Raw genomic sequence first — 72,089 nt, forward strand, 5'->3', positions numbered from 1 at the left:
GTTAACCCTTGAGCTCCCAAACTACACAACCCTGCCTCCTAGTCACCTTCTCGTGCACATTGTGCAGTCCCAAGCTTCAAGCTTCAAGCCTAACCCCTTGAACTATGTAGCTATGCAAGCCCTAGGCCTCTCTCTCTCCAGAACTGCACAATGGGAAACCTCAAGCCTTAAGCCTCAAGCCTCCCTCATTGAGCCCCTCATATGTGCAGTTACCATACCATGGCCTTCTTGAACTATCTAGTCTCAAGCCTCAGTCCTCACCCTGGACCTCTAGATATTTTCATTGTACAATCCTTGAGTTATTCTTTTAGCCCAACATTTGGGTCCCTCTCATTCAATGGTGTCATAAAGCATGTTATACTAGGGGTTTATGAGATTGATGTCATTTTATCATGAGTGGATTCTAGTTCCATGTATTATAACTTTTCTTGGTAGGATGATGATGAGGGAGATGAAGAAGGATACCCTACTAGAAGACAACATTGTAGCCACAAAGATAGGTTGATTGTTGAACAACAACAAGAAGGCACATGAGATTGCGACAACAGCTGTAGACCAAGATTATGTTCAAAACTCCCTACCATCAAGACTTATGGAGGAATAAGAAGAACATGTACCATCTTTGAAGAAGACACAAAAATAGCAGCAGAAGGAATGGCTTGAGATTGCCATATCATCACACATTTCATGTCATCAATGTCATTTCATACCTTTTCAAGGTTTCATGTCAATATGTATATGAGTCATCATTTTCCACATCATTTCTAGATTATATAATTTTAAATATGTGAGAAACGTAATGTAAAGTAAAGTGGAAGTCCAAGAGTCATCTATAGAATGTGAAAAGTCATGAAGGCATCCAAAGGTGATAGAGAAGCCAAACAATCATGAGGGTAGTCCAAGAGTCACAAGGGAGGTGAATTGTCACTCTATTTATTATATATACACCCTCATAACTCATGCAAAGGAAATTTCACCTTGGCTCATCTTACCAGGAATGAGAGACTCATAAGATAGTTCTTTTAGAGGTACAAGTAGTTTCTCTAACACTCCACTATTGGAGCTAGTGGTGTTCATTGTACTAATGTATCTTGGAACTTTTGCTTAATACTTGAAGCTCACTAAGCCAACACACTTTCACACATATGTTGTAAACATTGTAAGACTTCTCTTTGAATGCTTCCAATGTATGTTGTTTTCATCTATACTAAGGAAATAGAACTATTTTGGTGGCTCTAGTACTTATCTTGTTGAAGGTGTGTTGTATGTGTTTTAATAATCGTTATTTGTATGTGAACTATTTTGCGGGTTGACCAATAGTTCATTCATATATATATACTCTCATGTGTATTTATTATATGAATACTATTACTCCTCTTTTAAAGGATCACTTTTATGTCCCCTCCAATAGAAGAACCTTGATACATATTGTAACAGAACATTCCACAAGCCATACTCACCTGTTCAATTGAAAGTACATGTACATTACTCTCTTTTGTTAACCATTCTAGCCAAGGAAAATCTCTAAGAACATATGGTAGTTGGGCCTTATTGCTGGAAGGGCTTCCATACCAAATGGTGTGATGTCTAATTGGGATATTTCATCAGGGAAACCCCCTTGCATGTTGGAGACATCCAAAATCGTGAACATTCTAACACTAGAAGGAGGGAATTCATCTTTTTATGACAAAAAAATCACCACATCCTAACAAATAGACTTTCACACAACGTAGTGATGTTCCCATTTCCACACTCATACTCTTGAAAATGAAGAAATTGTTCAGTCTAGTCCGGGACAAGTTTTTAAGGTTACTTACGATCAACTATGTTATATCCAACCTATCACTCATCCTTTTGTGAGAGCTCTTGGTTGACTCCCTATTGTTGCTCTTTTAGATCATAAGGTTGTAAAGAAAGAAACCACTCCTAGTCACATATTATTTTCTTCGATTAAATATTTGGTTATCCCAACCCTTGAAGAGTTGTTTGAACCTAAAAAAAATCAAGGGGAACTTCCACCCATTCAAGAGGATCTAGAAAGTTAAGGGGAATATTTTTAGTTTTCTAACAAGGAGCATCCTAATTACAAAGTAGATTTGGATGGAGAAGCTTCTTCAGATTCAAAAGAAGACGAGGAGGACAAAAATGAAGACATGGCTGATGCTAATTTGGATTGGATAACCGAAGGGCCACTTGTTCTTCTGCACAATCTTCATAATATGGTGAAACATCTGGAAACGTTATTGCCAAAGTTAGATCCATACAAGAAAACTAAAGTTGAAGACCATCTCGATGAGTTCTACTTGCATTTACAGATGCTTGAGGTATGCTTTGATGATGTTGCTTACAAACACTTTCCATACACTTTATAAGGTAGAGCATTTATATGGTATCACAATCTTCCATCTAAGTCAATCCATAGCTAGAGGGAGTTTAAGAAGCTATTTTTGGAAAACATTTCCATTGATAAGAGTCGTGACATGTTATTAAAATAAATTGGGAACTTGAAAAAGGGGGACAAAGAACAAGTTAAAGATTTAAACCAAATATTTACTCGTTCATTGAAGAAATTCGCCATCGATGTAAAACCTCATGTTGATATCGCTAAGGATTATTGCATAGCTACCTTGCCAACTAACATTTCCATGTTTTTCAAAAGAGGTGCAAAGAACACATTGGCCTTAAACTTTGCAGAAGCTCTTGTTGTTGAAAATATTTGTTTTCTATTAGAGTCATTGAAGATACTCATGATCCTAAACACTCCAAAGAAGTTCATAAGAAAAAACAAGCCTCTTCTAGCAGAACTAACAATAAAGATTTTTTCAATATGGAAAGCTTGACCAAGTCTCTGAAGCTTTTGATGAATGAAGTATTTGAGTTGAAGAGAAGGTCAAGTGAGTCATCCTCCATCAACAACAAGTATTTTAGGTTGCCATTCTTTAAAAGGAAAAACAATTCTCTATCAGAAATATATGCTCGAAGTTCTAACGTAGTGTTCACTTTCGAAATCGTGAGCATGGATAATTTATGCATCTTTCATCAAGAAAAAATTTGGAGAAGACATTCCCATAGCAGAACCATAACATGAACACAATGATGAATAATTTCGTTGATACTCTATTAGCGGAATAAGAACCTGAGTAGAGTGAAGAAAAAAATGAACCTACTGTGATAGCTAAAAGTTTGGGTGTTGCACATTCAGTGAATATGTTTAGCATTATTTACTATGTTGAAAAACAAAGTGTTGGTCAACCTTTAGCGAGTGAAGCTCCTCCCAAGCAGTCAACTATCCATTACAACTTGATGAGAAACAAACTCATTTCTGAGCAAGAAATTAAGAATCATTTGTTATGTAGAATCCTACTACCTTTCAATCCATCTCAGAGTTCACACAGAAAGTCTAGAAGTGTGCCTCCTTCAAAGAACACTTCTAGCAACAACAAGAACAAGTCCACCACTCCCGCTGTAGTGAGTAAAGTTACACCACCTGATTCATAAACACGTCTCGTTAATATAGAAAACATTGATTACAACATTGTTGAAGATATGAAAAAAGGTCACACTAACATTTTATTCTTCGATCTCGCAAAGATAACAAGCCAATGAGAAATGATTATCCAAGCACTCTCGTCACACTATTTGGTAGGTAAAGAGGTTTCTTCTTCTCAGAAAATTTTCATCAACTCTTGTGATATCGTCGAGTTTGTTGTTGATGTTATAAATTTAAGTTCTAACACTCTTTTCCCTTAGTTCCTTTTAAAGTTTGAAATTTTTAATTATAATGTCCATAATTGTTTGGTTGACTCTAGTGCATTTGCAAGTGTTATGCAATTGTTTGTGGCTAAGAAAACAAATGCTAAACGGGATAAAATTGATGCAAAAATCATACATTTGAAAAAATCAATTGCCCAGGCCATTGGTGAAATCGACAATGTTACCATTTGTTTTTCTTCTGATCATACAGTTCACTAGTGTATAAATATCATAGTTGTGGGAATTCCTGATTTATATGGTTTATTATTTAGTAGAGATTGTTCCAAAAACTTTAAGGGTACTTTGCGACAGATTGGTGTCATTTATGACTTCCATACAAGGGCATAAATAACTAGATTCAAGTTCAAAACGAGCCTTACATGAAGCATACTGTAACACAACTTTGTGGATGTAATTTTCAGAAATTATTTTCTGGAAGTAAATCATGGATGTTATTTGCAACAACTTTCACCTGTCCCACCTGATACATAGTTGGAACTACTTCCTTGAAATCCAACTGGTGGAAATGACCTTTGTATAGTAAATGTAGATAGTATTAGTATAGGACATAGCTCTAGAATTTTTAACATTTGGATTTTATATTTTGACACTTCGAAAATGTAGGAGCGCTCTAGAGCTAGTTGCATTTTAATAGACCTGCAATAGAGAAAACATATGATCGCTTTCTTCCTGGAGTTTGAGTGCACCAATAACATTGCAGAATATGATGCACTCATTATTGGTTTGAAGAAATCCATTGAACTCAAATTTGAGGTGCTCAATGCAATATGTGACTCTAAAATCATCGCACGTTAGGTACGCAATACGATACATTATGTCACTTAATCTCAAAATTTATCAAAAAGAGGTATGGAATAAGAATTCCAATATTTAATATTGTTTACGTGCCTATAATTTGAAATGTTGTTGCATATACATTAGAAAATGTTGTTGATAAGTTGTCACTATTAAGGGATGGATTTTCTATTGAAATTATTTATAGGCCATCCATTCCAGATAATATCACTGATTTTCGTGTTTTCAATGACGATCAATAGATACCAGATTTTATGGTGTATGTTGATGTATTTAAAGATGCATCCATTTATGAAGACATGCATGATAAATAATTGTAGGACACATCTCAAGAAAGTAAAGGAAACCCCATGCCTAAGGGTGTGGTGCCATTGGAAAAGTTATATGACTTGAAAAAATTCTTCAAGGCACCAATCAATGTAAACACCCACAGCTCGATCCTGTCCCATGGACATGTAAATCCTGGTATAGAAGAAGATATGAAGTTTGTGAATCTTAGTACTTAATGCACACCTCAAGAGAAAAAAGTTTTCATCCGCCTCTTCAAGCAGTACCGAGATATTTTCGCATGGAAATATGATGATCTTAAGACTTACAACACGTGAAAAATATAGCATCCAATTCCAATTAAGGAAGGGGCCAACATTTTTTAGCAAAATCTATGGAAATTTCATCCGAATCTTAAGCCCCTCATCCAGGAAGAGTTGAGAAAGCTTCTAGATGATTAAATCATTTTCAAATTTCGTCATTCAACATCAGTCTCAAATCGCGTTTTGGTAAGGAATATGTTCGAGGAAATACATATTTGTGTAGATTTCCACAATATCAATCACACCCATGACAAAGATAATTATCCAGTGTCATCAATGGAACATATTTTATAGATAGTACCAGGATCTGAAAAGTTTTCACTGCAGAATTTTTTTTTGGATGCAACTAGGTTCTGGTGTCAAAACTCAACATGCATAAGATAACTTTTAAAACCAAGTGGGGAAATGTTGTTTTTAAAATAATTCCCTTTGGAATTATCAATGAAAGTGAAACTTTTTAACGCACTATGGACATCACATTTCATGTTTTGATTGGACAAAGCATTGTGGTCTACATGGATGATGTGACAATATTTTTCTAAAGAATATTTGACCACTCACACCATTTAAAGCAAAGTTTTGAGCGATGTCACAAATGCAGGTATCGCTTAATCCCAAGAAGATAATTTTCGTCATGTCTGAGGGAAATATCTTGGTCCATATCATCAAAAAAATAGGTATTAAGGTGGACCATGAATGGGTCAATACTATTACTGAAATCCCCTTGTATTGAACAAGAAAGCTATGTAGTCCTTCTTAGGGAAACTCAATTTCCTTCACAAGTTTATCTCAGATTACACATAGATAGTGAACCATTGTGAGAGATGATAGAGAAGGATGAAATCTATAAATGCAATAAAATGGAAAAGGATGCATTCACTTGTATTAAGCAAGTGATCGCAGAAGCACCAATGTTATACATTTTGAAATTTAGAAAATATTTCATGTTGTACACCTCTGCTTCTGACACTTATCTTATTGTCGTTCTTACGTAAAATCATGATCAAGATAATCAGCAACCTATATCATTCATGAGTGCCATATCTCAAGGACCTAAACTTAATTACCTTGAAATCGATAAACATGCTTACGTAGTTTACAAGGTGGTAAATAATTTTAGGCCTTATCTTCTCAAGTATCATGTTATTATCTTTGTGCCACACCTAGCTGTTACATCATTTTTTTTCAACAAGAGCTTAGTGAAAGACGAGTGAAATGGATGAAAAACTTGTAATAATATGACCTTGAGTTCAAAACATTTCACATGATCAAAGGCCATGGTCTATAAGAGCTAGTAGCAGAAGTGACAAGTTCACTGGAAGATGATTCTTCTAGGTGGGAGTAGGAAATTGAAATGTATAATTTCGAGCAAGCTATCCCCACTAATGCATCCACCTCTTAGTATGCAGATGTATAATGATATCTTGATCATGGTACCCTACCCTCCCATTTATCATCAAGACAAAAGAGGGCTACTATATTGAAATCTCTATCTTATCAATTGGTACATGGAGTGCTTTTTAGGAAGCACCACAAAGAATTTTTGCTTAGATCATTGAAAGCACTTTATTAAGAAAGGGTATTACATGACCTCCATGATCCGCCAGCCAAAGTACATTTCACAAGTGACACTAATGCACAAAAGATAATGCGGGCCAACTTGTATTGGCCCACACTTTTTAAAGATTCCCATGATTAGGCCCACAAGTGTCCAGTTTGTTAGAAATGCACTAGATAAGACCAGAATTTAGTTATCCCATTGCATCTCATCACTCTAGAATAACCATTCAAAAAATGGGGATTAGATGTTATCACTGAGATCTTTCCACACTCACTGAAGAAGCATCGCTACTTTCTCGCTGCTACAGATTACTTCATGTGGTGGACAAAAGGGATTCCTCTCCAGCAAGTGATTGATCAGGAAGTCATCAGTTTCCTCAAGAAGAACATTATCATTAGGTTCAATGTTATAACTTAACAGCTTTTTGATAATGCAACATATTTCTCAGCGTTGAAACTTTATGAGTTTGCATTAGAAAATGGCATTGTATTGAATAATTCAATTAACTGTTATCCGCAGGGAAATGTTCCTGTTGATTCAACCAATAAGAAGCTTATCTACATCATTAAAAATGCCATATTCCTTGGATAGAGGAACTGGCACAATGCTTTGGTGAACACTCTTTTGGCTGACAGCATTATTCCTCAACATTCTCTCAATACCTCCCCTTACCTTCTGTTGTGTGGAAAATAATTCATCCCACAAGTGAACATTTACTTGCCTTCCCTTTAACTTTCACAATAATTGAAAGGTAAGAATTTTATTTTGGTTCATAGTAGTAGAGACACTCTTATGAAGTTATAGAAGGAAATGAGGAAAGCAAAAGAAAAAAAAAATCTTCATCAAAACCGTATCAACAGATGGTTTCATAAGACGTTTGTGGATAAAAAGGAATTCAATGTAGGTGATTTGGTATTAAGGTAGGAAAAATCCCATGAAGAGAAGGGAAAACATGCTAAGTTCCAATCCCTATGGATCGAACCTTTTGTGGTTCATGAAAGCTTGGCCATCATACTTATTATCTCTAATAATTTGAGAGGAAGATTGAATCTCTTCCTATAAATGGCCAATATTTGAAACAACATTTTCAATTGTAGTCTAGGGTTTTTACCTATCTTATGTATATACTTTCTTTTTGTTGTTTGTTGGTTATGTTTAGTCTTTTTGGTTTGTCTTTTTGTTTTGACTGTAAGATTCTTTGTGTAATTATGTTTTGGTTCCAATGTATGCGGCAAAATGAAAAGGGCCCTCTGACATTGCACCATTTGGCTAACCTTTAGTCTTTCTTCTTCATCCTAGTTACACCTTTTGGTCGATGATGTTTTGACGGAAAATATGATACTTTCGTAAGGAAATCTTTGCGTTGAACCATGATATCCTTATCTATTTTAGTAAACTTATTACTACACTTGGTTCTTTATGCTTCGTTTTTTTCATGCTAATCCAATCAAGTAGAGAAGAACAAGGGGAAAATATTAACGAGCATAAAAACATTAGAGTTATATATATGCTTCTCTAAAGAAACAAAATTTTATTCTCTTACTAAGTTGGGATCCCTCTTCCAACCCATGCAATAAATAAGTGTTGAAGAATAGTCCTATAAATAAAATATATAAAAGGTGAAAGCAGAGAAAGGCTTCCTTTGAAGAGAGGTGAAGCAAGTAACCTCACCAGGTGTTATAGATCCATTTGGGCACATCACTCCCATCACTCATATTAGTACTTTTATAGCTCATCAAACCCTAATTCAACTGCTACATGCCCTAGACAAGTCATCATTTTGAATGCCTCCTTCCTTGAGAGTTTCTTGGACTGAAGCCCTCCATAAATGCCTCCTTGAGGGACCAGAACAGCCTTGGTCAGGGGTAAGCGTGCTTTAGTGTAGGTAGGCCCATGTTAGGGTGCTTTCCAGAGCACTTAGGCTCACTTTGACCTACGTTGGGCGAGATTAAGTGAAATCATCATAGGGTTCTAGGAATATTATTATCTTATGGAGCCATCTAGAAGATTCCCACACTTATCATCTCCTTTGAGCTCGAAATTGGATAAGGAATGAGTTAAGTAACCTCCTATCCCCTCATCCCTTCCTCCATGGAAACTAACTCTAGTTTTGGAAGGCCATTCAATACCCTCATTTATGACCAAATCACCATCATTTTCCTATAAATTGAGCACTCATCTAAGTGATCAGGAGCTGGACTTTGAGAATTTGTAAGGAGATATTGTTGTTGTTAGGTTTGAGATTGTAAGCAAGTGTTGTTATGCTACCAGAGTGTTGTGCTTTTGATTTGATGTTTGTTGGAACCCAAGCTGGAAGAGTGAAAATGGATCAGACTTCATGGTTGTAATTCTTCCTTCTACTTAATAAAGTTGTTTACACCTTTTCCCATATTCTTGTCTTTATGTATGATGATTATATGTGTAAATTCTTTCGATTCAATTTGCTTATAGTAGATAGATCTCTTGCTTTGAATGGTTTTTGTCCTCTATTCATGATTGCAGTTACTTGTTGAGCAGATTAGGTGGAGAAGGAGCAACGGGAGCCAAACAAAGGAGACAAAAAGAAAGTGAAAGATAACAAGCAAGTCCCTTGTCTTATTTGTCTTCTATATAAAAAGGTTAAGTGCTTTAAATATGTTGTTCTAGGTGTAGATACCCACCTAGGGAAATTGTGTTTATCCGTAGATGCAAAATTCCACATATCAAATTGGCGACTCTGCTAGGGAACAATCATCATTTCGGGTAGTTACCTTCATCCTAGCACACCCTAGTAGACTTCACTTGCTTCCAATGATCTTGTTTCAACCCTTTTTGAAGTGTTTTTTGGTAAAAATTGTGCTTGCAAGCCCCTAGGATGGCCTCTCTGGCACCAGCGCAGGTCTGGTCAAGAGATAGACCACTAGGGAGCACCTCTGGCTTGAGGATAGTGCTCTAAAGTGCACTATCTCCCACTCAAGGCTGCGCTGATCCTCCTTAGGTAAAAAAATTCCTCTTTGACTTCATTTTTCCCAAATTGCCTTCTGCTTTTGCCTGCTGAATGATCAATGATGTTTGTCTCTCTGAAGTCAATTTGTGTTTCCTTTGCTAGCCCTACTTTGGCCTTGATTGTTTAGTGTTTCTTAAATGAATTATTTATCACTATCAATTCATTGTAAAAGTTAGTTTATAGTGGATTAATCTTTGTTCAAAATAAAGTGTTGTAAAAGGCTTCATTTCTTTCGAAATGGAAATGTCGTAAAGTCTTCATTCTTGCAAAAATATTGATTGATTATATGTGCATTAGTTTCCTTTTGTTCAACACAACATTAATGGAATTGAAATGAAAAACTTGCATTGTGAATTGAAAGAGTTTGTGTGTGCTCATAGGAATAGTTTAGGGAAATTGAATTAGATGTGTTCTTTGTTCTTTGATTACAAGAATCTGATTGCTCTATCCCTACTAGCTAAGGTTTTCATTGTCAAAATTGAATTAAAAGGATGCTTATCATATTATTTTCATTCTAGGAATTGAAAAGTACATCACGTGGTGAACCTTGTGTTAGAGCCTAAATCTACCTCAGGTTGAGAAAGGCAGGATCTAGGGTAACATCAAACCACGCTTAACATGGTAGCTAGCCCTACCAGGTCGGGAGAGTGCTCTCTCCTGGTCAATCTCAGTAAGATATGATCAATGAGGGCTTGAGATGACTAATATGCTGACTTATCTTAGGCTAAGTATGTGTGTAAATGAGTTTCATTGAATAAAATGATGTTTTTGTTGGCTCAAAAGGAAAAGCAAATTTTGGGTCCGAGGAATGAGGCGCAGTTTTGCAGAGATCTCAATGGGGCAAGGTAGGCAAAATGATTTGGCACTTTAAATTGAATGAGATGGAGAGATTAGACAAGTGAGGAGTTGAAGAGGGAAATAAAGCTCAGGGATACTCTTCAAACAGCTAAAAACATCAAAAGCTAAAGCAAACCCTAGATAGAGCACTGCATTTTCAATGGATTCTACCTTTTCCCTTGTTTGTTTTAGTTAAGAAGAAACAAGATAGGTAATGGCATACATAACACATAAGTAAATTCACAATTACAAAAGAAAGCACTATACCAAGACAAAACACCACATGAATCCCAAAGAGTGTTGCAATCCCTGGTCCCAATTCCTTAGCCAAAATGCTGATATGAGTATACAATGAAGCTCCTTCCTTTCTCAAAAGTCCAACCATGCTAATGACTGAAAAATTACAAGATATAAGCAACCAAAAACTCATCCTAGCCTCTAGGGGTCGAGATCATGAGTTTAGGAGCTTTTCCAACAAAATCTAAACCGAGAACTAAAAATTAGGCAGTGGAACAACTTGCCTCTAAAAACTAGGAAACTAATTCATTCAGTTGCAAACTACCTTTTGATGGACGAATCAACCTCTATGAGTGAAAATTTAGCATAATTACATCAAAATCCATCATTTCACATTAAATTACATCATGATTTTGACATTAAGAAAGAGGAAAGTCAAACTGTCAAAGAACTAGGCGAAAAACAGAGTATACTTGGTCAAACTGAGCAAAATTTCCCCTATGCATTGTGTTGAATTCTCTATGCGTAGCGACTGTTTGCAGCCACTTTTGGGGGCCTTCCCGGTGTCCAAATTTGCTCCAAGTGTGCTTGTTGGAAATTTCTACCTATCTACTTTCTAACCTAGTGGAATTTTTGAATTTGGCCTCCATTTTCCCCTCCAAAACTGAGTTCTCCCAAGACTGCTTCATGTGTGTCAAAAAAGGGGCAGAAAAGTTATTTTAAGGGTGTTTTTGACCTTTTAGGGGGCTCAAAACCTGTCAAAATTTCTTGTCCATTTGTGAGCATGCATATTTTTCCATGAAAAATCCAAATATGTTGATTTTTCCTCAAAATTAGGTCCCCATCAAAAGCGAGTGCCAGGTGGTGTGGCGCGTTGGGCAGAAAAGTCTATTTTTTAAGGCAAAAATTACAAAATTGCAAAAAGTGTCACAAATTTTTTGAAATTTGGGCTGAGTGTCCTCCATTAAGTGCTACGCTGGGCCAAGGAAGCATTCGCTAAGATCTAAAGTTTATCTTGCACTTTTTGCCTCCTTGATGCCTTCTTCAGCTTGGCCTTCAAGTCCCTGATTCTTGCCTGGCACACCATATTTCTTGACAAGCAGTGATATGCCATGTTTCTCAACATATTTTTCTCATTGATGGCCTTCTCGAGCATCCTCTCCAAGTGGATATTTGACCATTCAAGCCAAGATTCACGATCAGCATGGATTTCTTGTTCAAGTGTTGTCAACTTGGTTTTCCTCTTCTTGGCAGCTTGCCGCTTTGCCTTCATGTTTTGGAGCTCCATGATGATTTTTTGATCTTCTAGTTGTTTATTCCTCTACTCCAAATATTTAATTATCCACTTGACTCTTTCCAGATTAAGGGACAAATGATGAATGTCATCTTGCTGCTTCCGAATGACTTCTTTGAGCTTTGAGTTTTGTGAGCCCAAATCCATGTCATCATCATGAATGAGGATGAAATCTGCCTCTTGAACTCCTGACAACCCCTCATCATGCAAGGGCTTCTTACCCTTGTCTTATACCTACTCTACTGATGGCAAAAATGGGACCCCTTCCACCGCAGGTGAAGATAGTACTCGTTTTGCTGTTGCTGCAACTCGGCAAGTGAAGTGGGCTCCTCCCGGTTATGTTTACCACCATTGTGAGTCCTCCTTGGTGCATGCATTTCTGTAGGAGAATCACTGTGTGTCTCCTCATCTCGGTCATAGGAAGGATCAGATTCCATGTTTGAAAAATGTTTGAGTTCTCTTAGATGAGTATGAAGAGATGTAAGGTGTCTTAAATTTCGCTGTTAAATGTATGAAAATCTATAAGGGACAGTGGAGGGAGAGGATATGAGGGGTTTTGGGAATGTTTGTTAATAGGATTTGAGGAATAAGGGGTTTAAGGAATAGTATTTAGGCTCTTTGGGACAGAAATTAGGGTTTAGGAACATGTAGCTAGGCTTTGGGATAATGAGAATTAGGGATATAGGGTTAATGAGAATTAGGGATATGGGGTTAGGGAATGGGTTTATGAAACTAGAATATAAATCAAGGAGGGAGTGATGAAGTGGACATGACAACAAAAACTTAAACTGCAAACTCTAAGCAATTGTTTTTGAGGAAAAATTGCAAGGAGGTAGGGTTTGGAAAATTTCTCACTAAATCACCATAAACACCAAGGTAACTCATTCATTGGTCATGGGAGAAATGTTAACTTACTTGAACACAAGAATATTGAGAAAATTTTTCAATTTTGGAGAGTTTGTGAGTGAAATCAGGCTTCCAAACCCAATGTGCCATGCCAGCTCAATGCGTCATGCCAGTTCATTTTTTACACTGCAGAGGGCTGCCCAATGTGCCGCACCATCTCAATGAGTAGTGCCTTTTCAAAATAGACTTTTGGAGGCCTTCCTGGTGTCAAAATTGGGTGTGGGATAGCGTTTTGGAAAGCTTATTGAGTCTAATTTCGAACCAATGTGTAATTTTCAATTTGGAGTTCATTTTCCTTGTCAAAAATCAAATCTCCCAAGACTGGTCAAAATGTGCAAAATGAGGCTGCCTCAAGGTAGAGTGTTGTTGCAGTCAACATTTGAAGGTATTCCTCAACTCCAAATTGAGCTCATGATAGCTCATTGGAAAGATATTTGTGTCTAGTTATCATTTCACGCATCAAAAAAGTCATTTGGCCAACCAACCAAGGAGAAAACTTGATTTTCCCAAGGTCACTTCAAAGGTGTATAAATTCTCCTGAGGCAACTGTATTTTTGATATTTCTCTAAAGTGAAGGAGGTTTTCTTTCCTTGGCCTATTTTGGACAAAAACCTCTCTCAATTTTCCCAAATTCATCTTTTCTTGCTCAGAAACATCGTTGAAGTAAAACCTATCCCAATGTGTGGAACAGGGGATTTGTCGAAATGAAGCAAAATGAAGGGGATAATGGGATTCTATATTCTTGAGGAAATTTTGGGAAGTATGGAGTGATGTTAGGAAGTAGGGGAAAGTGGAATTTCAGATATTGAGTGAGGGGAAGAGGTCCAAAAGGGCAAAACGCAGGCCTAGCCTAGAAAATTGCCAAGTTGTAGCAAGAAACTAGGGTTTGTGCGAAAATGAGGAATTTGAGGGATATTAGTAATGGGAAGTGTTTAATAAGGTATGTTAAGGATAGGGGAAGGTGTATGAGCATCAGGATACAAGTTTTGTTGATGATTTGACCATCCAAGAGAAATTTCCTTCAAAACCCTAGGAGAGGAAAATGAACCTTACCTAGGCACAACTGAAGCATGAACAAGGTGTAAAATGACCCATTGGAACCTGACATGATGATGACAACCCTCTGAATGATGGTACACTCAGCTAAATGGTGACATGGACCGACATTTGGACAGTTTTGACAGGAGTAAAAGAAAACCCTAAACCTAATGAGACCTAAAACCCTAAAAATAACTTTTGTGGATTTAAAGACAAAAAATGACTGCAGATGATCTAGATGAATGAAAATGGGCCAGTAGGTAAAGGAAATGAGGGAAAATGTATAATAAGCTAGTACCATCAGATGATCCATTATCCTAATGGAATGTAGCTGACCGAGCGAGACACCTAAAATGCAATGCAACAAGAGAATTTGATCACTGATGGAGGGATGAAGATACTGACACTAACATTGGCTCCAATGGGGATGGTAGCTCCTTGGAGGTGCCAAGAACTACAGATCACTGGGCAAGTAGACAGTGCCTCTTCCATTGGGCTATGGTGTCAATAACTTCGACAAACCAAAAACCAATTACTATGAAACTTTGACACAAGACTCATAGTTGAACTGACTAATTCAAAACTGAAACAAGACTCTCAAAAGATAAAACTAGACAATCAGCTAAAACTATCTTTAAACTGAACTGACTAAAACAAAAAATGACTCAAGACTGACTTAACTAAAACGATTACTTACAAATCTTTCAAAGGGCAGCAGTCCATCGAGATTTGAGGGCTTCAAATCATGACGACAACTACTTGCATACTGATGAAATATGTACAATCATGTGAAGTGGGCCTTCCAATGTAACCAATCTAGCAGATGGCTACATACTGAAATTCTGCTCTCACTTTACCCGAGCAAGAATAAAAATGTACATGTAGGCAGCTCACAATAATAATTGAAACCGAGGCTTATGCTAACAAACCAGCCAATATTCATCTTCTCTGGTGCTTGCAAAGGAATGCCAAAAAGATCTTGAAAATTTTGAAGCACTAGCTTGTCTTCAGATCCAGCAGCAAAAATACAAGTACTCCCTTCATTCTGATCTGAATGAATAACTATTTGCTAAGTGATAGGAAGGCACAGAGAGGTATAAGCTTTTTCCATTTGAGTGTTAGCTGTAAATTCCTTGACCATGAGAAATTATGGAATATTTTCTCTCTCAAGCTCATATCCATCAACTTCATGGTCTAGGTCATTCTTAAACAGAAAGAAATCTTCAAGATTATGAAACATTTTCGCTGATCAATAAAGCTAATTTCAAGACTATCATTATTTTCAAAAGTGGAAGAAGTTTCACCAACACTTGCTTGACCATGTGCACACTGCAGACCTGCATTAGTTTGGGATGTAACCTAACCTTTTAGGAGTTGATCTATCTCATCTTCAGACAGAGGAGATACTAATTTTTGTTTTCTTTTTCTCAAGCGATTATTTTCTTCGTGAAATAACATCTCAAAACATGAAAAACCTGAATGAGAATCCTCATTTCCCTGCTCTTCTGAAATTTGAAAACATTGTTGATCATCTTCATACGACATGGCAATCAAATTATCATTTACCACTGAGTTATGAAAAGAGGATTTTTCACTTACTTGAACAAAGATCTCATCTTGTTTTTCATAAAATGACTGGATTACCTCCTCATGAAGGCTTGGTTCTAATGAAATGAGAACACTTGGATCAATAACTTTGTCTTCTTCATTCCAGATGATCTCAATATTAGAGCTCTCCTTCATGGGATTCAGACCAAGATACTCTTGATCATCACGATCTGAATCTAGATCTGAAATAGCCGACTTGACTTTATCACATTCTGAAATTGAAACTTGACTTTCCTGCATATTGTTTTCTTCTATGGACAGATCTAAAATAAAACCCTCTCTTTCATTATTTTCCATTGTACTAAGATCTTGACCCTGATGCAAAGTTTCCTGAGCATCTTCATGAGTATCCTCTAAGTTCTCTTTGTGCTGCTAAAATGGATTTTCATACAGAGCCTCCATGATCTCATCATCCATGATGTCATCATCTTCATAAACTTTTTCAGGATTTTCTATAAAACTATAAACATGTTTACAACAGTCCTGAACTAAGGTTAAGGATGGATAATATTCTTTATACCTCTCAAAGAACATGGTATGAAAATCCTTCAAACAGTAAATAAAAGCAGGCGGCAAACTTTCATACCAAGATCGGGCTTCACCTTCTACAGTAGCCATTAATATCTTCATCAAAAAATCTTCAGGAAAATCAACCTTCAACTTGCAAATATGTATGTGAAATCTGACCAAATGTAAAGTAGCGTCATTCCTATCATCATCTTTAAACATAGGAAAATTCCTTTGCCAAACTACCTTAGGAATTTTATTTGGAAAACTGGGAATGTGATGTCAGTTCATGGGAGCATACCTTCGATCCAGCGAAACCATTTTGATAACAATGAATTCACCAAGAAATTCTTGAAGCTACTGGTTCTTGAAGAGTGGAGTGACCATAAAAAGTTTGAACCTTGGTATTTTCAACACTGGAGTTGCCAGGTGAATGATTTCAGCCTTTTGATGTCTGATCCTTGTCCACCATCAACAATCAGATATGAACTTGATACATGTAGTGGAGCAATTTTCAAGTCAGATGTTCAGCTTATAAGACTAGACCAGAGATTGACTGAAGCTCCTTTTATCTACTTATGCACTCGCAAAGCAAGGTGCAGTTCAAAGGCTTCCTGGCATAACTTCAGGCTCCGTCTATAGCTTATAAAGAAAGAAAACTAACAAACAAATAAGCTTTTCTTCCCCAGTATGGTCGCCACTATGTTAGAGCCTAGATCTACCTCAGGCTGAGAAAGGTAGGATCTAGGGTAACATCAAACCATCAAGGTCAGGAGAGGGCTCTCTACTGGTCAATCTCAGCAAGATATGATCAACGAGGGCTTGCGATGACTAATATGCTGACTGATTTTAGGCTAGGTATGTGTGTAAATGAGTTTTATTGAATAAAATGATGTTTTTCTATGCACAAATGGAAAAGCATATTTTGGGTTCGAGGAATGAGGCACAGTTTTGCAGAGATCTCAATGGGGCAAGGTAGGAAAACTGATTTGGCACTTTAAATTGAATGAGATGGAGAGATTAGAGAGTGAGGAGTTGAAAAGGGCAAGAAATCTTAGGATCCTCTTCAAACAGTTGAAAACATCAAAAGCTAAAGCAAACCCTAGGTAGAGCACTACATTTTCAATGGATTCTACCTTCTCCCTTGTTTGTTTTCTTTAAGAAGAAACAAGACAGATAATGACATACATAACACATAAGTAAATTCACAATTATAGAAGAAATCACTATACCAAGACAAAATGCCACATGAATCCCAAAGAGTGCTACAATCCCTGGTCTCAATTCCTTAGCCAAAATGCTGATATGAGTGTACAATGAAGCTCCTTCCTTTCTGAAACGTCCAACCATGCTAATGACTGAAAAATTACAAGATATAGGCAACCAACAAATCATCCTAGCCTCTAGGGTCGAGCTCATGAGTTTAGGAGCTTTTCCAATAAAATCTAAACTGAGAACTAAAAAGTAGGCAGTGGAACAGCTTGCCTCTAAAATCTAGGAAACTGATTCATTCAGTTGCAAACTACCTTTTGATGGATGAATCTACCTCTATGAATGAAAATTTAGCATAATTACATCAAAATCCATCGTGTCACATTAAATTACATCATGATTCTGAAATTAAGAAAGAGAAATCAAAACTGTCAAAGAAGTAGGCGAAAATAGAGTATACTTGGTCAAACTGAGCAAAATTTCCCCTATGCGTCGCGCTGAATTCTCTATGTGTAGTGCCTGTTTGCAGCCACTTTTGGGGGCCTTCCCAGTGTCCAAATTTTCTCCAAGTGTGCTTGTTGAAAAGGTCTGCCTATATACTTTCCAACCTAAGTGGAAGTTTTGAATTTTACCTCCATTTGCACCTCCCAAACTGAGTTCTCCAAAGACTGCTTCTTGTGTGTCAAAAAAGGGGCAGAAAGGTTATTTTTAGGGTGTTTTTGACCTTGTTGGGGGCTCAAAACCTGTAAAAATTTCTTGTCCATTTGTGAGCATGCATATTTTTCTATGAAAAATCCAAATATGTTGAGTTTTCCTCAAAATGAGGTCCCCATCAAAAGCGAGCGCTGGGTGGCATGGTGCGTTGGGAAGAAAAGTCTGTTTTTTAAGGCAAAAATTCCAAAATTGCAAAAAGTGTCCCAAATTTTTTGAAATTTGGGTTGAGTGTCCTCCATTAAGTGCTATGCTAGGCCAAGAAAGCCTCGGCCAAGATCTGAAGTTTATCTTTCACTTTTTGCCTCCTTGATGCCTTCTTCAACTTGGCCTTCAAGTTCCTGATTCTTGCTTGACACACCATATTTCTTGACAAGTAGTGATATGCCATATTTCTCAACATATTTTTCTAATTTATGGCCTTCTCTAGCCTCCTCTACAAGTGGATATTTGTCCTTTCAAGCCAAGATTCACGATCAGATAGATTTCTTGTTCAAGTGTTGTCAACTTGGTTTTCCTCTTCTTGGCAGCTTGTCGTTTTTCCTTCATTTTTTGGAGCTCCATGATGATTTTTTGATCTTCTAGTTTTTTATTCCTCTACTCCAAATATTTAATTATCCACTTGGCTCTTTCCAGATTAAGACACAAATGATGAAAGTCATATTGTTGCTCCCGAATGACTTCTTTAAGCTTTGAGCTTTGTGAGCCCAAATCCATGTCATCATCCTGAATGAGGATGAAATCTGCCTCTTGACCTCCTGACAGTCCCTCATCTTGCAAGGGTTTCTTACCCTTGTCTTGTACCTTCTCTATTGATAGCGAAAACGAGAGCCCTTCCACCCCGGGTGAAGATAGTACTCGTTTTGCTGCTGCTACAACTCGGCAAGTGAAGTGGGCTCCTGTCGGTTATTTTTACCACCCTTGTGAGGTCTCCTTGGTGCATGCATTTTTGTAGAAGAATCACTATGTGTCTCCTCATCTCAGTCATAGGAAGGATCAGATTCCATGTTTGCCAAATGTTTGAGTTCTCTTAGATGAGTATGAAGAGATGTAAGGTGTCTTAAATTTTGCTGCCAAATGTATGAAAATGTATAAGGGACTGTGGAGGGAGAGGATATGAGGGGTTTTGGGAATGTTTTTTAATAGGATTTGGGGAATAAGGGGTTTAAGGAATAGTATTTAGGCTCTTTCGGACAACAATTAGGGTTTAGGAACATGTAGCTAGGGTTTGGGATAATGAGAATTAGGGATATGAGGTTAGGGAATGGGTTTATGAAACTGGAAAATAAATCAGGGAGGGAGTGATGAAGTGGACTTGACAACAAAAACTCAAACTGCAAACCCTAAGCAATTTCTTTTGAGGAAAAAGTGCAAGGAGGTAGGTTTAGAAACATTTCTCACTAAATCACCATAAACACCAAGGTAACTCATTCATTGGCCATGGGAGAAATGTTAACTTACTTGAACACAAGAAGATTGAGCAAATTTTTCAATTTGCGAGATTTTTTGAGTGAAATCAGAGTTCCAAACCTAATGCGCTGTGTCATCTCAATGCGTCACGCCAGTTCATTTTTTACACTGCAGAGGACTGCCCAATGCGCCACGCCATCTCAATGTGTAGCGCCTTTTGCAGAAGACTTTTGGAGGCCTTCCTAGTGTACAAATTGGTTGTTTGATAGCTTGTTGGAAATATCATTGAGTCTAATTTCCAACCCAAGTGGAGCTTTTCAATTTGGAGTTCATTTTCATTGTCAAAAATCAAATCTCCCAAGCCTGGTCAAAATGTGCAAAATGAGGCTGCCTCAAGGCAGAGTGCTATTGCAGTCAACTGTTGAATGTCTTCCTCAACTCCAAATTGAGCTCATGATAGCTCATTGGTGTTAGGCAGAAAGATTCGATAGTGCGGACACAACCAACCTCCCTAGGAGCCTAAGACTCTCTAGTGACAAACAAGACAAACAAGAGAAATCCTTCTCTAAACATGCATTTACTATACGAGAAATCAAGTGTTTAGATCCTACCTATAGTCCAACGCCGTTGTAGCAGTCCAGCCTCGCTGATCCAGATGAGCTCCTCCTTCACTTCGAAACCTGCATTCACTAACAATCAAACGATTAGATAACACTTGATAATCTCATAAAATAAAACATATTTAACACATAGACCAAGGAGTACATGAAACAACTCATAAATAACAAGTTATTGAGAAGAATGGACTCATTTGCATTAATAAGAAACAAAAGGAACAATTACAACCTGAGCCTTGGTGTTGTGCAAGTCCCTCCCAGGGTCCATCAAGAGTTCTCCTTTACTTTGACAAAGCTCATCCACTTCCAAATAGAACAAGCAAAGATGGCAATCTCTCCTCACAAGCTTCTAAATGGGAGTCCTAATTCCAGCAGCATCTACCCTTAGAAATGTTTAGCTTTCAACCTCTCCTCCTTCTGGCCCAATTTCTGTATTTATAGTGCTCTAGAGGAAGTTATTCAGGTCCACCATCAATGGGATAAGCCCCTCTTTGGATGGGATAGCTCCCTTATTGATGGGAGAAGTTCCTCTTTGGTAGGGGTACATGAACCATCTGGAGGTGCTCAATACACATCGAACAACCTTCTAGAATGCTCTAGAAATGACCACAAGTAACTTTTTAAAGATGAAACTTGCGCATTTTGACCTTTACAGGGGTATGCACCTGCCCCTTTACATACAGAGCGTACAAGTACGCAACTTTTGTGAACATTAGGTGCGTACCCGCAGGTAAGGTTGAGAGAACCTGCGTACCCAGAGATAAACACATTTACAAAGACTTTCTCTCTTTCTTGGAGTTTGACATGGAGAGCAGAGGCATAAGACTTGCCCAGGAGGATAGCATGACTGTTGATAGATCCACACCAACTGTAAATAGTCATGGTGACATGTTTTAGTGTAACAGATTGCCCCTTAAAGTGCGAAGCCTGTAGTTGATTAGGGTTTTGTATTATCTAGGAAGGGTGAAGCGCTTTATCATTTCAAGGATTATCGCGTGGAGAGCCTGGTCAGAACCTGCAATTTTCAACACAAAATACATGTATAAGATTATATCATCACTGAGGTAGGCATTCCCATACTCAGATCAAAACTTTAACTAACAGACTAACTACTCTGATACAGGAATGATCTTGCAGTACATCATAATCATAGACTTTTGTAGACACAGTATGGGCGCAGCCATCTGTTTATGATTAGTCTACTATATAATGAATACAAAACTCCTCGCAGCCTGGATGGTGGAAACTAGATCCAGGGTCTTCATTTCTACTTCCCGAATTGGTACGATTCTAGCCATGCGAATAAATGAGTTGATGTCGAACATGGTAGAAACCACTTGATTACCAGTCGATGATGTAAACTGTTAACAAGTGTGAGAGAAACCACCAATAATGTCAATGGTTCTCAAAGTACCCAGTACAATCCATGAGATGTGAATGAATGAGTTGATGTCGAACATTTCACGGAATCCTTCAATCGAAAGTCAATGATGTAAACTGACGTCAAAGGCGAGAAACCTGCCATTGATGTATGCAGACTTCAAGGTACTGACGATTTCTAAGTCATCTCTCTAGATAATGTGCTGATGTCGATAGAAAGCGACCCGTTGCAGGAAAGCCCACAACACGAAACCATTGTTCAAATTGAAGAAATGTTGCTGTAAGGACTGACTCAGGGATGGTCAAATGGATGACAAGTATTTTGCAGATGAAAGTTTTGCTTGCAGACCTCTTGAACACATAACGACACAACAGATGGCTTGGTGACGAATGACTCAAAGTTAATCCCCGGAACCCGGCTGAAGACTTTCAAAGTGGTTTGATCAACTGTGAGGTAAAGGATTTCCCAACCCAGGTGAATGAAAAGTGTCGTGTCCAAGAGTGGTAATAAAGTTTCTTCTGAGACAAAAGATAACAAATAGGCTCATTCTTCTCTCTTTTCCCCCACCATTTCTGGCAAGTACCTCTTTATTTTTAACAAGCTTGAGGAGGATAACATATGATTGATTATAAGCTCATCCTTCGAATGAGTCCAACCTAGTTTTGATTCGAACCCTAGGAAGGAGTGGTTCGTTCCCGTTTGTAATTGAACAGGTCCTTTACTGTGAAATTTTAACGAGCCCAGTATAGGAGAAACTCGGCGCTTTTCAATTTTAGAGAGTCTGAAAAACTTAAGAAGACTCCAGGTTGAACTTTTTCGTAAATTTGTGTCCCCCAAGCCCGAAAAAGTATAAAGAACCGCTTGATCTTGCGACCAAGGAGTACTTTCATGATTAGTGTCTCTGACCTGAAAAGTAAAAAGCGATCAAGGACACGTCGTTTTATTTCCATATCGAGTTTGAAACGACAAAAACCCGGCCATCTTTTCCTGTTTTTACGGTCAGAAAAGAGCTATAAGGGGACCGTCTTTTAATTCCGTTTTAACGAGTGTAAAAGAAACGCTCGGCGATCTTTTCATGTTTTAGGAGTCAGAAAAGAGCTTAAAAGATGACTCTGATGTTTTGGTTCATGAAAAATGATGATTTTACTCTAAAGTCCTTTTGTCCTGCACAAAAACGACACATTACTCATACCTGTTTAAGATGGGTAAAAATACATTGAAAAATGTCCTTTCATGGTGAAAAATAAACAAACTTAGCATTCATTCATCCAAAAAACCTATAAAAAGACTTTTTACCATGTCATTTTACCATTTTACTGTTGAGGTTGAAAAAAGGGCTTTTGACAAGAAACTTCCTGTGGAGATTGCGGAGAATCCGACCGTCAGATTCGAACGCTGTTTCACCAAGTATTCTACAACACCCCTCTCTTGTTTTCCATCCGTTTAGAATTCATTTTTAAGCTTTTATTTGATTTTTTGGGGGTCTTGGCGTTTCAAGATGTGCACTTCGGGGTACGCAGGTCATGCACTGCTGACCTGCGTACCCCGATATTTTCCCAATGGGAAAATTACGGGGTGTACGCACCCGGCCTTAAGGGAAGCTGCGTCCGGGCGCTCTGTCCCTAAAGGCCGGGGTGCGTACCCCACAAAACACAAATTGAAACCCTCATACCTCCAAAATAGACCAAATTTTTTAAATTTTATGGATCCCAACTGATGTTTTATGATGTGCAGGGAGCACACCATGCTTGATTGGCGTGAAAGAGAGCACGAGGATGTTGATTTGGCCACGATAGGTCATCAACCTTCCATTGATGCATTAAAAGCATGCGGACTGTATAAATACTGGGCCATACCTGGCATGAGGGGCCAGGTGCGATTTCTTGAGTGGTTGTTGAAAGGTGGAACATTCAGGAGCAATGTTTCTACATCAGAGAGCACCAGCTCGAGATAGAGCCCTCCGACATATATTTTCTCACTGGCTTGCCTAACAGGGGCGAGCAACTTTCTCTATTCGGGACTAGGCCGGGTGGCCAATCCCTTGCTAGTCTCCGGCTAGAGTGGTGCAACAACCAAAACCATGAGAAGGGGATAGAAATCAAGTACATATCCCGACCTGAACTTATGGTGATAGCCTTTACTGTTACCAGACTTTGCGGCGCGGCCGCTTTACACCAAGCCACCGGGTCCCAAATGCGGATGGCTATAGATTGCTTCCGAGGCACCATTTTCAACTGGTGCGATGCTGTGTTGGCTAATTTGAAGGGCCAACTAACCAGGGCAAAGAGAGGACAACTGAAGACCTTTGGATATGGGCCTTTAGTTGTGAGCTTTGCCCTAGAGAGAGTTCCAATGCTGGTCCCCCAGCATCTTACAGTTCCAGTTGGGGCTCCTCTAGAGCCTAAGTTGACGAGATGGGTTGCGGTAATGGCCCGGCATCCTGATGAGGGCGCAGCAGTTGTTCGATTTCCTGATGGTTACTTTCACTGGCTAGAGAGCCAGGTCTTTGCTATTCAGGACTTTCCTTATGCCGGAATGGATTTTCGGAATGATCCGGACATGGTTCTTCCACAGGGAGAACAGTGGGACGACAGAGGTATTTCATTTCTCATGAGTTTTCAAATTATGTATATATATTTTTTTGTTTTTATATATCGCCTCAAAACTGACAGCACAAATTTTCAAAATGCAGATGTAGGTCCACGGCGTCCAGCCAACCTCCGGGCTTTTGAGAGGAGAGCACCAGCTGTACCAGCACTAGCCCCACAGGATGCGGCCGCAGAGACCTTAGCCGAGCTAGAACAGGATCTAGAGCGTCTGACGGCGGATATACCAGAGACCACCATAGATGACATTCCCATTCGACTTCAGCGCTATGTGGTCGCAGTCCCAGGACCTTTTAGGAGGTTCTTGTGTAGGGTAGCGCGGGAAGTGGTCTCGTATAGAGAGCACCACCAGTGATTGGCTAGTCACTTTGTAGACACATATGACATTTTTGGTTTTTTGTACTTATCATTTTTGCCGATCATAAGGTGTTTTTCAACCTATGATCGAAGACGATGTATATTTTTGACACACTCCTATCTATATATATATCATTATTACCGGCTCATTTTGTTTAACATATGTGATGAAATGTTTTTAAATTTACTTGCATGATTATCGTAAATGTCTGTCCAACATTCGAGAAGCAATTGCATCTACTAATGTATTTAAAGACCTTGGAATATGCTGATATTCAATGTAATCAAATTCACGTTCCAAGAGACGCACTCTCAAAAACAACCTTAATAACACAGGATTTCTAATGGCATATACTCTATTAAGCTGTAATACAACGAGTTCAGAATCTAACCTCACTATCAAACGTCGAATTCCAAATGAAATAGATTCAGACAATAATTCAACCACTGCACTGTATTCTGCAATGTTGTTCGTCGTTTGACCGAGGCTCACCCCATGCATAGAAACTAACTCGTCAGAGGGCGAATAGATAACCCAAGCTGCGGAAGAGATATTCCGTGTACTACGACAAGCACCATCGGCAAATCCAATGTATGTTTGGAGAGGCGTCGACATCTGCAATATCAAGAGTAAAACCAAGATAAGCCAGAATAACGACGAAAAACACACTTTCTAAGCTAAGCACACTATCTAAACTAACAAACATACTAGCTAGAAAGAAAACCTAATCTAACTAAAAATCTCCATACCCATCATTTAAGCATAATACCTCTTTAGGTAAAGTCCATTTCTGGGTTTACCCAAAGAGTCCCCATCAAAATCTACCAGCTCATAGGCCCCTTTTGCTAGCTTTCGCTTTACAATGTAGGGTCCATGCCACATAGGAACGAATTTTCCAGCACCTAGCTTATCGTTAGCTTGATCATATAATAGCACTAGGTCTCCCTTTGAAAAACTTCGAGGGGTCACATTTCTATCATACTGAGCTTTCATTCGCTTCGCGTGAGTCTCGATTGCCAATGCAGCGTCACGTCGAGTCTCATCTAACTGAGCTAAGTATAATAAACGTTTCTCCTCTTCAGAAGTAGCTAGAAGTAATTCGACAGCCATTTGAAGTGATGGGATTTCGCATTCAATGGGTAACACAGCTTCCAAGCCATAAACTAGCTGGAAAGGAGTGAACCCTGTTGAAGTTTTCACTGAAGTTCGGTATGCCCATAGCGCTGAAAATAACATGTTGTGCCAATTCGACCGATGAATACCAATGGTTCGTCGGATCATGATAACCAGAACTTTGTTGATAGACTCAACCAAACCGTTGGCTTGCGGATAATAAGGAGTAGAGCTATCGTGGCGCAAACCAAGCTGGCTTGTAAGCTCAGTCATCATGATGTTTCGAAAATGGCTCCCATGGTCAGTGATGATTGCTTGTGGGACACCAAACCTAGTTATAATGTGATTGAATACGAAAACTGCAGCTGTTTTGCCGCTTGCGTCGAATGTAGGCATCGCCTCGGCCCATTTAGTAAAATAATCAACCGCGAGGATGATATACGCATGCCCCTCGGCCGAGTGAGGGTTACAAGTAATAAAATCGATACCCCATTTGGCGAAAGGACCAACGGCAATTATAGGATGGAGAGGAGCAAGTGGTGCGCGCATCTTGCGATCAAACACTTGACAGTTGTGGCACTTCCGGACCGCAATGATACAATCTTTAAACATGGATGGCCAGAAATAGCCAGCGCGCAACACCTTCTGAGCTGTGGCATACCCAGACATATGACCGCCACATGCTCCAGAGTGAAAATCATTCAAAACCCTCTCAGCCTCTTCGTGAGTTAAACAACGTCGAAAAACTAAGTCTGCCCCCCGGCGATAAAGTGTATCTCCAATAATCCTGTATTGCTGGGATTGAAACCGAATTTTTCGACGCTCCGACTTTGAAGCTTTAGGCCGAAAGGTTTGGGTTTGGAGATAGATGATTATATCCCCGTACCACGGATCTAAAGTACTGATAAGAAACAAAGATTCATCCGTAATGGACTCCTCTGCCACAGTTTCTGTGTCAGCACGCAGGAAATCACACATCAATTACGCAAAAACTAAGGATTTCTTAGACTTGGACTTCTCAAACTCCAAGTCGAACTCTTGCAGGATAACGATCCATTTAGAGTACTTGCCCCCTAATAGTTGTTTAGTCAAAATATAGATCATAGGGTTGCAATCCGAAATAACTGTAGTTTTACGGAGAAGAATGTAGTGACGAAAACACTGGACAGCTTGAACGGCTGCCAGGGCCAATTTCTCCACATGCGAATATTTTAGCTCAGTGGGGTTTAATGTCCTACTAAGATAATATATCACATGTTCCGCTCCGAATTCATCTTCTTGAACTAACACCATTCCAATGGTGGAATGCGAAGCTGCGAGGTATAAGAAGTAGTCCTGGTTGTAGTTGGGAGGATGCAACAACGGTGCATGGGTCAACGCGTGTTTAAGTGCATCAAAAGATTGTTGAGCAATCTCGTCCTAAAAGAATTGAGCATTCTGTTTCAACAACCGTGTAAAACCTTTAGTGACCTCGGCGTAGTTTGGAATGAATCGGCGTAAAAAGTTCGCTTTCCCTTGCAAACTTTGGAGTTGGCGCAAACTCGAAGGAGGAGGCAATTTGATGATAGCTTCGACCTTCGAGGGATCGACGCGAATGCCGGCTTTTGAAACAACAAATCCCAGCAATCGACCCGTCTCTATACAGAAAACACACTTGTGGGGATTCAACCGAATTCGATAATGCCTACACCTCATAAAGATTGCTCGTAAGTGGACAAGGTGATCAGCTCGATGTAAAGAATGAGCAGGCAAATCATCGAGGTACGGTTGCACAATGTGCTTGATGTCATGAAATGCGTAAGACATCGCCTGTTGAAAAGTGGCTCCGGCATTCTTAAGCCCAAAAGGTAATTTGCAATAAGCAAATGTCCCCCATGGACAAATGAATGCTGTTTTTGGTTGATCGGCAGGTAGAATATTGATTTGATTATAGCCCGAAAAACCATCCATAAAGGAAAACATTTCACTTCCGGCACAATCATCAATAATTTGATCGATATAAGGCGTAGGATAGTTGTCTTTTGGACAAGCTCGATTTATATCCCTATAATCGATACAGATTCTTATTGTTCCTTGTTTCTTGTTAACCGGAACAATATTCGATACCCAATCCGTTAACGGGATTGGATAAATGAAACCTGCTTTCAACAGCTTCTCGACTTCTGCTTTAATCGCAGCCGCTTTCTGAGGGTGAATCTGACGCAACCGTTGCCGGACGGGTTTAGCGTCCGGGTAGGTCTTTATTTCATGAACAACAATGGCAGGGTCGATTCCTGGCATTTCCTCGTAAGACCAGGCAAACACGTCGCGGAATTCGTGGAATAGGGCCTTGTAAGTTCGAATTTCATCTGTTGTACATGAGGCACCTATATGAATGTTTTCCTCAATTCCGGGCTTCACTGAAATGTCAATGGGAATAGTGCGAGAAATATTCCCTAAATTCAACTCTGAATCAGAATGTTTCGTTGGATTTTGAGCGTCTTTGACATATTCAGCGGTAAAGATAGATGAAAAATCATTTTCAAAAGCATCATCCTTAGGTAAAAACGAAGATCTATGATGGAGATCTTCCCATGGTAGATCGTCTACACTTAGGATTTCGCGAAGTTGCTCGTCAGATGACACGACTTCGGGAAACGCTATCCGTTCTAAGGTTGATGTGAAAAGTGATTCTTCACTGACCACATTCATTTGGTCGATTTGGGTTGAACGCGAGTCGGTAAAAGACATGACGGCTTCATAAGCAATTTCATATGGACTCAAAGGCATAGCATCACCGAATGAGTCTATCTCAGATTCAGATGGTACAATCCAAGGATCATCGTAAATAATGGTGTCTGATGTAATCATATGAATTGATGCAAATGAAGGGTCTGCGTTGATTGGAGGGAAAGGAAAAGTTCCCAGTAAACCGGAATCTTTAACTAAACCTACGCCAACGTCCCTATAAGGGATTGTCGTCTTACCGACATGCTGGATACTCTCTGAAGAGGCTGGGTCGGATGAAAAGTATGTCAGCTGATCAATTGTCACGATCTTACCGTTATGTGGAAATTTAATTACTCTGAAGACCGATGAAATGACCGCTGTCATAGCATATGACCAACTTCGACCCAAAAGAAGGTTGTAGTCTAGAGGGGCATCAACCACCTCCACATCCAGACTAACGGTTTTACCTTCTACCCCTATAGGCAATTCCTGTAGAATACCAAACAGATGGAACCCACGGCCATCAAAGGCCTTAAGGATGGTCGGGGATTGGTTCAGCGAAGGAGAACCAAGTGATCTCCAACATTGAATCGACATAATACACGTAGAAGCTCCCTCATCAATCACAGTCCGATGAATAGGCCTGTTTTTGACTATCACTGGAATTTGGAAAGCCATTTGATGGGGTAGACGTGGTGTACTATTTTCTAGATCGAAGATTATCAGATTCGGGTCCTGAACATCAACAGCTCCGATAGCCGACAAAAGTAATTTTCGTTGTCCTGGGCATGATTGCAGCACTTCTAAAGCCGACATTTCTGAGGGTGAAACAACCTAGTCCTCAACAATGTTGTAATTCTGGGCCGCTCTCGCATGTGGATTGAAAGTAGACCTTCGAAGTACACCCTTGGCGGGCGGTTTGATTACTAAGTCCGGGTTAGGTTTTTCGATCTGTAGTGGATCAGAACCAGGAGCTGAGGTTGATGGATTAGAGTGAGAAGATTCTGCTTCCTTTCCATCAACAGGATTCTTACTACCATAATCTTGCGACCGAGTCGCAATCCTCACATGAGACATCATCAAAATGGGTTCTTCACTGGCAGTCGAGGAAGAACCTATCATCTTACTCTCCTGCTTTGGAAATGGATCTTTTAACACAGCAGGAGTGGGAGAACCTTTGACTATTTTCACAACCTCGGCCCGATGAGGGCAATCTCTTGTAAAATGATCCTCTTCACAAATAAGACAAGGATATCGAGGTTTGCGCTTTTCGTCATTGGTTTCCGACTTTTCCGTTTTCTCCTTCGGAGCCTTGTCTGCTTTAGCCTTCTTCTTTCCTTTCTTCTTTCCACCGTTTTTTGATTTGGCCGTAGATGAATCTACAGCATGAATATCGGCGGAAAGTTCAGGAGAAGACTCTCCTGTCGGGGAATCAGGCAAGGTGATTATAGGAGTAGTAGAAGTCTTGGAAGATTTCTTCTTTCTCTTTGTGTTCACGATGCCAATCATACCATCAGCGGCATGAGATCCCGAAGGAGCAGCAACGATTTGATTCGATTTTGGAAGATCTGGAATCTTCTCGTGTAACGTACCTGACTGAGTATAAACTAAGTCAAGGTACTGCGCCTGAGAAATGACTTGCTCCTCAGTAACTACTTCGGCCTTAGCTACATCTTCAGTAATCTTCGGTAATAATGATTTAACAAACCATTCAGCTAAGATTTGGTCCGGAATAAAAACTTTCACTAACCTTCTGCGACGTCTCCACTCATGGATGTGATCAGAAATATACGTGGACGTCGATTGTTTTAGTGAAGTTAATAACTCTGTGCCGTTATCGTATCTGACCGGCAACTGAAAGTGAGTTAAGAACGAGGTAGCTAACTGGCTGAAATTGTAAAAAGAGGCCCGTGGTAACTCAATGTACCACTTGGCCGCGAGACCAATGAGTGTACGCTGGAAAAGACGTAAGTGGATCGAATCATCCGAGATAGAATTTGAAGCACACCAGAGGTGGTAAGTCATCACATGATTGGACGGATCCTCTCCAGACTTACCTTCGAACTTGGGTATATCACTGGGCAACTTATTTGGCATTGGCAGCCAGAACGGAAGATATTGAATTGGATCGTTCGTTAGGCGCGTCAAGTCTGGTAAATCCAAAGTTGTGATAAACGGTAATTGCCAGTTAGGATCTCTAAAACTCTGGGTCACAAGACCAGTCCCAGGAGGAGGATATCCAGGATAACTAGGAACAGGAATCGCATTAGGAATATTATATCCTCCTGGAAAACCAGGATTAACCGGACCGTACTGGGGTTGTTGAGGTTGTTGATAAGTGTACCCAGGATACGGTTGATACTGGTAAACCGGCTGCTGGACAACTTGCCCATGTTGGTACTGTCCCTGGTACGGTTGATGAACAAATTGAGGTTGAGTAGTGACAACCGTACTTATACCAGGCTGACCTATAGGCATCTGGACCGTGGTTTGAATCGTAGATCCAGACAACGGTAAAGATGTCTGAGGAGTGGTTACAGAGACAGTAGAAACCGGAGCTGTCGATACTCCAGAAGTAAGTGCGGCAGATGTAGCGATAGTTGCAGCAGCCGTTTGAGATGGAGTACTAGGTGCAATTGGCGGCTGAGTAACTACCGAAGTTACAGAAGTTTGAACATTTGACTGGACAGGTTGCGGTTGCTGGGGTGGACCAGAAACTACGGGTTGTCCAGTTTGAGGTACCAACTGTATACTTGGCTGCAACACCTGTTGACCCTGTGATGGATCCCACACCATCATTCCGGGGAATTGACCCGTAACAGGTTGAGAATACTGAGATCCATAACCAGATTGAGGATAGGATTGATAACTGAAAGGTACAGTTCCCATACCTTGAACATATGACTGAACTTGAGGTGGTTGATAACCTTGACTCGAGTATTGACCTTGAGGTTGATAACCTTGAGGTAAATACGGATACTGGGGTTGACCTTGACCTTGAGGTTGATACCCTTGAGGTTGATACCCTTGGGGTTGATACCCTTGAGGTAAATATTGATATCGAGGTTGACCCTGGGGTACATATTGAGGCTGGGGTTGACCTTGAGGCATGTATTGCACCATAGGCACATACTAACCTTGAGGTTGCCCTCCAGACACAATTTGTGTACCTTGAGGTTGCCCCCCAGGGGTTAATTGAGGCTGCCCCCCAGGCGGTAATTGGCCACCTTGAGGTTGAGAAACGGGAACTGAACCTGACATCATATAAATGTCTCCTACACCCAATGGTATATTACCATTGTTTCCAGCTAATAACCCATGATCAATGGGTTGAGGAGATGCCCCCGCAAAGGTACCAGAAAGTGATTGATACCCGGTGGGAACAGAAGGACCGCCGTGTAAGAAAGATTCAGGAGTTTTAGTAAACATGGACGACTGACCAGACATATTTACAGGAGTATAAATACCTCCAGGTGGAAAAGGAGTACGAGGTGTAGAAAAACCTATCCCTGAGTTGTCTAAATAATTGGTTAACGAAAGGTACCAAGTAGTACTTCTAGGAGGACTGTAAAAGATAGATTCACGCTCCCTGAGCTCAATAGTAAGTTGATCTTCAAGGTTAGAGACGCCTATTTCTTCCTCTGGAGCAAGTTCTTCAATAGCAATCAGACCAGTAGGAAGATTTTCGGTGATAACGCGTTCTACTCTTGGTGAATCTGGAACACTAGAAGTCGGAGTAACAGGTTCAGATATTTCAGGTTCTTCGCCTGTATCACTAGTAGACGAAAAACTACCAGCAAGCTCAGAAACTGTAACAGCTTCGGGATTATAACCTGTCTCTAGACTTTGGTAATCTGGATGGACTACCAAGGAAAAGTCTCCTTCTTCAGGTGAACCTACTCTACTGCCACTAGGAGGAGTTACAAGGACCTTCAAACCTTCTAGATTACTCGGGTCGTCTCGAGGAGGCTCACCCCGAAGTCTACGGGATCTCCTCAACAATTCGGCCACATAAACAACTTAAGGAGACTGGCCCCGAAGTCTACGGGACTGTCTCGGTAATTCCGCCACAGCTAAAAACTTTTAACTACTACACACGAAAACAAAGTAAAATCTCAAATCAAACCACCTAAAGTCTCTAAAGAACCAAACAAATTTGAATCACACGCCTAAATAATCTAGGGCATCAAACCAAGCACAAACAGTAGCCTTCCAGACCGAAAACGCTAGTTGGAGATGAAACCCAACATCACCGGATTCAATACAGAAGTGGCGGGTGGAACAGTTACCCTGGCAACCTGCTTAATGAATAGACCGGCACAAGTTCCTCCACTTTAACCGTCTCGAGTGAAGTGAACCCCCCGGAAAATCCAAGTGAGTCTAGCCGACGTCTGCTCCAGGTACAGTGGGATCTTCCCTCCACCGTCACCTCGGTAGAATCCTAAAGATAATGGTCACTAAGGTTACCAACCGCAACAAACGCACCTGGGGGAACAGTCTACACTCCGACAGCACGCAAGGGCAGAGTATCAAGCTCAATCCCCTTGCCGGTTCCTTGACAATAATCCAAGGTTTACCGACAAGTGACCCCTGGCTCCTCGACAATGGTTAATCCGAGGTTTACCGTTTGTAATACGTGCGTGTCTAGCGTCATTCCCAACGAGGGAGGATTGATCCCCTCACTGGTTCGGACACGAGCTCGTGCTTCTCCTTTAAGAGGAGCTTTCCCAGAGTACAAATGAGACAATTGGATTTATTCTATCACAAGATAAGCTACTTGTTTGGTTTTGTTTTGTTGGAGATTTAATTACTCTCCTACTCCAAGACACTAGCCTGATCTAAATTGGTGTTTCAGAGCCCTAGTAAATAAAAGTTACTAAATTGATTTTACTTTAAGCATTAATTTTATGGTTTTTCTTAAAGACAAAAGGTAGCGGAAATGAAAACAATGGTGTGTAGACTCGACTCAAACCACTACAAAGATGCACCTAAGATGATTTACGCTACTTTTCTCTTTCAATGAAATTCCTAACTAAGAGAGTTGGAAAATGCAAATTTTATAGAAAGAACTTTCTTAGTAAAGACAATCAAAGAAACAATTCTCTTTATCTTTCCAAGCATACAAACATGACCACTCCTTACGTGCACAAAAAATTCTTTTCTTTCAAAATACCTCAAAGCTACTTGAAACAAAACTTTTCAAAGGAGATGTTTTTGTATTTTCTCTTAGTTAATAAAGAATATAAATCTATTTTAACGAAAATCAATCTCAAAATCTATAAAATCTATGAAAAATTGACTCACAAGCAAATCAAAAAGAAATTTACTCTAAAGCAAACCTAACGAGGAAAAAGCCTACAAGGATGATTCTAGGTTGTTTTACTTGACCACAATCAAGCCAAGGACCAGCTAATGTAGAATCAAAAGACCAGTCAAAACAAAACTCAAATCTTTTTGTTCTTTTTGTAAAATGGAATTCAATACTCAATCAACAAGCACTTCGAAATTTGCCAAAGAGACAACTCAAAGGTAGGTTGCTCTCACAGGTAGACTTTATGACAGGTCCGACTCCTAAGAAGGTTGACAAAACCAGAGAGATCTAAGGCTTGACAACTTCTACCGCCAAAGTCACTACAGGACCTACTCAAAAATCAAACCCTAGGGCTTAAACTTCTATAAAATCCACTAAAACACTCAATGCTATCGAAACAAGTTTAGGTGAAGATCTTTGACAAGAGACTAATGGACCTGGGCAGTAAAAACTAAGAAAAAGCAAAATCTAAGAGGAAAAATGTAAAAAATGGAAATTTCTTAATTTTTAGCAGGGTACGCAGGGAACCTGTTAAAACAGGTGCGGGCCCGCTCTGTGCACACAGCAACAGTGCGTACAGGTACGCACTGTGCAATACTCAGAGGGTGCGTACTACTGAAAAAACCAAGAAAAACTAAATTCAATCTGACCCTAAGCTAACCCACACAAATACAAAATCACAGAGCCAAAAACCAGAAAATAAATGACTTTTCTCAGATCAAAGTTGCATACAAAGGAAAAGACTTTCACATCAATGGATTCCGCAGTGGAGTCGCCATTTTGTCAAGCGGAAAGATTCGATAGTGCGGACACAACCAACCTCCCTAGGAGCCTAAGACTCTCTAGTGACAAACAAGACAAACAAGAGCAATCCTTCTCTAAACATGCATTTACTATACAAGAAATCAAGTGTTTAGATCCTACCTGTAGTCCAACGCCGTTGTAGCAGTCCAGCCTCGCTGATCCGGATGAGCTCCTCCTTCACTTCGAAACCTGCATTCACTAACAATCAAACGATTAAATAGCACTTGATAATCTCATAAAATAAAACATATTTAACACATAGACCAAGGAGTACATGAAACAACTCATAAATAACAAGTTATTGAGAAGAATGGACTCATTTGCATTAATAGGAAACAAAAGGAACAATTACAACCTCAGCCTTGGTGTTGTGCAAGTCCCTCCCAGGGTCCATCAAGAGTTCTCCTTTACTTTGACAAAGCTCACCCACTTCCAAATAGAACAAGAAAAGATGGCAATCTCTCCTCACAAGCTTCTAAATGGGAGTCCTAATTCCAGCAGCATCTACCCTTAGAAATGTTTAGCTTTCAACCTCTCCTCCTTCTGGCCCAATGCTTGTATTTATAGTGCTCTAGAGGAAGTTATTCAGGTCCACCATCAATGGGATAAGCCCCTCTTTGGATGGGATAGCTCCCTTATTGATGGGATAAGTTCCTCTTTGGTAGGGGTACATGAACCATCTGGAGGCGCTCAATACACGTCGAACAACCTTCTAGAATGCTCTAGAAATGACCACAAGTAACTTTTTAAAGATGAAACTTGCGCATTTTGACCTTTACAGGGGTACGCACCTGCCCCTTTACATACAGAGTGTACAAATACGCAACTTTTGTGAACATTAGGTGCGTACCCGCAGGTAAGGTTGAGAGAACCTGCGTACCCAGAGATAAACACATTTACAAAGACTTTCTCTCTTTCTTGGAGTTTGACATGGAGAGCAGAGGCATAAGACTTGCCCAGGAGGATAGCATGACTGTTGATAGAGCCACACCAACTGTAAATAGTCATGGTGACATGTTTTAGTGTAACAATTGGAAAGCTCTTTGTGTCTAGTTATCATTTCAAACATCAAAAAAGTCATTTGGCTAACCAACCTGGGAGAAAACTTGATTTTATCAAGGTCACTTTAGAGGTGTATCAATTCTCCCGAGGCAACTGTATTTTTGACATTTCTCTAAAACCATGACACCTGTATAAAAAGTGAAGGAGGTGTTTCTTCCTTGGCCTATTGTGGACAAAAAATTCTCTCAATTTTCCCAAATTCATCTTTTCTTTCTCAGAAACATCATTGAAGTAAAACCTATCCCGATGTGTGGAACAGGGGATTTGTCGAAATGAAGCAAAATGAAGGGGATAAGGGGCTTCTAAATTATTGAAAAAATTTTGGGAAGTAGGGAGGGATGTTAGGAAGTAGGGGAAAGTGGAATTTCAGAGATTGAGTGAGGAGAAGAGGTCAAAAAGGGAAAAACACAGTCCTAGCCTAGAAAATTGTCAAGTTGTAGCAAGAAACTAGGGTTTGTGCGAAAATGAGGAATTTGAGGGATATCAGTGATGGGAAGTTTTTAATAAGGTACGTTAAGGATAGGGGAAGGTGTATGAACATCAGGATACAAGTTTTGTTTATGATTTGACCATCCAAGAGAAATTGCCTTCAAAGCCCTAGGAGAGGAAAACGAACCTTACCTAGGGACAACTAAAGCATGAACAAGGTGTAAAATGATCCATTGGAAACTGACATGATGATGACAACCCTCTGAATGATGGTACACTCATCTGCACGGTGACATGGACCAACATTTGGACAATTTCGATAGGAGTAAAAGAAAACCCTAGACCTAATGAGACCTAAAACCCTAAAAATAACTTTTGTGGATTTAAAGACAAAAAATGACTGCAGATGATCTAGATGAATGAAAATGGGCCAGTAGGTAAAGGACATGAGGGAAAATGTATAATAAGCCACTACCGTCAGATGATCCATGATCCTAATGGAATGCAGCTGACTGAGCGAGACACCTAAAATGCAATGCAACAAGAGAATTTGATCACTGGCGGAGGGATGAAGATACCGACACTAACACCTTGAAAGGAAAATTCTTAATCAAGATCAACTTAAAATTAACATCAATTAAACTAATGGAGCATTGTCACCTAACACAAAACATTTCGAGGTTCTAGGCTAGAGATGTGTTCTGGTGTCATAAAACATAGCAGATTTCACTAACTTGTCTGCGATACATTCCGAGTCTGATACCTGATTCCATGTGCGTGAGTATATCATAGCTCATTCACGTGCCTTCGGGTATATAAGGCGGTGTTACAATACGTAAAGTATAAAGGAATGATCTCATTGTGCGGTTTCACATTAGACAACGCTAATACGATTGGGCCTCCATGTACTTTCAGGTATATATGGGAAAACAACACTAGGTTGCTATCCATCTTAGGTAACTGATTCGGCCGCCTTGTACACTGTGATACACTGAACACAACATTCAAGGAGATTTCTTGCCCGTACTTCTTGGTTCACCAGGAGGTATTCTACAGTTCACAGTTGCTTGGTAAACCTTTTCGCCTAGCTTATCGCTTTTTGGTTATTTCTTTTTTGCAATAAAATCAATCAGCAATCGTGGAGTCATATCAACCCTTACCGGTCGTTCGCGGAGAGTAACAAGTAGACCACCTTTACCACCCGAGGCTACACCCATCCAGTCGAAGCGGTCTCACTTGACTGGATCCAGCACTTCACAAACTTCTAGTTCTTCATCTGAATTACCAGAAACAGCTATACCAGTAATTAGTGTGACCCCAGTTACTCCTACAGTTATTGGTACATATGTTACTGAAATGGAATCTCCACAATTACCTAGGGAATCTAGCACTGAATCTAGTGAAATGGTAACCCAAGTTGTTCAACAACAAGTTGATGCTCAACCTGAAGTTGTTCAACAAGAAATTACTTCTGAGAGTGAATCTGTTCAACAAAAAGTCAATCCTGAACCTATCACTATTCAGTCAAAAGTTACTTCTAAACCAGAAGTTGTTCAAGAAGCCTAGCATGAACTTCTTCTTTTACTAGAGCATTTGGATCTTGAGGTTGAACAATCAGAAGTTGCTACCTTAGTGGAAGAAGATCAACCGGTACATCCTCAGACATCCATAACTATCGGGACTTCCTCTTTGTCTCAGGAACAAATACCAGAAATCTATTACAGAACTGATAGTGAAATTCTTCCACCTGGTTTGATTTCAATAGAAGAGGAACCTAAGGTAGAATCACCCAGAACTCCATTCGATTTTGGAACTGGACTTTATCTCTATCCTTATACTCCTCATTTTACTACTCCTTTTGATCTTTATTACTTTCAAACACCCGTTGATTCGTTAGGAAATTTATTTGGACATTTGACTATGGTACAGTCAACATCTGAGACCGTAGCATCTATTACAGCTACGGCAAAATCTTCTGTCGCAACCTCTTCAATGTTTACTACGACACCTAAGTTAGACTTGTATGTTTTTCCGTTCCTCCCATCAGGTTAACAATCTTTATCAATAACCCACTCAAGTATTGCTTCTAACCCTTGGTCTTCACCAATGTCCTCTACTAGAATTTTATCTGGTTCTTCATTAATGGATACTAAACAACTGGACCCATCAAATTCATATCAAGCTGGTTCATCTGGTTACTGTCCTATGTATTTTATTTACATTGGACTACCCCCATACAGAGAAAAATATGCACATTCTCCTTATCCTCCATTTTTTGGGGGGAAACCATATGTCGATATGCCATTGTCTTTAGGTCGGCCTGGAATGACTGTCTGACAGTGGTAGCCAACAATGCCCATTCAACCTAGGCTTGTGTATCCATCACAACCTATGCAATCTGTCTCATCCATATCTACAACACCTATTGTTACAATTTTACCACAATCACAAGCTCAGATTGTTGTATCTCAACCTGTGCAAGTTGGCCCTTTAAACTCAGACCCCCAAGATTCAGGTATATAGATTCAACCTTCTAAGGTAGTTTTATAACAACCACTTGTGTCTGGATTCCAACAAGTTTAGGCTAGTTTACCCTTTACTAGAATGACTCAGACTTACACTGGTTTAGTGTATTCACAACCTGGTCAAGCTTACATTGGTGGGCAACAACCATTAAATCAACAACCGTTGTATCAATAACAACAACAGTTGCTTCAACATCCTTGGCAGCCCCAATATCAACAGAAGCAATTCCAGCAATACCAACCTCAACTTGGACTTGGTCAACAAGCCCATGCTGGGTTTGGTCAACAACAAGTTTATCCAAGTCCTGGTGAGCAAGCCTATGTTGGGTTTGGACAATAACAAATGTATCTCGACGCTGAACAACAACCTTATGCCGAATTTTCTCAACAAAATTACCCTTATCAAGGTTACCAGCAGCAGATGCCTTATGCTAGTATGCAAAGGCATATTTCCTAGGAAATCCCAGCTTACCCTGGATATGCTCAACCTAACCTCAATAGACAATTGCCTTTTGTTGTGACAGTTGAATTACCAGATCTAAACCAGCTCACTAATGACCCAATTCTATATGCACCTTGCTGGCCGGTGATTCGTCATAAATTACCTTCCGATATTCCAAAATTCAATGGAAACCCTGGAGAAGACCTGTCAAGCCATTGTTGGGTTGTCTTATATTCTTTCCACGTAGTTAATAAGGGGTCTGAAGGGCACCCGTAACCCCACTTTATGGGGTCCGGGGTAGCGCCCCGAAAAAATTTGTTTTTGGACCCTATGTTAGGTTGGGCGGACCCGCCTATGGTTTTGTGCATGATTTTCGCACATGTTTTTTGGACGCGATGGTTTCTGGTCCATGGTATTGGATGCTTCGGCATGTATAAATATGTATTATAACATTGAAAGGAACATAATGAAAAATCAAGCTAGTAGTCATGGTTTTGGGATCCAGGGGAAAATCTCTGTGTATATGTGTTTTATGTGTTATGCTCTCACATTGTTTACTTTTTGTGTTTTAGAATTCGTATGCAGGTAATTTCTGTACGGGGTTAAAACCTACATTTGATATCAGAACTTTTTTGGCTACAAGGGGACGCCTTTGTTGTTGAGGGGTTACGCCCCGGCTTGTGCTAGACCTTGTTCAGTGGGAGATCTACGAGATCGATTCTGGTGGTGAAAAGAATATGGCAAGCAGTGGAAAGATAGAAATCAAGAAATTTAATGGTCAGAGTTTTGAGTTGTGGAAACTCAAGATGGAGGATGTGTTGGTGGATAAAGACCAGTGGATCACGGTAGATCTGGGTACTAAACCAACTTGAGCATCCGATGAAGAATGGAAGAAGTTGGATCGAAAGGCAAAGAGCATAATATGATTGTGTTTCTTAGATTTAGTATTGCTGAATGTATCAGGGGAAGCTACAGTGGAGGCTTTGTGGGAATGGAAGAAGTTGGATCGAAAGGCAAAGAGCATAATATGATTGTGTTTCTTAGATTTAGTATTGCTGAATGTATCAGGGGAAGCTACAGTGGAGGCTTTGTGGGACAAGTTAGGGACTTTGTACCAATCTAAGTCTCTGGTGATAGAGCACATGAATGCATATAATACTGTGGTAATTTAGTTAGCATCTATTGATATTAAAATTTTAGATGAAGATAAGTGCATCAGTTTGTTGTGTTCTCTACTAGATTCATGGGATAGTCTGGTTATTGCAATAGGTAGCAATGCAACTGCCTTGCATTTTGATGAAATAGTCTCATCCTTGTTGACGGAGGAGATGAGATGGAAAAATATGGAGAGCCAGAATGGTGATGCTTTGTCTGTATGAGGACGGTCCCAAAACAAAAACAAAAATAAGTCATCAAGTGGGAGATATAAATCTAGAGGGAGATCTAAATCTCTAGGAAAGCTTATAAAGGTGGTGTCCTGGAAATGTGGAAAGGAAGGACACTTCAAAAGGGACTATCAATCTAAAGCTCCAAATAAAGGAAATGGATCTGATGATGCTCCTTCTATAGAGGCAAAAACCCCCTCAGATGAAGGTGAGGATGTGTACTTAGCTTCTTCAAGTACACATGTAGATCATGAGGCATGGTTGATTGACTCAGGTGCATCTTTTCACTTCACTCAACATAGAGAGTGGTTCTATGAGTATGAGAAATATGATGGTGGTGATTTATTCTTGGGGGATGACAAGAAGGCTAGAGTCATTGGTTGTGGAAAAGTAAAGTTGAAGTTGGAAGGTCTAAGGGTCAAAACACTTCCGAGTGTTCTACATATTCCTGCATTGGCTAGAAATCTGATTTCTGTAAGCAAGATGGATGATGCAGGTGTAAAAACAATGTTCAAGAAGGATACCTACAAGATGGTTTAGGGAGCACTGGTATTGATGCGGGTAGTTCAAACTGGAACTCTGTACAAGTTGCAAGGTAGAACTGTTGTTGATGGGTGCAAAAGTTCTGTGGTTCCTGAAAGTGGAGCAGAAAATCTAGTCTTCTCTGGAGAGAGGACCATGCTGTGGCATGAAAGGCTTGGACATATTGGAGAGAAGGGCCTTTAAATACTTCATGGTAAAGGTATGGTAGAAGGTATGAGTAATAGCTCTCTGGATTTTGATTTGTATGAAAATTACGTATATGGGAAGCAGAATCAGGTGAGTTTCCCCTCTAGAAGTAAGAGGGCGAAACAAATATTAGAGCTTTTGCACAGTGATGTGTTTGGATCTGTGAAGGTTCCATCACTGGGTAAGTTTGTGTACTATGTATCATTTATAGATGACTTCTCAAGGAATACATGGATATGTTTCCTTAAGAAGAAATCTGAAGTCTTTGACAGGTTTAAAGAATTCAAGGCTCTAGTGGAAAACCAGACAGAGCAGAAGATAAAGGTGCTAAGTTCAGATAATGGTGGAGAGTTTTGTAGTAAGGAATTTGAAGAATTCTGTAAGAAGTGTGGTATAGCATGGCAGAAGACTACTCCATATACACCTCAACAAAATGGAATTGTAGAAATAATGAATAAGACGTTGATGGAAAGGGCAAGAAGCATGCTCAGTGGTGCTGGGTTAGGACAAGAATTCTGGGCAGAGGCAGTGGATACTGCATGTTACCTGGTCAACAGGTCACCTTCATCAGCATTGCAGGATAAGACTCCACAAGAGGTATGGATTGGTAAGAAACCATCTCTGTCACATATGAGCGTATCTGGATGTGATGCATATGTACATGTTCCAAAGAAACAAACCAAGCTGGATAGTAAATCTGAAAAGTGCTTCTTTATTGGGTATAAGGATGGTTTAAAGGGTTATAAGCTTTGGAAACCAGTCACATGGAAGGTTGTGTACAGCCGAGATGTGGTGTTCAGAGAGGTGAAAGATGTTATTAAACATGAAGTCCAACGAAAGGAACCTGAGAAGATAGAGTTTGAGCTAAAGGAGGAAGAATTGGACTCTACAACAGAGGAGGAATTAGAAGATGAAGAGCCACAAACTCCGGCTGTGAGAAGATCAGTTTGAGAAAGAAGGCAGCATGAAAGTTATAGTCCATCTGCTTTCTACTCAAATTTTGCTTTATCTATTACTGACAATGATCCTAGAAATGTGAAGGAAGCAGTAGATTCAGAGGATGAAAACTCTGGAAAGAGGCCATGGTTGATGAAATGGCATCTTTGCACAAAAATGAGGCTTGGGATCTAGTGGAGTTTCCAACTGGAAGGAAACCCATTGGTAGTAAATGGGTGTTCAAAAACAAGACAAATGCAAAAGGAAAAGTGGAGAAATAAAAGGCTCGGTTGGTAGCAAATGGTTATTCCCAGGTGCCGGGAATTGATTTTGGTGATATTTTTTCTCCTGTTGCCAAGGTAAATTCTATTATATTACATTTATCTGTTGTTGCTACTTTTGATTTTGAGGTGGAACAGATGGATGTGAAGACGACATTTCTTCACGGGGATCTGGAAGAGAAAATCTACATGAAGAAACCTGAAGGCTTTGCGGTGAAGGGTAAGAAAGAACTAGTATGCATGTTAAAGAAGTCTCTGTATGGGTTTAAACAGTAACCAAGGATGTGGTATCAAAAATTTGATACATTTATATGGGGACTTGGCTTCACCAGAAGCAAAGCAGATCACTGTGTGTATTTTAAATTAATTGGTGACCGTGTTATTTATCTGGTCTTGTATCTGGATGATATGTTGCTGGTTGGAAATGACAAAGAAATTATCCAGGGTTTGAAGACCCAATTGTCCTCCAAATTTGACATGAAAGATCTTGGTGCTGCAAAATATATTTTGGGCATGGAAATTAAAAGAGATCAGGAAAAGAGGAAGCTCTGGTTAAACGAGAGGAAGTGTGTCGAGACAATACTGCAGAGATTTAATATGCAGGATAGTAAGCCGATGAAGGTTCCTATTCCTGTAGGAGTGAGGTTATTTGTTGAAGAGTGTCCCAAGACACAAGAAGAGGAAGAGGACATGTCCTGTGTTCCATATGCAAGTGCAGTCGGTAGCTTGATGTATGCAATGGTCTATACTAGAGCAGACAATGCACATGCAGTGGGAGTATTGAGTAGGTTTATGTCAAAACCAGGGAAGGAGCACTGGACAGCAGTGAAGCGAGTTTTCAGGTATTTGTGTGGCACTAGTGATTATGGTCTGTGCTACCAAGGAAGACCAGGATTGGACAAAGTGTTGGATACTCGTGGCTTTGTTGATGCAGACTCGGCTAGAGATCTAGATCAGAGAAGATCTACAAGTGGGTATGTGTTTAACCTATTTGGAGTTGCAGTCAGTTGGATGAGTAAGAAACAATCTGTAGTGGCACTATCAACTATAGAGGTAGAATACATGGCAACCACTCTTGCAAGCAATGAAGCAGTTTGGTTGCAGAGATTGTGTTCAAGTATGCGGTTAGTACAGGAAGCTATAAGGATAGACTGTGACAGCCAAAGTGCAATTTTCTGGGCAAGGAACCCTGCATATCATTCAAAGACAAAGCACATTGATGTTCAATATCACTTTGTGAGGGATATGATAGAAGACAAAAGGGTGTTGTTGGTAAAGGTGGACACTTTGAGGAATACTACAGATGCATTGACAAAATCTGTGAGCTCTGAGAAGTTCTATTGGTGTAGAGAGACAATGGGAATTTCAGGGCTGGGAAAATGATTAAGCTCTCCTGTGGCCCCCTGTGGAAAGAAAACAACAAGTGGGAGAATGTTGATTTGTGTTATATTCTTTCCTCGTAGTTAATACGGGGTCTAAAGGGCACCCATAACCCCACTTTATGGGGTCTGGGGTAGCGCCTCGGAAAATTTTGTTTTGGACCCTATGTTAGGTTGGGTGGACCCACCTATGGTTTTGTGCATGATTTTCGCACATGTTTTTTGGATGCGATGGTTTTCAATCCATGGTATTAGACACAATGGTTCTCAGTCCATGGTATTGGATGCTTCGGCATGTATAAATATGTATTATAACATTGAAAGGAACATAATGAAAAATCAAGCTGGTAATCCTGGTTTTGGGATCCAGCGGAAAATCTCTGTGTATATGTGTTTTATGTGTTATGCTCTCGCATTGTTTATTTTCTGTGTTTTAGAATTCGTATGTAGGTAATTTCTGTACGGGGTTAAAAACTACAGCCATGTCATGACTTTTTATTTATGGTGTTCATCAAACTCCTTGAATGATGATTTAGTTAGACTACGTCTTTTCCAGAGAACGCTTATTGGTGTGGCTGCAAAGTGGTACATTGAGTTACCACGAGCTTCTTTTGATAAATTCACTACCTTAACTACTGTTAGCACCTAAATCTACCTTAGGCTGAAGGAAGTCAAAATTCAGGGTAACCACAAACCACGCTCAGTCTAGTAGCTAGCCCTACCAGAACAGGAGAGGGCTCTCTCCGAGTCACGGTCAACGAATAAGTAAACGGAATCGTCTGAGATGACTAACAGTGAAATATTGATCTTAGGCTAGTAAGTAAATATGGATACAAGAAGCAATTTTTTATGAATGACTGAGTTTCTGGGATGGTATGGAACCAACGGACAGCAATGAGCAGAGAATTTGATACAAAGGCACAGATTACTTCGTGAAGCAAGACAGGCGGGAAGTCTAGCAATTTAGTTTGAAATAATGCAGAATGGAGGAATTGCTTAGGAGGGTGAAAAGGGCATAATTACATGAATCCTTTTCAACAGAAGAAGAACACTGAACATGAAATTTTCCCACAAGCAGAGCAATAAAAATGAATTCTACATTATCTAACTTAGAAAATTTCACTGGAAATGAATATGAAATGAACTGTGAAACATTACGAAATACATATGAAACATAAGAGACACATTTGCTACGCTCACAACCACATGAATCTCATGAAACAGAGTCGTTGCCTTTCATTAATCCTCTGTCAAAATATATAATGAAGAACTGAGTTTCTCGCCCACAGTCTCCCAGAAATTGCAAGCCAACCCTTTGCAAATGGTTTGCATACAATAAATAGACTATGCCATGAGGAAATAGAATGACCAAGAGTTGGGGAGTTTTTTGAATCATTAAAAAGTGGAAGTGGAAATCCAACCATTAGTTAGGGGTGCAGCGTTACAAAAATGACAAATGGCTTGGGTGACTGCTCGCCTTCCTTTGCCACTTCGATAGAAGCCAACCTTTAGTGGAAATACTTTAAAATAACGCCTTAGGTGCCAAAAAAAGTGTAGTGTAGATGAGGGGGCCCACTTGGAGAAAGTTGCGAATCGAAATGTCACGAAGCGGAAGTGATTTTGGCCTTTTTTTCTATATGCGCCGCGCCCAAATCTATATGCGTCGCGCCCAATTCTGTATGTGCTGCGCCACTTTGGAGGCTGTTTTGAGGCACCTGCAGGAGTCCAATATGTGCCCAAGTGTGCTTGTTGGAAATCCTGGCCTATCTAATTTCCAACCCAAGTGGAATTTCTGAATTTGGTACTCATTTGCCCCCTCCAAATCTTCATTCTCCCAGGACTGCTTCCTGTGTGTCAAAATAGGGGCAGAGAGGTCATTTTTTGAATGTTTTTGACCTCCTGGAGACTCAAATCATGCCCAAATTTCTTGTCCATGCACCAACATGCATGATTTTTCATGCTGAATCCAAAAATCCAAACCATTTGTGATTTGGATCTCCCAATCCTAAGCGCCGTGCCACTAGGAGAAAAACCCTTTTTTGAGCCCAAAAATTTGTCATGTGACCAAAATTGCCCCAGATTTTTTGAAATTTGGGTTGGAGGTTCTCTTTGAAGTGCTATGGTGGGCCAAAGAGGCTTCGGCCAATATCTGAAGTCAATCTAGCTCTCTTTTCCTCTTTTGCTTCTTGATTTCCTTCCTCAATTTCGCCTTCAAATTCTTGATTTGGGCCTTGCACACTTTGTTTCGCGCCATGTATTGGAAAGCCATGTGTCTCAGCAATGCATGGTCCTTGTCGGCCTTCTCCAGCGGCCTCTCCAAGTGCATGTTAACTCTCTCAAGATTGGCCTCCCAATCCTCGTTAATCTCTTGCTCCAATGACGTGAGCTCAACTCTTCTCTTTTGTGCAGCTTGGCGATGCTCACGAATGTTTTGTAGCTCCATGATCGCTTGCTGATCCTCCAGCTTTTTGATCCTCTGCTCTAGATATTTCATGTTCCATTTGGCTCTTTCCAAATCATGGGACAAGGCTTGAATCTCTGATTGCTGCTCCAGGATGATCTCTTTAAGCTGTGCACTTGTCGGTTCTGTATCTGTATCATCATCATGAAGGAGAATGAATTCGGTCTCTCGTTCACCTGATGGCTCACTTGAAGGCCCCTCATCCTGCATTGGCTCCTCACCTTTGTACTGTTCCTGTGACGCTAATAGAGAAAGCGATGCCCCTTCCACCGCGGGTGGAGATAACACTCGCTTTGCCGCTGCAAACAAACGTCTGGTGCCTTTCTGATATGTGATGTAAACCGTCACACTAGCAGTCTCATGGTGCTCATACCAACGAGAAGGTTCATCCTCATGCTTAACCTCTGACAATACCTATGAAGTGCTGAAGAGGTCACGGGATATGAAATCATCCCAAGTAATGCCTTGCAATCCCAGCTGATGAACCACCAAAATCTTAATAAGAGCAAAGTGATAAACACTTTTAAGTTGCTGCTGAGGGGTCTTGTGTTGCATGAAGGTGTTCATCCTCTCTATGTTCCTACAAATGAAATATGGGATGTTCATCATCCATACCTTGGTAAGGTGCATGAGCAACCTGATGTGATAGGCATATAGACGAGAGAACCTCCCCTCACAGGTTAAGTACTTCATGATCAACTTCATGAGTGAAGCGTATTCATCTTTCAAATATCAGAATGGAAAGACTCTTGTGAACTGCCTCAAGCAACTGGCCTTAATGTAAGGCTCATAATGCTGCCCATTAACCTTCTGTTTCTTGTGCCATGGTTCTCCAACATTCGTTATGCCGGTTGCTAATGAGACAGTTTCAGGTGTCAGTGTGAAGGTGACACTGGCCAAGATAGAGTGATCTCCATGTAGGTGAAGCACAAAAAGACGGGCCAACTCATGATGAACTCGAACATTAACCACTCTTTGACAAAACTCAAAACATGATAGATGCTGGAAACATGACATAGCAAGAGGGCAGGCCTGTAATTCAGTGAGGGTGGTTGGCTCATCCCTAACATGTTTGCCACTTTTGTGATGTCTCCAGGGAGCCTGTTCTTCCAAGGATGAATCACTTTGTGTCTCCATCTCATACTCTGATGAATGCTCAAATGGCATGACTGCTGTGTGTACTGTACTTGGGCTGCCCTTTGATGATGGTCTGAAACTAGGTGTTGTTGTGATGTCTGCCACCAAGGGGAACAATGAAAATATAAAGGGAGTATTAGGAGGGGAATAATATGATGGGAATATGGGTTGTGGGGAGAGGTTTTGTTTAGGGATATATAGAAGAGTTTGGGGATTTGATAGGGTAGGGTTTTGGGGTTTTGATAAGGTAGGGTTTTGGGGTTTATATTCACCAAAGAGTGGAGGGATAAGGAATAGGGGTTTGGTAATATTTTAGGGTAGGGAGAATAGGAAAAAATGGGATAGGGAAAAATGGTAAGAAAGGGAAAATGAGGGGTGATAATGGAACCTTGGCATCAACACCATAATTATGCAACCCTAGCAACAATGGCTTTTGGTGTTTTCTTGTGGTTGGTTTTATGAGTTCTTTTGCAATTAAACATAGCCATGAACCACCATAAAATTCACAAAATTTGATGAGAAAAACCATGATATAGAGCCTACCTATTGATTTGAGGGGTTTCATAGGCAACTTGAGGCAATTTGGAGCGGTTTCAGGCCTTTTTTGGGTGTGCGCCGTGCGCCAAACCCAGTGCGCCGCGCTCTGTGTGTGCGCCGCGCTCTAGAAAACGACTCCCACTCACTCTTAAACAGGCACTTTGCTCTCCTAATCACTTTGAAACGTTTCTCTATGACCTTGATTTTCACAATGACCTTGTTTGCTTGTGGAAACCTCTATTTAAAGGCTTTGAAATCATGGTTTTAATTTTTTTCTTCTCCAAAAACCCACTTTGCTAATGTTTCATTTTGGCTTTTTTCACTGACTTAAAGCAACACTTGAATTTCTCTTTTCCCTTTGAAATTTTAGGTCAAATGATGAATTTTTCGGCACTCTTTGCAGGGATTGTATGACAGAGCATTTGGCCACGGAAACCATGAATGCACTTGAAGAAATCAACTGATGACTTTTTTGAAAATTTTATCACAAATGACACTGTTTGACTTTTCTTCAAAACAGAGTTTTGAAGAGCAGTCGAAATTTGTCCACATGACGATGAAACTCCCTGAATCATAACTTTGTAAGGGCCTCACTCTGGCCTGCATGGCATTATTAGACATGGTTGAAGACCAAATTGATTAATCCCTAGACCTAATTATCGAAAATGACTTTTGTCCATTAAAGGACCAAACCTTGACTTTCATGGACTTTAGTGATCATTGACAAAAGACCTAAGTCAGCAGGAGCCAAACATGAGGGGAAATGACTAGCATGACCCTTTCCATCAGATTATGGCATGCTCCTAGCGGAATGCAGCTAGGTGAATGGAGCGGGACTCCTAAAAATGAAATGCATAAAGAGTTTTGATCTCTAACAAAGGACTGACTAGACCAACTCTAACATTAGCTCCAATGGGGGATGGTAGCTCCTTGGAGGTGCCAAGAACAACAGATCTTTGGAAGAGCTAGACAGTGCTTTCGTCCATTAGGCTATGGAGTCATTTTTTCGACAAACAACACAGGACTCTGACTCATTTATGAAACTAAAATGACAAAAAAATTGACTCAAACTTGACATTGAAATGACTTGAAGACTAACTTGACAAACTCAAACCAAACTGAAATAAAAATGGTATTTGTAATGACAGTGGCAGCAGCATTAATAACTCAGAAATGGTACCGCTTGAGCAGCCGACCATTGATTGGCCCTCCTGGACAATCTTCCCCATTCATTTCCTTCAGAAGAAAGGCATTCTGACCTTGATATGCTGCAATCTTGAAAGGACCTTTCCAAAGATTCTTTAACTTAGATTCTTTAACTTACCGTGCTTACCTTTTTCCTCATTCCTTGCATCCCACTTCAGCACCACATCATCCAACTGAAATTTATCCGCCTTTGCTTTTCTGTCATAAATTTTCTTGATCTTCTCCTGCAATTTGGATGTGTTCTTGAAAACTTCTTCTCTGGTCTGTTGCAAGTGGACCATTTGATTCAACCTTCTCTGCATGGGATCTTCTTCACTGCTGGCCTCCTGAAGAAGTTTGACTACCGGGGCACCGAGAGAGGTAGGAAATACTGTATCAACTCCATAAACAAGCTAAAACGGTGGCGTACCAATGGATTTCTTCTGACTAACCCGATCTGCCCAAAGTGCATTGACCAACCTCTTATACCAGCTCTTCTTATTTATTTCCAACAGCTTCTTGATGATTTTGACCAATGATTTGTTCGAAGACTCCGCCAATCCATTACCTTGCGGATGATAGGCAGTTGAGTGACCCAAAATGATGTGATATTTATGACAAAAATCTACCATCCTTTTTTATTTCAAAGCTTCTGCGTTATCAATGATTAACTTATTCGGGCAACCAAAGCGAGACAAGATGTTATTTTCAAGGAATGAAATGATTACTGCATCAGTAGCTTGCCTGGTGGGAATTGCCTCGATCCATTTCATGAAATAATCTGTCACTGTGAGGATTCATGTATGTTGACCGGAAGAAGCGGCATGAATTTCACCAATGAAATCCAATCCCCATTGCTGAAAAGGGGCACTCACCTCAATGGGCTTAGGTGGCAAAGGCTATAATTTCTGCCTCCCTTCAAAAATCTGGCATTTATGACAGCTCTTGACAAACTTATATACACCTGCAAACAATGTTGGCCAATAGTATCCTGCTCTCAATTCTTTATTTGCTGTTGTTTTCCAAAAAAGGTGACCACCACAGTCTCCTTCGTGGAAATCCTCCATGACCTGCTTTGCTTCTTCTTCCACCAAACAATTCAAAAGAACACCACTGGGATCTTTCCAATAAAGTGCAGAGTTTAGAATGAAAAACTTGGCAGCCTTTAATTTGAGAGTTCTAGCTTTGTTTCTAGTCATGTCGAGCGCTGGTGACAAATTTTGAAGCACATATATGATATTTGAATACCACGGAGAGAGAGCAAACATTTCAGATACCTGAATTGAGGATCCTTCCTCATTCTCATCGGACATAGGAGCGATCAGATTTATGTCCAAGGCATGCAAGTTTGATTCAGCCATTAACTTTGCCAATCCCTATCCTTTAACCAGCTTTGTGGGCTTTATTTCCACATCATATTCCAGCAAGGCTGCAATCCATTTGCCTCGTCTTCCTTCCAGATCGGTCTGCACTAAAACATCTTTGATAGCAGCATTAGGAACATAGGCCAAAATATGAGAATGTAGAATATATACCCGAAAATCTTTCAATGCCTTCACAAGTGCAAGGGCTTGCTTCTCAATGATGTTGTAATTTAAGGTTGCATCTCTTATAGCTCTGCTGAAGAATGTAATGGGTCTTTCATGATCATCTCTTTTCTGCAATAACACAGCTGCCATAGTGTGCTCCGAAGCAAATGAAAACAATATGAAATCCTGAGTGTAGTCCAGGCTGACTAGAACGAGAGCTGAAGAAAGAGCTAATTTGACTAAATTGAAAGATTTTACAGCCTCTTCCATCCACTTCACTTGGCTGTCCTTCTTAAGCATGTTTGTCATCTCTCTTAGGTGCTCAGCAAGATTAGGTACAAAGCGGCGTAGAAAATTCATTTTACCATTGAAAGATTGTATCTCTTTCTTATTCCAGGGCAGATCAATTTGCTGAATTGCTTGCACACGTGCTAGGTCAATACGAATGCCATATTTTGAGATAATGTGCCCGAGTAGTTTGCCTTCCTCCATGGCGAACAAGCTCTTTTTCGGATTCAGTGACAAGCCATATTTTCTGCACTTTTGAAAGACAGTTTTTAGATGGTTCATGTGCTCTTCATCAAATTTGGAAAACACCGTCAAATCGTCCAGGTACACAACCAAAAAGACATCCTTCTCATTTGAAAAATTCAATTCCCTTGCACGCCGAAATGTGGCACCTGCATTCTTTAAACCGAAAGGCATTTTAGTCTAATGAAAGGTTCCCCATGGAGTGGTGAACGTTGTCTTGTCTCGGTCATCTTCATGGATAGAAACTCGGTTATATCCGGAATAACCATCAAGTAGTGACATACAAGATGCTCCCACTACTCGCTGAAGTATATGGTCCATTTTGGGCAGTGGATAATTATCTTTCAATGAAACTTTATTGAGATTTCCAAAATCAATGCATAAGTGAATCTCACCTATCTTATTTCGTACGGGCACCAAATTAGAGATCCAATCTGAAAATCTGATGGGAACAATGATCCCTCATTTGTACAACCTGTTTATCTCCTTTTCAATAGATGGTAGCAACTTTGGATTTAGCCTTCTCAACTTCTATCTGAATGGTTTTTGATTGGGCTTGATGGGTATAGTGTGCTAAATTATATTGGTATCATATGTCTTTAAGTCAAAATAGTCCCAAGCAAACACATCTACAAATGAAGACAGCAAACTGATATATTTGTCCTTGATCTTTGGTGGCAATGCTTTAGAAAGTTTTACCAATTTAGGATTAGCAATTGTTCCGACATTGACCTCTTCCACACCCTTCTTTGTTGGCTACAATGTTGGTTTGTGGGCTACATCATCTTGATCGAAGAGTTCTTCTAATGGTATCAAGCCTTTAGGAATAACGTTATTCTTTAGCTGCAACACGTCCATTTGATTGATCTTCACATCATCTATACCATTACCTTTACCATCTTCATTTTCTACATCAATTGAGGTTTCTTTGAACTTACCTTTGTTTTGCAGAAAATCATCAATCTCCTCATCATCTTGGAAAACTTGCCAATATCTCTGATTGTCTGGGACAGTCGGATGATGCTTGACATGGATTTCGAATTTATTACTAGAGTTCATTGGGATCTTCAAACTACATGCTGCCTTAGCAAGAGCATCAGCAATGCTATTTTGTATACGAGGCACACATATCAAGGTGTATTCTGAAAATAATTTTAGGATGTCTAGGACTGCATTACGGTAAGCCTGCATCCGAGGATGCTTTGCTTGATATTCGCCTCTGACCTGCTTAATCACCAACTCGGAGTCGCCATATACTGAAATCCTCTTAGCATTCATCTTCCTTAGAATCTTTAGGCCAACAATGAGAGCTTCATACTCAGCTCCATTGTTTGAACAATCAAAAGCCAACTTGTAAGAGCATACCCGCACGTTACTAGGTACTTTGTTCGGGGTGGAGAAAGGACTGCGTACCCAAATTCCAATTCCAGCGCCATCATTTCCCACTGCTCCATTGAAATCCATGGTCCACAAACCTTCTTCCTCCTCTTGCAAGTGTTGAAAATCTGTTTGTTGTGCTTGGTCTGCTTGTTGTCCATTACTTTTAGTTGATTGCTCAACGGTGCTCTGTTGTTCTTGTCCTTATTTCTTTTAAAACTCCTCTGAAATTTTCTATTATTTCTGGAATATCATCTGATTCTACTAACTGACTATTGATATCATTGAAATTATCAGAATACAAAACAAAAGACTCTAAATCTGTATGTACATAATTAATCGGATGATTTATTGGTTTCTCCTTGCCTGTGATCATGTATTTCATTTTTTGTTCCTTATAAAATTTCCTCATTTGGCCAAACACTAGAATCGTTGCATAGGAGAAATCTAGCTATAGTGTCCCTTTCAATTTTGCTACCCAAGACCTGGAAAGAAGCCTGCCAAACCTGGGAGGAATATCTGCTACAACAACATCCATCAAAACATTCTTCATTGGGAGCTGATCTAGACTCACAACCAAGTCTTTGATGAGTCCTATACATCTTACTTTGCTGGAATCAAACGAATAGAGATCATGGTATTGTCGGGTGATGTCCAGACCAAGCTTATCCATGATAGCCTTGGGCATGAGATTGTGAGAAGCTCCGGAATCGAACATGGCATTATGTAACACAAAATCATGCAACCTTAAACCGATATAAAAGGGTGGCACATCACTATCAGGAGACTCACCATTCGATGTCGGCCCAAAAATCATTTCAGGTTGATCGTCTTTGACATTCACCATGTCGAACATTGGGTCCAAATTCAACATTTTAGATACTTTCCCTCTATAACTGTTGTTCCTCATTATTTCAGTCAAGGGGATGGATACCTTTAATTTAGAAATCTCATTCTCTAAATTAAAAGCGACAATCTTTTCTATCTCTTTGACTGGGATTTCTTTCTTTTCCTTTTCTTTCATTGCCACTTGCTGATGTGATTGTTCTCCTGATGGTGATTTGCTGCTCTCTGGACCAACCACCTTCTTTCCTTTCCTTTGTGTAACTGATGAATTATTATTTGATTCCTCAACATCCTTCCTTTTCTGAATTGGTTTGACCAGCACATCTTTGTTTCTAAGTGAATATCGCTACTGCTGGGCGGACAGAGCATTCATATAGCTTCTTTGGTACTCATCTGATTCTTCCTCCAAGACGGTGTTGTTTGCTAGAATGAAATCTACATCTTTATGTACAACCGAACTTTCTGCATAGTCCTCATCCTCAGTGAGATAAATAGGCAAATCATCAGGAGTAAAGAGGTGGTTTTCTTCACCTATTATATTCCCGTCCTCATCTGACTCCGGTCCATGCACAAAATTTTGCTGCAAAGGTGTCTGTACTAGCTATTGTGATGTCTGCTCTTGGGCTCGCTAATCTCTCTGCCTTATCCTATATTGTGGCTATTGCTGGCCACGGAAGTTAGGATTTCTAACTTGTGGCTCCGGTTTTTCAAGTTTCACCCTTTCAAGCATATGCTCTACCTTCTGGAGTATTTGATCTACCGAGGAAGACTCTTCTTTTATAGTGACCTTCTTCTCGGCCTTTGCACTAGCTCTCTTGGTCACCAGATTCGCTTCAACGCTGACCGTTATCTTCTGCATGTCTTCAATTGTGGCTGGTTCTCTCTCTCTTAATTGATAAGCCATGTCAGCATCAAAACCATCCGGGAACTTCACCATGGCTAGTTCCACGGGTGGCCTTAGATGATCTGGAATTTCGTTATAAACTGAATTGAATCTAACGCAATCATCTTGGACTGAATCACTATTGTTTTGTTTGATTTTCTCATATTCAGCCAGAATTTGAAGAGGATTCTTTCTCACTTCCCATCGGTTTAAAAACTATCTTTGTAGGTCGGCCAAGGTAGTGATATGTGCCACCGGCAAACCTCTGAACCATTTCCTCACTTCACTTGCAAATGTCTATACAAAGAGTCTCATTGCCAGATTCTCCGCATCGATCTCATGAAGTTCATAGAAATCTGCCATTCTGTCCACATGTTGCTGAGCAGTAATGTTGTTAGGAGTGCCATCAAAAAACGGGATTTTTATTTGATAATCTGCGGGCATATCATCTAGAACTTGAGGAAGAACAAGGGGTGCAAAACGAGCAACCATCACTCTTGGTGGACTTGGCCTTAGAGGTGTTGGAGGAGTGTGCACAGTTTGTAAGGGGCTAGAAATTGGAGTTTGAAGCTGAGCTATAATGTAATTATCAATTGACCAATTAGCCCTTTCCGTCCCCTAGTCTACAAGAAACTGTGGATTGTGGATACTAGATTCAACCACCCTTTCGAATTTGGTTTCGAACAACAATAGTTCAAACCGCTCATCAAACTCTAGCTCTTCAAGATACTCAAAAATGTCCAGGCGTGAATGGGATTTGAACACGGGAGATATAGAGCTTTCTTGACGACAAATTCTTGAAATCAAATTTGGATTTTCATAGATGTGCGGAGGATCTGGATCTAGATTAGCTCTGGTATATCGTCTACAAGCCAACGTTCTATTGAGAAAAATCAAAGGACACAACCAACCTACTCAACCTATCCAATCCTAAACCTATCATCCAAAAGCTTAGAATTATCAAGAAGTAAGGGGATTAATTTCGTTCCCTAGTATGGTCACCACTATGTTAGCACCTAAATCTACCTTAGGCTGAAGGAAGGCAAAATTTAGGGTAACGACAAACCACGCTCAGTCTGGTAGCTAGCCCTACCAGAACAGGAGAGGGCTCTCTCCGAGTCACGCTCAGCGAATAAGTAAACGGAATGGTCTGAGATGACTAACAGTAAAATATTGATATTAGGCTAGTAATTAAATATGGATACAAGAAGCATTTTTTTATGAATGACTGAGTTTCTGGGATGGTATGGGACCAACGGACGGCAATGAGCAGAGAATTCGATACAAAGGCACAGATTACTTTGTGAGGCAAGACAGGTGGAAAGTCTAGCAATTTAGTTTGAAATAACGTAGAATGGAGGAATTGCTTAGAAGGGTGAAAAGGGCATAAGTACATGAATCCTTTTCAACATAAGAAGAACACTGAACATGAAATTTTCCCACAGGCAGAGCAATAAAAATGATTTCTACATTATCTAACTTAGAAAATTTCACTGGAAATGAATATGAAATGAACTGTGAAACATTACGAAATACATATGAAACATAAGAGACACATTTTCTACACTCACAACCACATGAATCTCATGAAACAGAGCCGTTTCCTTTCATTAATCCTCTGTCAAAATATACAATGAAGAACTGAGTTTCTCTCCCACAGTCTCCCAGAAATTACAAGCCAACCCTTTGCAAATGGTTTGCATACAATAAATAGACTAGGCCATGAGGAAATAGAATGACCAAGAGTTGGGGAGTTTTTCGAATCATTACAAAGTGGAAGTGGAAAGCCAACCATTAGTTATAGGTGCAGCGTTACAAAAATGACAAATGGCTTGGGTGACTGCTCGCCTTCCTTTTCCACTTGGATAGAAGCCAACCTTTAGCGGAAATACTTTAAATTTTGCCTTAGGTGCTAAAAAAAGTGTAGTGTAGATGAGTGGGTCCACTTGGAGAAAGTTGTGAATCGAAATGTCACGAAGCGGAAGTGATTTTGGCCTTTTTTTCTATATGCGCCGCACCCAAATCTATATGCGTCGCGTCCAATTCTATATGCGCTATGCCAATTTGGAGGCTGTTTTGAGGAACCTGCAGGAGTCCAAAATGTGCCCAAGTGTGCTTGTTGGAAAGCCTGGCCTGTCTACTTTCCAACCCAAGTGGAATTTCTGAATTTGGTGCTCATTTGCCCCCTCCAAATCTTCATTCCCCCAAGACTACTTCCTGTGTGTCAAAATAGGGGCAGAGAGGTCATTTTTTGAGTGTTTTTGACCTCCTGGAGACTCAAATCATGCCCACATTTCTTGTACATGCACCAGCAAGCATGGTTTTTCATGCTGAATCCAAAAATGCAAACCGTTTGTGATTTGGAGCTCCCAATCCTAAGCGCCGCGCCACTGGGAGAAAACCTTGTTTTGTGCCCAAAAATTTGTCACGTGACCAAAATTGCCCCAATTTTTTTGAAATTTTGGCTGGAGGTTCTCTATGAAGTGCTATGCTGGGCAAAAGAGGCTTTGTACAATATTTGAAGTCGATCGAGCTCTATTTTCCTCTTTTTCTTCTTGATTTCCTTCCTCAATTTCGGCTTCAAATTCCTGATTCGGGCCTTCAACACTTTGTTTCGCGCGATGTAGTGGAAAGCCATGTGTCTCAGCAATGCATGGTCCTTGTCAGCCTTGTCCAGTAGCCTCTCCAAGTGCATGTTAACTCTCTCGCGATTGGCCTCCCGATCCTCATTAATCTCTTGCTCCAATGATGTGAGCTCAACTCTTCTCCTTTGTGCAGCTTGGTGATGCTCATGAATGTTTTGTAGCTCTATGATCGCTTGCTGATCCTCCAGATATTTGTTCCTATGCTCCAGATATTTCATGTTCCATTTGGCTCTTTCCAAATCAAGGGACAAGGCTTGAATCTCTGCTTGCTGCTCCAGGATGATCTCTTTAAGCTGTGCACTTGTCGGTTCTATATCTGTATCATCATCATGAAGGAGAACGAATTCGGTCTCTCGTTCACCTGATAGCTCACCTGAAGGCCCCTCATCCTGCATTGGCTCCTTGCGTTTGTCCTGTTCCTGTGATTTTGATGGAGAAAGCGAGGCCCCTTCCACCCCGGGTGGAGATAACACTTGCTTTGCCACTACAAACAAACATCTAGTGCCTTTCTGATATGTGATGAAAACTAGCACACTAGTAGTCTCATGGCACTGATACCGACGAGAAGGTTCACCCTCATGCTTAACCTCTGATAATACCTATGAAGTGCTGAAGAGGTCACAGGAGATGAAATCATCCCAAGTAATGCCCTGCAATCCCAGCTGATGAACCACCAAAATCTTAATAAGAGCAAAGTGATAAGCACTGTTAAGTTGCTGCTGAGGGGTCTTGTGCTGCATCAAGGTGTTCATCCTCTCTATGTTCCTGCAAATGAAATATGGGATGTTCATCATCCGTACCCTGGTAAAGTGCATGAGCAACCTAATGTGATAGGCATATAGACAAGAGAACCTCCCCTCACAGCTGAAGTACTTCATGATCAACTTCATGAGTGAAGCATATTCATCTTTCAAATATCAGAATGGAAAGACTCTTGTGAGCTACCTCAAGAAACTGGCCTTAATGTAAGGCTCAAAATGCTACCTATCAACCTTCTGTTCCTTGTGCCATGGTTCTCCCACATTCGGTATGTCGGTTGCTAATGAGACAGTTTCAGGTGTCAGTGTGAAGGTGACACCGACAAATATAGAGTGATCTCCATGTAGGTGAAGCACAAAAAGACGGGCCAACTCATGATGAACTCAAACATTAACCACTCTTTGACAAAACTCAAAACACGATAGATGCTGGAAACATGACATAGCAAGAGGGCAGGCCTGTAATTCAGTGACGGTGGTTGGCTCATCCCTAACATGTTTGCCACTTTTGTGATGTCTCCGGAGAGCTTGTTGTTCCGAGGATGAATCACTTTGTGTCTCCGTCTCATACTCTGATGAATGCTCAGATGCCATGACAACTGTGTGTACTGTACTTTGGCTGCCCTTTGATGATGGTGTGAAACTAGGTGTTGTTGTGATATCTGCCACCAAGGGGAACAATGAAAAAAAAAGGGAGTATTAGTAGGGGAATAATATGATGGGAATAGGGGTTGTGGGGAGAGTTTTTGTTTAGGGATATATAGGAGGGTTTGGGGATTTGATAGGGTAGGGTTTTGGGGTTTTGATAAGGTAGGGTTTTGGGGTTTATATTCACCAAAGAGTGGAGGGATAAGGAATAGGGGTTTGGTAATATTTTAGGGTAGGGAGAATAGGAAAAAATGGGATAGGGGGGATAGGGAAAATGAGGGGTGATAATGGAACCTTGGCATCAACACCACAATTATGCAACTCTAGCAAAAATGGCTTTTGGTGTTTTCTTGTGGTTGGTTTTATGAGTTTTGTTGCAATTAAACATAGCCATGAACCACCATAACATTCACAAAATTTGATGAGCAGGCCATGATATAGAGCCTACTTGTTGATTTGAGGGGTTTCACAGGCAACTTGAGGCAATTTGGCACAGTTTCGGGCCTTTTTTGGGTGTGCGCCGCGGGCCAAACCCAGTGCGCCGCGCCCCTCTATGTGTGCGCCGCGCTCTGGAAAATGACTCCCACTCACTCTTAAACACGCACTTTGCTCTCCTAATCACCTTGCAACGTTTCTCTATGACCTTGATTTGCACAATGACCTTGTTTTCTTGTGGAAACCTCTATTTAAAGGCTTTGAAATCATGGGTTTAATTTTTTCTTCTCCAAAAACCCACTTTGCTAATGTTTCATTTTGGCTTTTCTCACTGACTTAAAGCAACACTTGAATTTCTCTTTTCCCTTTGAAATTTTAGGTCAAATGATAAAGTTTTTGGCACTCTTTGCTGGGATTGTATGACAGGGCATTTTTCCATGGAAACCATGACTGCACCTGAAGATATCAAGTGACGACTTTTTTGAAAATTTTATCACAAATGACATTGTTTGACTTTTCTTCAAAACACAGTTTTGAAGAACAGTCGAAATTTGTCCACATGATGATGAAACTCCCTGAATCATAACTTTGTAAGGGCGTCACTCTGGCCTGCATGGCTTTATTGGACATGGTTGAAGACCAAATTGATTAATCCCTAGACCTAATTATCGAAAATGACTTTTGTCCATTAAAGGACTAGACCTTGACTGTCATGGATTTTAGTGATCATTTACAAAATACCTAAGCCAACAGGAGCTAGACATGAGGGGAAATGACTAGCATGACCTTTTTCGTCAGATTATGGCATGCTCCTAGTGGAATGCAGCTGGGTGAATGGAGCGGGACTCCTAAAATTGAAATGCATAAAGAGTTTTGATCTCTGACAGAGCACTGACCAGACTGACTCTAATAGCTACCACGTTTTTAACGCACTTCCAGTTACCCATATGATATGAGACTGGAACAAAACTATTAACCAACTTTAAATAGAATACTGCTAGTCACATCTCTGATCATATTCATGAGCGGTGCCGTCATCGTTGGATGGTCAAAACTTATGATCCTGATTAGCTTTTGGCTGAGTGGTTTATAAAATCCTTGTTGCCATCTATCACTCAGGATGTGGAAAAAGGTGGAGTTTTCACTGCAGAGAAAGTAATTTCTCGTGCCCAATATTTGGACTTGATTTATACATATTTTGGCACGCTCTATGACAAGATCCTGAATGCATCCCAACCAGCTTTCACAGTTTCTCCTCCACCATCGAGTAAGGACTCTCATGCCAGTAATGGTGTGATTGGTACTTCGAGTACAAAAACGGCAGGGAGATCATCTTGTCAAACACTTTCCATTTGCAATCGAACAACCAATGCACCTGATAACACTCTTGCTTCCGAAATCAACGGCGTGTCATCTGACAAAGGAAGGAATGAAAAGCAACCAAGAAGCAATAAGAAGCAAAATAATTCCCCTCAAGATAAATCATCTGATTCCTCTCCTTCGGCTAAGAAACATCGTTACCCATGTTTGATCTATAACGATGACCATTTTACACAAGATTTTCCTCACTGCTCTGAAGTCTCAAAGATTCTAAAGACTTCTAATACATCTGTGGTATTGACTGATCCTTTTACAAAACTAGAGACAAATATGGTTGTTGTAGACCATGCTTCCACTTCGCAAGTGCTTACGCTATCCGCCTCTAAGCCTAAAATTTAAGTTTTAGTGTCCACATGAAGTAAATATTATGGAAACTAACCATTGTCCTCGAATAACCAGGCCGATCAACCTAAACCTTCGACTTCGACTTCGTATAATCCTATTCCACCACCTATTGCACTAGAGTTAACAATAAAACCAACTAAGGGACTTGTACATAAATCGACATTTAACCCTCTAGCTCGAGATGCAAAAAATTATAAAATAGTAGAAGATTTGGCTCAGTCACCTTCCGTTATGTCGACACTCAAGGTGCTTCAAATTATCCCTCTCAAAAGCAGGTTTTGTTGTCAGAACATGGTGGAATCGATCCAACTGATTCCAATCTTATGGTTTTCAACCATGAACATTATACGCCATAGTTACCAATGCAATTATCATTCCTGATTCAAGTAAATGCCTTGAATAAAATTCTTCATCGAACCATTATTGACAAGGGGGAATCTACTTGTATTATGTTTATGAATTACTGGAAAACACTTGGCTCACCGCCTTTGTCACATTCACCAAAAACATTAAAAGCTTTTTAAGGTCACACATATACGCCTTGTGGAATATTGAGTAATCTGCAAATTGAACTAGGAGGAAAAATAGTAATTGTTGAAGTTGAGGTTGTTGATGGACCCCTTGACTACAACATTTTCCTAGGAATAGTGTGGATTTATGCAATGGCTGCTATGGTTTCAACATACTTTTGTATGATTGCATTCCCTCATAGGGGTGGAATCACAGTTATCGACCAACTCACCTTCTTCGCCTCTAGTTCATAGGCTACTGAACCATTCCATTAGTACATGTAGCCCCGCTATCTCTTCAAAACATTGGTGTAGCTCTCTTCAAAGATCATTCCCTAACATGTACTTTTTAACTATCGTCACCGTCAAACTTGGCGGAAGTGGCAAAAGTTGAGACTTGCAATATGATATCTTCCACTTCATCTAACTTAAGGGAGATTACCAATAGTTATGAATTTGATAGTAGTAATGAAATCATGCCGCTAAGCCCTATTGAACTTGCAAAGAAATCAATTTTTTTGGCTTTTGTGGCAAACCCAAATCCATATTCACCAATTGTATGGGTAGATCATTCATTAGAATATGGTACTTCCTCCAATCCTTTTTCACATGCATTTTCTACTGATGAAGGAATCATCCAATCAACAATGATGAAATAAGAACCATGGGAAGGTTATCATCATCATTCCCATCTTCCAGATCACATATAATATTTTTCAAATGAGCTTAATCACCCTTCAATTGTTGATTTCCTTTCAAATTTTATTTTCATAGATACAGTAGATTCCGAGCGAAACCTGTCAAATATCAAAGAAATAATTTCTATCAATATTTTGACCAAACCTAACATTGTAGAAAACATTCATGTTGGAAAATATTGTTCTCCATCGGAACATGATATTTATTGTGCTCTCTTTCATGAATTTCGAGATATACTTGCATGCTCATATGAGGAGATGCTAGGGATTGACTCTAGTATAGTCGAACATCAAATCAAAATGTATCCTCATGTCAAACCAATGTGATAGTGCCTCCATCCTATTCATCCAAAGAAGGCTACTACTATTAAAATAGAAGTTGAGAAGCTTTTGCATGCTGGTTTCATTTACTCTATTACTCTTACTGATTGGGTTTCCAATATTGTTCCTGTCATGAAGAAACAAGGTACAATACAAGTGTGTGTCGATTATAGGGATGTTAATCAGGCTTGTACAAAAGACATTTATCCCACTCCCTTTATCGACCAGATTATTGATGAATCTACCAGATGTGAAATATTCTCATTCATGGATGGTTTTTCAGGCTATAATCAGATCAATATTCGCTTAGAGGACCAATCTAAAACTCCTTTTATTTGTCCATGGGGCACATTCACTTACAGGAAACTCCCTTTTGGTTTGAAGAATGCAGGGGAAACATTTCAGAGGGCAATGAATTATGCCTTCCATGAAATCAAACATATTGTTCAACCATACCTTGATGATTTACCTTCTCATTCACGAAAGCGAAATGATCACCCACAACATTTGAGAGCTATATTTTTACAGTGTCGACACTACAAAATATGACTCAATCCACACAAATGTGTGTTTGGTGCTAGTTATGGTTGTTTTCTTGGAATTGTAGTGTCTAAGGAAGGAATTCGACTTGATCCACTTAAGGTTCAACAATTCTTGACTTGCCTCCACCTTCAAATCTACTTCAGTTACAAATACTCCAAGGGAAGGTTAAATTTCTCAGGAGGTTCATTCCCAATTATGCTGAAATGGCTAAGGGATTTACTCGTTTATTGAAAAAGGGGATACCCTTCTATTGGGATCAGGTTGCGCAAGATTCCTTTGATGCTCTTAAAGATACCTTAATTAGAGCCTCATTAATATATTCCACGAATTATCAAAACGACTACTTTTGGTATCTTGCCACTACAGATAGAACCATTGAAATGGTTTTAGTCCAAGAGGAAGATGGGATTTATTATTTGATATATTATTTGAACCACAATCCCAATGATATAGAAGTTAAGTATTCTCACATTGAAAAGCTAGATTTGGCTGTTGTTTAAGCTGTACAGAGATTTTGCCACTATATCCTACTCCGAAAGACCAATGTCATTTCAGATTGCAACCCTATGACATATATTTTGTCACATCAATTGCTGGGGGGAAAATACTCAAAATGGATTGTCATTTTGCAGGAACTTGATTTGGAATTCATCAAATCCAAATCAAATAAATATCTTGTTTTTGCCGAGATTCTTTGCAACCTTCCCTCAAATACCATTGATTCAACTTCAGAACCATCAATTATGGATGAGTCTTTGCTCCTAATTTCATCATCTAACCCGTGGTATTGAGATATACTAATTTATCTCCAGACCCAAACTTTCAATCCTGATAACTCTCGCTCGCAACAGTGAAGTATTCTATACTAAGAAAAAGATTTTCTAATCGTTGGTGACACTATGACTGTCGTGGTATCGATATGATTTTACAAAGGTGCCTCACTCATGAGGAAGCCAAGAAAGTTTTGAATGATTTCGATTAAGTTCCTTGTGGTGGACACTTATTTGGTTATGTTACCGCTCAAAGAATTCTATATGTTGGTTACTTCTAGCCTTCCATATTCAAATATAACATTATTTCCATCAGAAGCTGTCATGCATGCTATATTTATGACCATTAATCTAGATTACCACCTATACCATTGCATCTTGTCAATGTTGTTGGACAATTCCCCAAATGGGGCATTGACTTCGTGACATGTAACCCCACCTCGATCGAGGGGCATTGGTACATTATAGTTGTTGTTGACTATTTCACAAAATGGGCTGAGGCAATGCCAACATTAAAAAACAATGCTGAGATGGCTGCACTTTTCTTTTTCAACCACATGGTTAACCAGTTTGGTGTACAACAGGCTATAGTTATAGATCATGGATCACATTTTTGCAATCACATGATGAGTGAGTTAACTACTAAGTTAGGACTTTCGCATGATAGTTCTACTCCTTATTATCCGCAAGCAAATGGAAAAGTTGAGGCCATCAACAAAGTCCTAAAGCGAATGATTCAAAGCATGATAGGGGTTCATGAAAAAAACTGGCGTTTAATCATGTACTCTTCTTTATGGGCATATCAAACCTCACTGAGAAATGCAACTAGATTCAAACCCTTCCAATTGGTCTATGGTTTGGAGGCAATTTTGCCGATACAATGTGAAATTTCATCTCTCAAACTCACGATTGACCTGTTACCTGACAATTCTGATGAATAAGTGTGTTTCTTAGAACTCATCCATCTAGATGAAACCCGTCATGAAGCTACATTAGCTAACGAAGCACATAAGAAATTAACCAATATGTAATACGACATAAATGTCAAGCCTCGCATTTTTTCGGAAGGAGACCTAGTCTTTCTTTATGATCAAGAAGTTGATAAACTTGGAGAAGGAAAATTTGAACAACTATGGATGTGTCATTATATTGTCAAGCATGTTTTGGAAAAATGTACCTACGAGTTGGTGGATTATGATGAAATTCCATTGTCACGGCCTTGAAACGAGTTGTACCTCAAATGTTACTATGCTTAATTGAGTGCAGTAAAACCATTGTATATATGTTTTAATTGCATGTGTGTCACAGTGTTTCTTTTAGAGTTTTTATGCGGCTAATTAATCTTCTTTTCATTTGTTGCAGTTGTCAGAATCTTTGGAACCATTTGTTGATTATGCCAATGGTGCTAGTCGTAGTACTCAGAACTTACCTTCTACAGCATGGGCCATTTTCACTCCAAGTGGCGAGTTAGTGAGTTTTCAAGGTATTTTTATCGATCATTCGACGAACAATATAGCTGAGTATAGCGCATTGATTGAACTTCTCTCTAATGCCATTTCACTTGGAATTCACCGAATCATCATCAAGCTAGACTCACAACTCGTCGTACTGCAACTAACAAACGTTTATATTGTCTAAAACCCAACAATTCATCATATGTTCCTTAGAGTTAATATTTTGGAAAGACATTTTGAGTACATTCAATATCAACATATTTCCAAAAACTTTAACACATTAACCGATTCATTAGCAAACTATGTGTTAAACAGACATTTGTGACACATGTCAGAGTAAATATTAAATTCACATCATTAGTTGAATATGATTGCATATAACCATATATGAAAACTCTGAAAGTAAAAATAGATATATGTTTTAATTTTTTTTTTTAAATTTGTGTCCAATACATGTTTTGTCATCTAACCCAAAAACTCAAAATGCATGCAAAAAATCATCCTAAGTAAACCTAGTGATGCTCATGATAACAGGTCATAGCCTGAGCTATCATGAGCAAGAGCCACATCCAATAGTGAGGAACACCAATAGTATGGTGCTAAAGCTTCATAGGTAACTCCTCGATCTAGACATCTAGAACACCAAGGGTTAATCCCTCCACATGATCCTACAACTCTACCAGTGTCTCATCCAAATCCAAATCCTGGAGAACTGCTCTCCCAACATTTCTCCACGTTGGTTCACCTGCCTCCTATTGGTGTCTCATAGGTCGAATAGTACCAACATTTGCATTCATGAGAATGATTTTAGTTTAGTCTTGGAAACATCAAAACAAAAAAACATGTAGAAGCTTAAAAATCAAAAAACATTTGGTAAAAAAACAATTTACCTATAGCACCCCATTGAGTTCCCACTCATAAACTCAACTCTGGATCTCCACTAAAATCCATCCCTACGTGTGGATGTTCCTCGATGAAAATGTGTTGTCAATCGAGCCAACTAACAAATGTAGTAGAAAATGTAATCGATGATTGACCAGCATGTCTAGCCATCAATTCAACCCACCTCTGCATCTGTGGATCTTTGGGACCAGCTAGACGCAGTGTTACATGCTGGGGTTGCATCAATGGAATTCTCTATAAGGTAAAAACAATTAAGAGAGATCAATAGCTAAACTTCTTGGTCTTACTGCACATTGCCTTTGTCAGTTGCTCTTTCAGTGAAGAAAGTACTGCCTTACACCAGTTGAATAAAGTTGGCTCAAGATACTCAAGTGCATACTGCGTGTATGAATTGTTTGCCAGATGGAGTATCACACTGCATGCCAACTTTACGATGGTGAAAAGGATTGTTCTCAAAAGGAAAATCACGAATATCTTTGATGATTATATTTTTTTTCCTTGTTAGGCTGTATACCTGGCCAACATAATTGTCGAACATAGCCCCTCACGGATTCCCCTACACGGGAGGAACTTGAAAGAGATATGAGGGCACCATGTCTCAAAAAATGTGTAAGAAAATAAACATCATCAATCATAATAGGGACCACTTTCTACCTTATGTGAAAAGCCTGATCTGTTTGATCCCATAAATGAACTAGGAATTGCAATAGTTCTTATTGTTGCCTCATTCTGGACAACTTGAAGTATTTGAGCAACCCACAATTTTTTAGGGACTCAACTGTACTCGGATTATTTAGGGAACCATTTCTTGTTATTCATGCTCTCTTTCTCACCAAGTAATAGACATTTTGATCCGATGAAAGCCTAAAATCAAACCATAAGCTTAGTTAGGATCCTTTTCATGTAAAAAACTAGAGAATTTTGGGCCAAATAGGTGAAATTGTGAAACTCGCCCAGCGCAGCCTAGGCAAGGAGACAGTGCACTGCAGTGCAGCTAGCCTTCTGTCTGGGTGTTCCCCAATGCAGTTTTCGACATGGAAGCCTGTGTTGATCCCAGGGTGAAATTTTCTAAGCCTAGGGGCCTTAAAAACCCTAAAAACTTGCATGAAACACTAAAAGCTTGACATGAAAAGAAAGATGAGCGGTAGATCTCCTACCTAGTCTGGAAGACATGAGAAATGATCCGCAGAATCTCTTGCAATCAGCTACTGAAGATCGAGGTAAAAATAGGGTCATAGCATAAACTAAATGGTAAATATCAAATGGTGAAAATAACATGGTAAATTCTTGTTTTTATGTTTATTTCACGAGCATTAAATGAGTAAACTTTAGTATTTACCTATTTTTACCAATGAAATAGGTATGTTTAATCTATTTAATGTTGCTTTGGATAGATTTACAGCTGACTTATAGAATTTGACATGCACGAATGTGAATTTTACTTTGACCACAGAGCATACTTTTATCTCTTTTTCGAGCTCTGTTAAACATAGAAAAAGGAACTCTCAAAATATGAAAATATTGTCCAGCGCTTGTCCTTTTTAGCACATTAATGGATTGGAATTGACGTCTACACAGTATAAGTTTAACCCTTTTTCGGACTGAGATAGATTATTTACAAAAAAGGAACACATTGATCGATAATGGTCAATAGGTTCTCTCTTGTGTTGTTTTACGCTTTTTCGGACTTGAGAGACAAATATATGAAAAATAACTTGTGGATTTTTCTTTTTGTCCCTTTTCAAACTCTCTAAACATGAAAAGGACTAAGTTATCATTGTTGTTAAACTCGTTAAAACATCAAATAGCAACAAACTTGTCTATCATGACAAGACTGAGTTACAACTTCACTAGAGTCATTAAAACAACACATAGTGATGGATTCACCCAAAGGGTGGAATTATACAACAATCATATGTTATCCTCCTCAATCTTGATAAAAATAAAGAGGTACTGGTTAGAAATGACTAGGGAAAATGGAAAAAGGGGTAAACCACTTTATGGCAGCAAGTCGCTCTTGAACATGACACTTTCACTTCATCACTTTGACTATTTGGGTTGGGTAATCTGCTTGATGGTCATCATACCTTGGTCTATCACACAATCCATTACATTGGTTTCGGGTCAATGTCGCCAATCCATTCAGTGTCACTAACATGTTCAAGAGAAGTAACTCAGTTTAAAATTCATCCTGCAATACTCATAAACCTTCATTTTCATCACCTCCATTCATGAACCTTGTGTCGTCAGTCACATTCTTTCTCCAAAATCATTATACTCATTTCGTGTCATTGATGTGGGATACATCAAGGCCCTACTGCGATGAGTCGCTTCTTATCGACATCAGCACATTATCCAAGAAGTTTACCTAGAAACACCCTTCCAGTACCTTGAGGCTTGCATACCTCAATGGCAAGTTTCTCACTTCCGGCGATAGGTTGACATCACTGGCCTTTGACTGAAAGACTTTCTATGGTGTTCGACATCGAAACATCCATTCACACCATGTAGAATGTACTGCAGTACCTTGAGGATCATTATCATTATTAATGATCTCTTTTGCATCTAATAATGGCTTATATCATTGGCTAGTAATCAGACGGTGTCTTCCCATGTTCGACTTTAGATCACATATTCACATGGTTAGTCTCATACTTGAGCAAACGATTGAATGAGATAGAAAACCCCATATCTAGTTTCATCCATCTAAGCTGCGATTTCAAGAAATGTACCAAATCATCTATACAATGCCTTTAAACTGATGGTCATCCTATCATGGGTCTATATCTGTAGACAACTATCTATGTACTTGTAATGAAAGTTTATATGTTGAGCATGGGTATGCCTTCGCTCAGTAATTCATGAGAAAAAATCAAAATATCATGATATTATGTATTGTAATCGATGCTTGTTACCATCCACTTCAAAACCTCCTCATCAGATCATAAAGCATATCAATCGACATTAAAATTTTTGACTTCATGCTTTAGGGGGAAGCTGTTATAGATCCATTTGGGCACATCACTCCCATCATTTAGATCACTACTTTTACGGCTCATTAAACCCTAATTCAATTGCTACATGCCCTAGACAAGTAATCATTTTGAATGCCTCCTTCGCTTAGAATTTCTTGGCCTGAAGCCCTCCAGAAATTCCTCCTTGAGGGACCAGCGCAGCCTTGGATAGGGGTAAGTGCACTTCAGTGCAGGTAGACCCATCTTAGGGTACTTTCTAGAGCACTTAGGCCCACTTTGACCTGCGTTGGGCAAGATTGAGCAAAATCATCATAGGGTTCTGGGAATATTCTTATCTTCTGGATCCATCTAGAACATTCCCACACTTATCGTCTCCTATGAGCTCAAAAGTGGATAGGGAATGAGTTAAGTAACCTCCTGTCTCATCCCTTCCTCTATAGAAACTGACTCTACATTTGGAAGGCCATTCAATACCCTCATTTTGTTGGAAATAATACTGAGAGGGGGGGGTGAATCAGTATTATCAAATCAATAAAACGTTTTCATTTCCATACTTAAATACATATATGCTACTTCAGTTCATGGAACCTGCATATATACGCAATTGTGTCTAATGCAACTAGCGTATATCTAGAATACTTATGATTCAGTTAATCCATTAAATGTTGATCTTTAGTTAGTGCATCAGAACTTCATTAACCATATGAACAGTAAGAAAGTGTAGTAAAAAAGAACAGATCATCAGACACAAGAAGCACAGATGAACACCATGATATAAGGTGGAAACCCAATGTGGGTGAAAACCACCTACTGCAAGTCGTCTCTATCTTCCTTTAATAAGAAACTTCATTTTACAATATTTTGTACTGGTTCAGTCTTATACCAGTATGCAGGCTACAACCTACAGAGGGCTACAACCCTCTCTCATTTTCCAGACTCTCCTGGATGGGAGCTACAACCCCCTTAGCTCTTGTACTAGCCGTTGTACTAGTATGTAGGCATCGACCTACAATCTCCTTTCATCCTCCACGGACCACATTTCATACACTTTCAGACTGGATACTCCTGAAGCACAACACTATAATCTGAAGGCCACGTTTCATCAAATTTTCATACTGGACCCATAAATATCATTGAAGCACAAAACAATAAATACTAGCATCATCAATCTCTGAATCTCTGAAACACTGAAACCTTGTCAACAACACAGTCACCAAAACACAGAGCAAACAACAGAACTCTACAACAACAATCAGAACCAACTGTACCATCAATATTATGCATCAGAGTGCATATGCTACTTGGAAGTACCCAACCTGCATGTATACGCAACTTCATCAAGGTGAACCAGCGCATATGTCATTAATTACTTCTTTATAACTTTGCTGCACTTCCTGACTTCAGACATAACCAGATCATTACATATACAAGGATAATATATGTGTTAGCACCCAGATCTAGTCCATCAAATCTCATAAATATGAGTCATTATGATCATGATCCAATATTAGTTCTCATCCATCAATACTGAAGCTAAACACAATCAGCCAAACCAGATATGCAAAATACCGACACCTTTAAACTGTTATCAGAACCCTTCAACAACCAGAAGCACCTGTAACTTCAAATATCATAGCTCAAAAGGTATACGCTACTACAATGAAACAAATACGTGCTTTTTCCAAGGCCAACCTGCGTACAGATCTAAAAATATTTCTTATAACTTTGCAACTGTACCAGACATCAGTCATACTCATGATATTTATAGAACATTACATGTGTGAGTATGCAGATCTAGAATAAACATAATCAACCATATAAGGATAGTCTATTTCAAACCATTTGATCCCAATCTCTCCTTAGATCGTGTTCTCCATCAACCGGTGAGATCCCTCCTTAGCTCAGATCAATCAATGCATCATCAACCCATAACCTGCATACTGGATCTCATCCTTCATCAGATATTCAAGACTTTTCGGATACAATTGCCTAATGATCTTCTTCTCCTTTTATAGTCTTAGGCCACGCTCAATACCATGGTCCAAAACCATAAAAAATCAATAACATGGACCCAATACTTTGGGTCAACACATCTGACGAGATACTACAGCCCAAAACCATAGGTTCAAATACCAAGGACTAACTACCACAGACCAAGGGTAAGTTCTCCAACATATACGTGCTTTTCTTTGAATGAAAGTGCATGTATCCGCATACATGTCTTTGAAACGTCTAACCCGCATGTATACGCGGCTCGGTCACGGTGAACCTGCGTATATATATATTTTCTCTTCATTCCTGTAGTCTGATCATCAAATCCTTGTTTCTGTCCTGCTGCACTATGATCTGTCATCTATGTTATTTGCCATCAAGGACAACACTTGTCTCATAATGCCAACAATCTCCCCCTTCAGACTTGATGGCAAAGCTAACTTGTGACATTTAGAACTATCATCTAATTCCTTTGAGCTTGTCCTGCATCTCATGCATTCAATCACATCTGATATCTCTTCTGAAGATTCATCTAGTTATAACTGAGTGAGATGTTCTCCTATGAGTGGGTTGCCATCAAGTACAAAACATGCATCATAATGCCAAAAATCTCCCCCTTTGGACTTGATGGAAAAAACACTAAATCACTCTCCCCCTTTGACATCAAGGGAAAAGGGCGGACCAAGATATTCACTTTTTGTGATAAACATCCCGCTGACCATACTCCCCCTGAGTACCTGCTGAAATCTCCGAATGAGCTCCCCCTTTGTATATGCCAAGGTGTATCAATCTTACCATGCTCCCTCTGAGTACATGCTAAAGCTTTGCTCTTGCTGAATTGTGTTGTTCATGCTCCCCCTGACTGTAAGCAAGATCTGCAAAAAGATGTTCTACAAGAAGAACATGACTCTATCATAAGAGACCTTCCTATCACCAAAAGACTCAATACATACAACCATCACCCAACCAGGTGGGGATCATCCACCCAACCAAGTGGGGATACATCAGAAATTTACATATGACAACCAAGTTCATTACATGTTCATCCCAGGCATAGTGGGGAAACCAAAATAGGCCATTACATGACCTTGAAAAAGAGACACCACAAAAGAGATACATGATCTAGAGACGAAATATCTAGAGCAAGACTTATGAAAGTCACCAATAACTGATAGCAGCAGCATCTGTCAATCACCATTCAGATCAGCAACCAAGATTTCCTTGTGTTCTCCCTCTGCCTTTGTTCCACCTAGAACCAAAAGCTTCTAAGATAATGCCAAAAATGCATTATTAGAAGATTATCTACTCCCCCTGAACCTGTATCGGATGGTCTCTGTCAGACCCATATCAGACTCTTCTCATCCTGAGTTTGGCCCACTGATTTCCTGCAAATTAGCATATACGCGACTGTATCCACAGAAACAGGCATATATACGACGATACTCCTTATGGAACTCGCGTATAACCAGTTCAAGATCAACACATCTGTAAATGTCCTATGACAGGATATGTCTGCATGTAGATATCAACTCATCGTCATAAAATCATTCACATTACATCATGTGTAAAACACCATCGCCATCTTATCAACAAGATCATCCATGTATCATCACTTGGGAATATCTGCATCAATCAACATATATAAGAATCAACCTATCAACATATCATCATTTCTCTAACAATGCAACTTTGAT

Source organism: Pinus tabuliformis, chromosome 6, assembly GCF_031772625.1.
Source record: "Pinus tabuliformis cultivar Carrire ecotype Pingquan chromosome 6, CPIR1, whole genome shotgun sequence".
Classification (NCBI taxonomy): Eukaryota; Viridiplantae; Streptophyta; class Pinopsida; order Pinales; family Pinaceae; genus Pinus; species Pinus tabuliformis.